General features: G+C 35.4%; 5 protein-coding genes and 3 pseudogenes across 6 annotated transcripts; 3 read left to right on the forward strand and 5 right to left on the reverse strand.

Annotated features, from left to right (window-relative positions):
• The first annotated feature begins 7,694 nt into the window (after positions 1-7,694).
• LOC100250119 (anthocyanidin 3-O-glucosyltransferase 2-like) lies at positions 7,695-9,189 on the forward strand (annotated as a pseudogene).
• A 2,647-nt stretch (positions 9,190-11,836) lies between these two features.
• Positions 11,837-12,363, reverse strand: LOC100853749 (WD repeat-containing protein LWD1-like; annotated as a pseudogene).
• A 4-nt stretch (positions 12,364-12,367) lies between these two features.
• On the reverse strand, positions 12,368-13,012 carry LOC100246649 (heterogeneous nuclear ribonucleoprotein 1-like; annotated as a pseudogene).
• Positions 13,013-18,740: 5,728 nt separating this feature from the next.
• Positions 18,741-29,655, forward strand: LOC100251787 (protein SUPPRESSOR OF FRI 4). Of its 2 annotated transcripts, none has more exons than XM_010649915.3 (7): positions 18,741-19,043; positions 19,288-19,388; positions 26,125-26,251; positions 26,627-27,030; positions 28,262-28,416; positions 28,514-28,567; positions 29,291-29,655. In XM_010649915.3, the coding sequence occupies exons 1-7, from the start codon at positions 18,853-18,855 to the stop codon at positions 29,360-29,362; spliced, it is 1,104 nt and encodes a 367-aa protein (XP_010648217.1). In that variant the 5' UTR covers positions 18,741-18,852; the 3' UTR covers positions 29,363-29,655. The 2 variants fall into 2 exon arrangements, with proteins under 2 accessions (XP_010648217.1, XP_019074683.1); XM_019219138.2 differs by having other exon boundaries at positions 28,265-28,416.
• A 4,365-nt stretch (positions 29,656-34,020) lies between these two features.
• LOC100255284 (zinc transporter 8) lies at positions 34,021-35,821 on the reverse strand. Its single transcript, XM_002264585.5, has 3 exons — positions 35,057-35,821; positions 34,812-34,961; positions 34,021-34,549 (listed from the first exon to the last, which is right to left on the reverse strand). The coding sequence occupies exons 1-3, from the start codon at positions 35,654-35,656 to the stop codon at positions 34,244-34,246; spliced, it is 1,056 nt and encodes a 351-aa protein (XP_002264621.1). The 5' UTR covers positions 35,657-35,821; the 3' UTR covers positions 34,021-34,243.
• A 7,490-nt stretch (positions 35,822-43,311) lies between these two features.
• Positions 43,312-46,590, reverse strand: LOC100256920 (pentatricopeptide repeat-containing protein At3g22150, chloroplastic). The gene has a single exon (XM_002265102.4). The coding sequence runs from the start codon at positions 46,536-46,538 to the stop codon at positions 44,061-44,063; it is 2,478 nt and encodes an 825-aa protein (XP_002265138.1). The 5' UTR covers positions 46,539-46,590; the 3' UTR covers positions 43,312-44,060.
• Positions 46,591-48,271: 1,681 nt separating this feature from the next.
• Positions 48,272-49,597, reverse strand: LOC100262239 (zinc transporter 8). The gene is made up of 3 exons (XM_002265066.4): positions 48,972-49,597; positions 48,736-48,885; positions 48,272-48,611 (listed from the first exon to the last, which is right to left on the reverse strand). The coding sequence occupies exons 1-3, from the start codon at positions 49,551-49,553 to the stop codon at positions 48,306-48,308; spliced, it is 1,038 nt and encodes a 345-aa protein (XP_002265102.1). The 5' UTR covers positions 49,554-49,597; the 3' UTR covers positions 48,272-48,305.
• Positions 49,598-55,387: 5,790 nt separating this feature from the next.
• LOC100260368 (36.4 kDa proline-rich protein) lies at positions 55,388-56,046 on the forward strand. Its single transcript, XM_019218903.2, has one exon. It carries the CDS (start codon positions 55,388-55,390, stop codon positions 56,015-56,017), a length of 630 nt encoding a protein of 209 aa, XP_019074448.1. The 3' UTR covers positions 56,018-56,046.
• The last annotated feature ends 16,043 nt before the right edge of the window (positions 56,047-72,089 follow it).

Below are 72,089 nucleotides of genomic sequence, written 5' to 3' on the forward strand. Positions count from 1 at the left end.
AACTTTAGCCTCGATCAACCTTATTTGTGAGTTTCAATTTCCTACTTATTTTATTTATTTGTATATCTACTATACACACTTATTATCCATATATTTTCAGTGATTTGGACTACAACTTTTAATTGTAAATAGAGATTTCTTCTCCAAATAGGATTTTAGGAGAAGAAATTATGTTTATGGAAAAGTTTTTACTATAAAAAATCAAATTTAATGTAGTAGATCTTGACTTATCATGTTTGAAAGTCTATGACTATTGATAAAAAAAAATTAATGTTATTTTTCTTTTAATTACAAATCTTTTATATATAAAAAAAGTTAATATTTAAGTATAAAACCTTTTAGAAATGTAACTCAACTCTATTTATGGAATAATTTTAAATTTTCCTTTTAGCGAAAGTTGAAATAAACGTAAAATAACTACTTTTATTATAAGTTGATTTTATGTTTGGAATAGAATGCTTTTATTATAAATAAAGAATAATTAAGATATTTTAAAATTTTAGTTAAATAAAACTTGTTGAATACACAAATATTTTCTCTCTTTACACCCATCTTATTTTAATTTTATTTTTTTTTTGAGTAAAAATGTGAATGTCTTTTTCTTCATCATCCTTTTGACGCTCATGTCTCAAATCTTAATTAGCTTTCTTATTCACTTTTCTTCCCCTTTCCTTTATTTTATTTCAATTTTCTTTTAACTAAAATAGAAAAACAACTAAATAATAATAATAGTTGGCATGCAACCATGACTATTGTCGGTATAGATAGAAAAGAATTGGTGGATTAAATAACCACTAAATTAATCATCAAAACTTTAACTTTTTAACTCAATAAAATTTAGACTTGACAAACAATGGGTCATACACATTGAACAAATGTTATGTAATTCAAAAAGTGATATATGGCAAAATTTGAAAGGCTACAAAACCAAATCTTGTAAAATAAAAATAAAATAAAATGATTAAAGTAAAAAAGAGAATTAGAAAAAGATATTCTCTTGTTAGTAAATTTCTGAAATGAAAGAAACAAATTGCTTAATTGAAGTCGAAAGAGAATTGTAAAGAAATATTCTCTCGTTGATAAATTTTTTAAATGAGGGGACACAAATTGTTAAATCAATCAATCAAATTCCTTAAATTGAGTAATCAACTATTGGGGATTCCAAATTTAATATCTTAACTTCACCTATAAATAAATATCAACTCCTTCAATATAGGGGATTAAAAAAATAAATAAATAAATAAATTTAAGAAGAAGACAGAGAAAAAAGGATTCTCAAGGAGAAAAATGTTTCACAATATGCCCCCTACAAGTCCAAAAAAAGCACATGAAAACTACATACATACTTTTCACCATTCTCAAAGTTCAATAAAGTCATTTAGAAACAAACTATGGAAGACTCTCAATTGAACTTTAATTTCAAAGAAATACTTGCATCGTCATTCACTAGATTATGATTAAAACAATCAAATCAAAGGAAAATTTTCTTTACAAAGAATATTATAATGGAGAATTATACCTCATAATTTTTCTAATTAGGAAAATTTAGGTAGGTGTATTTAACAACTCATTCAAAAATAAATTTTATCCCTAAAAATTAATATACATTTATAGGAGCACTAAGTGACAAAATTCGAAACTAATGGAGATTTAATGCAATTTTATGAAGATTAGACTGAACGAGGACCGGATTGGTCTAGTTCACCACATCAAGCCAAAAATAAGTTGAATCGACATTAAATCGGTCCAACCACTAGGTGAGTTAGCTCAACCAATTCAAGAGCTACACTTTATTCCCTTTTTTGTTTTCCAAAACTCACCTAACGGTCCAACACATATAAGCCCATAGTTAATTTGCATGAATGACAAGTTTATATAGTCTATTTTTGCTTCATGCTTTTTCAATGTAGAATCAAGTGAATTTTTGTTTTTCGAGACTAAATGTCATGACCATGGGAGTAGAAAGTGATTACTACTCAAAAAGTGTTATTTGATAGCCTGTAATTAACTCTTTTAAACACTTCTGAGTAGTAGTTATCACCTTTGAACCCAATTAACATATTAAGGACCCTTGCAATCAATTCTAATCAAATTGTGTTAAGTTTTGGTGTTTTGATAGCTTTTTGATCACCAAAGCAATCTGTGATTAAGGAGAGTTCTTTGGAATCCATGGCAAAGCAATGGAAAGCTCAAAAACATGAAGAACCGAAGCTTTGAAGTCCTTTGTCATAAGCAGATCCGGAAGCAAGGAGTAAAAGATGTCCGGATAGGGCATCCGGACAGGATGGCGATGAAAGTCAATGATCCGGACAACATATCCGGATAGGATATGTTATCGTCCGGGTATGATGTTCACGAGTGTCGTGTGCTTCTCCCTAAGGGAGTCCGGATAGGGGGAGCATGCCACATGTCCTCTTGGGGAATTCGGATGGAGTTGATCCGGATAGCCTTGCGCGCTCCGTGTCATCCGGGAGAGGGGTCCGCTTACGCAGCATAGCTCATTCCACCCGGGGAAGAATTCTATCCGGCCGACTTTCCACCTTCTCTGGACATTTCATATCCGAAATTCCGTGCGCTGATATTTTACATCCGGATGTGAGCCGTGCGCCGACATTTTACATCCGGATATCTCACATCCGGATGGGAAATGAGGACGTTTCAGCTTCTCCGGTCAGACATATCTGGATCCACTGATAACGCTTACCAAGAGAGTTTTTCTCTCAGTATACAGTGCCACGGTGTTCTCATGAAGCTTCCTGATATTTCCGATCGACATCCTAAGATATTTTGCTTTAGATATTTGTTGTCTAAATCCCCAAACTCTCCTTGTAATCCACCTATCATAGGATTCCTTAGTCTTTAAGTAAGAACAAAGGGGTGAATAACCTCATATATATAGTTTGTAATTTTCTTTACAGAGAATAATTATGTAATCGACGGAAGAAAGAAATATATTTCACAGAGCACTTGCTCTGTTTTTCCTTCATATAATTGTTTTCTCGTTAGTTTTCTTATTAGCCAAACAAGCTCTGATGAAGTTTCCTCAGAGAATGAGTGGCTAGACTTTTAGTTCCTTGGAGTTAAGGTTGCCGGGAAAGGTTCCAAGTGCAAGAATTAGTAGCTTTGTGGTTTCAATCATTAATGAAGAGAAAGTGTGATCCTTTAATGATTTCTATGTTTTTAGTTAACTTAAAACACCTTCAAGTCACTTAAGCCAACACTTGGTAAGGCACGTGATCTCCGTCCATGGAGATGCACTAGTTTACCTCTTGCGAGCTTTTGGGAAGTGACTTGAAGGTAGGATTTTCTAGAATTGCCAACACTTGGTAAGCTTTTGGACTCTAAGGAGACATCCATTAGTTATCTCTTACGAGCTTGAGAAGGGAAGTCCAAAGTTAAAGATCACCTTGAATGGCAAATGCTAGGTGAGAGGCACGAGCCATTACAAGTTGCATCAGTGATAAGGAATTAGAGCTGAAATCCATTTAAAGGATATATCTGTACAGCACCGGTTAGAGAATTAACTATATATTAATTCTCTAATGCGAGGAAATGAACCAAATGACCGGAACTCTGTTTTTGCATAAGGAACCTCCCCTGTGAACCTAAACCTCCAAGGAATGTTTTTCTTCATAAGTAATTTCCATTACTTTCTTTTTAGTTAGCTTTAAACAAAACCTCATTTAAACAAAGTTTGTTTTTTATTTTTTAAGCTAACCTTGAAATGAAAAAGCACCAATTTACTTTGAATTGGTATTAGTTGTGAGTTGAAAACCCTTCCCAGTGAACGATCCTAGAGCCACTATGCTATATTAGCTAAGTTATCGTAATGCATGGTGATATAGGTTATAAATTTTGTTAATTACTCTCTCAATCAAAGAGCACCAGCTGGACATGAATCAGTTGAGACACCAATTGGGAACGAATCAAATGGCGCCATTGCCGGGAAAAGTGCCAACTTCATAGTGATATTATTTCAGGGTACTTGTGGTTTTCATCACAAGTTTGGTGAGTTTTCTCTCATTTTACTAACTCTTTTAGTTTTTTTTCTTTTACTCGTTTATATTCTAGCATAGTTTTTAATTTAGTTTTAGTTAATCGAACTCTTTTTGGTAGTTTTGTTTTTGTTTTCCTCTGTTTTTGTTTTTTTTTCTTTGTTACAGTTAATACTAGTTGTGTATGCCAAAGTGGATACGAGATTGTGGAGGAAGGCTTGTTAAACTTGAAACACCTCATAACAAGGAGTTGGAAGTAATCTTGAACATCATGGAATCAGAAAGCTATATATACATTATTGAAAATTTTAAAATGAATATAAATATTTATGATTTATCTATAATAAATATGGGAATAATATAAATAAAAAAACTAATAATTTGAAGATAATAAAATGTATAGCAATTGAAATACAAACAAATTAAAGTAATAAAATCTTTTTATCTTAATAAATAAAAGTTACTCATTTAATAAAACAAAAATTACTAATAATTTAATAAATCATTAAGTTATCCTTATCATATTTTGAGCTATCAATATTAACAATAATAAAATGATGAAATGTGTTTAAAATTTAATTACTTATTTATTTTCTTATTTTGTATAATTGTTTTTAGTTTTATTAATAATGCAATTTATATATTTATGACATCATTGGTTTAATCATTTCAACCATCAATTTGATCAGAGAATTGTGAACCAATAATTTTTTCAATTTAATGATTAATCCAACTTTGAAAACATTATTTTAATGTATGTACACTAAACCTTAGCGGATGTGATTGAAATTCTCATACAAACAATTTTGTTCGTATATATTTCTAGTTCTTTTACTTATGTTTATATGACTTTTGAAATTTGCACATATAATTGCTATTGATAGCATTTGGATATGCATTCTAACCTATTGGTCATGACTAAGCAAAACCACTATAAACAACCATGACATGAGTACCAACAAAGCCAAGTCACTCACCCTCTTCATATAGTTTTTATTTTTATTTTTGTTTTATTTTTATTTTTATTTTTGTTAATGTTTGGATATGAGAATAAGGAAAAAAAGACAAGACATGCAAGCAAGGGAAAGGAAAAGTAATGGGAGGGATAAAAGATTCATAATAATGATAAGGGCTTAAGTATGGTACAGATAAGACCTTTTTAGTACCAATTAGTGGGTGTCACATATGCACTGGTTCATTGCTTTGTTCTTAGCATCTCATTATTTTGTATTGTGACCTCCCAAGTTGGATCAAACTATGCATCACTTTCCTCCTCAAGATCAAAAATCCAAAAAATAAAAAAGAATAGGTCGATTAGACAAACCTTTCTTCAATAATCAAGTTAACCATGAGGTTAAGTGAAAAAGACATAAAAGATTAAATTGTTTTTGTACCTTATTTTGGTGTATTAATTATGAGAAGTTAATCAATGGAGGCATCAATTCTATATTATACCTTAAATGATTTCCATTATCAATATCTTAAAGGCTCTAATCATTATGCAATAATTATGGAATGACATTTAAGGTTTTGGTCATTATGTGATTAATATGTGAGTCATTGTCATTACATAATTAATGTATAGGTTATCATTTATACAAGGTCATATTTTGAAATACTAATCATATTTATGAGTGGTAGTCATTCCTAAATGTGATCAATGCTTTTTGTGATATGATGATGATAATGATCTATTATTGTAGTGAGGTGGGTCTCATGGGACCTCATGACAAGCATTATATGGAGGTAGCACATTGTTTTTTTTACTTTGCTACATGACAAAGGATTTTCATATCCCTACACTTCCTATTTTACATGTGAACTAATTATTTTATATTTTAGTTCCATTATTTAATTTGTAGTTTAGTCTTATTACAGGCATTACATTTTAATCTCAATGATCTATATAATGGTTACATGTGTTTATAACATGGGTCTTTATACTTTCATTTAGTGACTCAGATTTTATTATATACTTAAATGATTAAGATTAAAATTTCAATATCATATCAAATATAAACCCAATATTTTTTTATAATAATAAATTTATTGAAGAAAGGTATGACTGAATATTAGAGATTGTGGCTCTCAAGTTAACACTAAAAAAACTATGCACATAGAAGATTTTAGTGTTAAAAAACTTGAGGAGAATTATTTCCAACTGGTGACATGTGTTAGGTATAAAGTTGCCTTTAATAAGATTGATAACTACATTACTTAAATATAATACCTTATTGGTAATAATAGTAAAGGTTTGATTATGACACCAAATACTACTTTTTTGGTATCATATAAAAAAGTTATCATCAACTAAGGGTATCAAATGTATGCATGTTGATCCTATTACTTTGTACTTGATATCTAATTAGTTATACTTTATATACATAATGATCGTATTGGTTTGTATCTTGGTTCATTACTTTTCAACATATGATACCTATATTTCATTATTTTATACTAAGCGTTTCATTATTTTATACCACATATGTGATCTCATTGATCCATACCTTTATTCCATTATCTTGTACCATGTGATAGCTCAGTTCCCTTGCTTTTGCTATGTATTACATGGGACTTTGGTTCCATTATTTTGTATTCAAGTGTTTTATTATTTTATAATTTATATATAATTTTATTGTTTTCTACCTTAATTTCGCTATTATTAACTGTGAATAACAATTTCAATAAAAAAGTTTTCTATGATATGGGATGTATATTATATATTAAATTTATCATAGAAGGAAGATAATTGCTCCCCATCTAATGCTCAAAAAATCTTATGCATATGAAAGATTTTGGTGTCAGAAAATTAGAGATTTTTTTTTCTAGAATTGGGTCAAAAAGGTACATGTGTGACATTTAAATTTATGATTGAGATAAGATCATTTGGAATTAGAGAATTACTGGATGTTCAATTAATAATGCAGCAATGATGAAATTCAGTGGAATTAATTTAGATACTACTGAATGGATGTCTCACAAAGTGGACTAAATTTTATCAATTTGATTGATTCGAAAAATTCATATGTTTAATGGAATTAATATTTGTGACTAATTATATCAATTCGAAAAATTACTTACTTCTTACAATCATTCAACATTTTGAGAATAATTCCTTTTTCTATTAAAAATTGTCTGCTCCACACGAAAAGACAAACTTGGTTTGGTCTACTTCCAAAGTAGAAATGATTCCATAAATATTGAATTATATTGTTTATTAGGGAGGATTGAAGAGATCAAAGAATGCCAAGGAAAAAAAAAACAATGACACGCCCACAGGCTAAGACTTCAACATTAGCTAGTGATTTATTCTATATTCTATATTCTATATTTTATGTCAGCCATGACATCACCTCCATTCTTCTTCTCCAAGCCAAAACCACATAGTGAAGATCTATATATATGTATTTATTCTATATTCTATATTCTATGTCAGCCACCATGACATCACCTCCATTCTTCTTCTCCAAGCTATATATATATAGATCTTCACCATGTGGTTTTGGCTTGGAGAAGAAGAATGGAGGTGATGTCATGGTGGCTGACATAGAATATAGAATATAGAATAAATCACTAGCTAATGTTGAAGTCTTAGCCTATATTCTATATTCTATGTCAGCCATAACATCACCTCCATTCTTCTTCTCAAGCCAAAACCACATGATTCAGATATATATATATATCTGAATCATCCGGTGTTTAATTCCACTGAAAGTAAGAAAATTTCTTAGAATTCTCTCTGTTAGCCGTAGTATTAGCTAGTGATGATGAAGAAAATAGAGCTTATTTTTGTCTCTGTCTCAGCTATAGGACATATTGTATCAACTGTGGAGTTTGCCAAGCTTCTTGTTGGTAGAGATGACCGCTTCTCAGTCACTCTGCTCATCATGAAGCTACCTTTTGAGGACTCTGCGGTAACCAACTATATCCATTCAGTTTCTGCTTCCGTTTCCGGGTCCATTCGATTTGTCCACCTTCCTGAACTCGACTCAGATTCATCATCGTCATCCACTAATATCTTATTCTCTAATATCATTGAAAGGCAGAAGCCTCTGGTGAGGGATGCAATCCACCAGCTCACTCGGTCTGAGTCGGGTCGACTCGCTGGGATTGTGGTCGATTTGCTTTGCACTTCCATGATAGATGTAGCTAATGAATTGGGTGCTCCTTCCTATGTGTACTTCGCCTCCAGTGCGGCCTGCCTTGCTCTCATGTTTCATCTTCAAACCCTCAAGGACCACCAGGGCTTGGATGTTACTGAGTTTGCTAACTCGGATGCTGAGTTGGTGGTCCCGGGTTTTGTCAACTCGGTTCCAGCTCGAGTCTTGCCTGCTGTGGCGGTGGACAAGGAGGGTGGCGGATCCATGGATTTCCTCGACCGGGCAAGGGGCTTTAGAGACGCCAAGGGTATTTTGGTAAATACGTTTTTGGAGCTAGAATCTCATGTGATTAACTCCTTTGTCGATGGTACAACTCCTCCCATTTACACGGTAGGGCCGTTATTGAACTTGCAACATGCCAACAAACAAAAACAAGATAGTGACTTGGATGTCATCCGATGGCTTGATGATCAGCCCACATCATCTGTGGTGTTTTTATGTTTTGGCAGCGCTGGAGCATTCCACATGGATCAAATCAAGGAGATTGCAATTGGCTTGAGAATAGTGGGCATCGTTTCTTGTGGACACTCCGAAGACCTCCACTAAAAGATGAGATGACACTATCTAGTGATTATGTGAATTTCAATGAAGTATTACCTGAAGGGTTCTTAGATCGTACATCTAAAATTGGAAAGATAATTGGATGGGCACCACAAGCGGCTGTTTTAGCTCACTCTGCAGTAGGAGGGTTTATATCTCATTGTGGGTGGAATTCTACATTAGAAAGCATATGGTATGGTGTCCCAGTAGCTACATGGCCTATGTATGCAGAACAACAATTGATTGCGTTTCAAATAGTAAAAGAGTTAGAAATAGGGGTAGAGATTAGATTTGATTATAACATGAATACTAGTAATCTTGTAAGTGCTCAAGAAATTGAGGGTAAAATAAGAAGTTTAATGGATGGTAGCAGCGACATTAGAATGAAAAGGACAAGAATGAAAGAAAAGTGCATGAAGGCCTTGACAGAAGGTGGATCTTCAGACTCTAGCATACAACGTCTAATTGGAGACATGATAACTAATATCCCATGAAGTGAATGCTAAAGCGAAGTATTATAAAAAAAAAAAAAAGGTTCTAAGTCCTTAAAAATGTTTGTTTCAATTGCTTTTAATAATGTATTGGTTGAGTGTCATAGAAAAGTTGATTAAAATATTAAGTTGAAAAAAATGTATTGCCTACTTATTTTAAATAAAAATAAAAGTAGCATATGTTACATCTTGTGTGACATCTTTATTTTAATATTAGACGATGTATCAAATCCAAATTTTATGGGAATATAAATAGATTTTAGGCTTTCTTATCTTATATGTCTTGTTCTTGTAAGCCCCCATACGAAATGATCATGTCCCATTGCCATTTTCATTCAATTTGGTGTTTAATTTTGTTATTATTAATCGTAAGAGGTTAGTTTTACCAATCTTCCTCACATTTGATTATAAATATTTGAATTTTCAATACCTAACCTTGTCCCATGTCATTTGGGAGTGGTTATTAAAGGATTAAAGTAACTTTGTCAAAGTAGTGGTTGTGAAATGACAAAATTTTGGTTTTAGTAATATAATTTTGTAGATTTAGAGGGTATTTGGTAAATTAACTTAATAGCTTAAAGTAACTTGATAACTTAATTTAAGTTATTAAGTAAATTAAGTATGTTTGGTAAAATAATTTAATGATATGACTTAAAGTAAAAAATAACCTTAAGTAATAAGTAAAATAATTAACTTATTTTTAAGTTTATATCCCCATTTACCCTAATTATCTCCACAATCTCTTTTGTTACTTCACGATCTCCATTATTCCTTGACCCATTTTTCCTAATTATAATTTATTAGAATTATTGTGTTAATTTAATGATTTGAAATAAATTTTATGTTAATTTTATTAAACAATCTTAATACTTAAAGTAAGAATTAAGTAATAAATTTTTAAAGTCAACTTAAACTATTAAACAATAAATATTAATAAGTTTTACCAATTATAAATAGAATTGTGGACCCCGCATTTCTACTCATGCGCTTCCACTTGATGGCGAACTCACTTTTTATTTGAAAATGATTTATTGATTAAGAAAAATAATTGGAGTTGCCACTTATTTTTGTTTTATTTTTAAATAGCAAACAAAATAAGAAAGAAAACCCTAAGTGTGACTCCTTATTTTGGAAAAGGTGGTCTGCAAAAAAAAACCAGATCAGGACTCGAAGGTAAAGTTACTTATCGGGAAGGTACGGTAAAGACCGTAGCACCCCTTTAAGTCCTTAAAGACGAGTCTCTACTAATAGAATGAAACAATCATGTCAATTGGTAAGGAAATCAATGGATACCCAGAACGATCATACACATGTGAGAATCAAAATACTCAATAAAAAATCGCCAAAATGAAAGTGGGTGCATACCTTGACAACGAGCTATAATGCGCTATTAAGAAATGGAGTTAGTGCACAATTAATGAATATAAAATATGGTTCACATATCACTAAATTAAATACGAAATCACCAATGACATATCTAACACTTCACTCAAGTTCATTTTTATTTTAAATAAAACTTCTTTGATGTTGGGCCCCCACCAAAGCCCATTTTATTTTGTATGAATCAATTCCAATAACTCCATTATTTGGAATTACGGGATCAAATTAACGCTTATTTTAAAATATTTTAAAAAATCATGGAAGATGTGAAAATGAGGTTTGCCGAGAAGAAAATGATAGCAAATTTTATTGGGAAATAGGTTTTTGGAACCTAAAAAATAAAAAATAAAATAAATAAATAATTAATTAATAAAAATAAAATATTCTAAGGATGAAAAAGTTGAAGAGTAGAAAAACTAAAATCTGGAAGAATGTTTGAAGAAAAGGATTTAGAAAATTATTTTAAAAAAAAACCAGGATGATGGTTTGAAAGATTATTTTAAAATCAAAGCTGATGAAAATGGAAATGACACGTGGCCCCAAAGATGCCATGCAAACCATGCAGAAGAGGGCCTGGGCCTTTTAGGGCAATTTCAAGAGGATGCACCGCAGTTAGTCTCATAGGCGTTTGATCCATAAACTCTTTGGGATGAATAGCAGATTGACTCATCAAGGCGGCAAATGGAGGTTGTCTCACCATCAACAAGAACCTCACCACGTAGAACAGAAACTTCTCTTTAAGCCCCGTAATCCCATGGGACACAACGAGGACGTTGTGTCTGCATGGGGGGGTGTTTGTGATGTCCCACATCGGATAGGGGAGAAAGTTCCTGGCGCTATATATGTAGAGACTCCTCTTAACCAAGTAGACGCGTTTTAAAGCCGTGAGGGCCCCCTTGGGCCCAAAGCGGACAATATCTACATGGTTGGGTGCGGGTCGTTACAAATGGTATCAGAGCCGATCCCCGACCCCGGTGTGGGGGTTTGTTAGTCTCCGTAAGGGGTGTTTGTCTGTTTGGCCCCGTAATCCCATGGGACACAACGAGGACGTTGTGTCTGCATGGGGGGGTATTTGTGATGTCCCACATCGGATAGGGGAGTAAGTTCCTGGCGCTATATATGTAGAGACTCCTCTTAACCAAGTAGACGCGTTTTAAAACCGTGAGGGCCCCCTTGGGTCCAAAGCAGACAATATCTACATGGTTGGGTGCGGGTCGTTACACCATTTCTGTGCCTGTTGCCACCCACCACCAATTGCATTTCCAGGAGCTTAAACCTTCTTAGTCGAGAAGGCAATTGCAACCTAATCGGGCTGAGAGGAGGACCACTACAGTTGCTCTATTTCTGCCCCCCGCAGTGTATGCCAAAATCGGATCCAACTCCCCTTCCACAGGTTGGCACATGGATGACAAATCCCATATTAGAGCCTGTGAATCACCGCCGACAGTGCAAATATGGCAAGAACTATGGGGCGCCTGTGCAATAGCATTGACACTGGCTTGGTACCTTTGTAATTCCACCGTTGGGAAAGTAGAGAAGCGGATGTCGAGCACCATGACCTTGGCGCTATCCATGATGATAGTAGCCATGTACCTAGAATCTTGTTTGTTCCAACCGAGCCGAATAAGAGGAGTGTCGGGCTCGGAGCTCTCATAGATAATCATCGAACGCTTCTTATTAGTGCAAATCAAAGACCATAACCTAGTCATCAGCAGAAATAGAAGTGAAAACTCCAACACCGCCCCAAGTAATATCAAAAACCTCTTTATCATGAGCGACAAGCTGGGTATCCACCATTTCTACCAAGCCTACTGCCCAGACCTCCAGCTACCCTATATGGAGCAGCTCCAAACCCACTATCGTAACTCCCGTACGGGCTGCCAAATCCACCAAAGCCATTACTAAAAGAATGAGCCCTAAAGTTGTTACCAAATGCAGAAACATGTGGTGGTTTTGAGGCTTTCATTGGTTCAGCTTTCTTGATCTCCACTTAAGTGCCGTCCATATCAATCATATTCCCCTCCGACAATATTTCATCTACTACCTCTTCACTTTCAAATATTATGAATCCAAAGCCTCGCGAACGATTAGTTTCATGGTCGCGTATAATCTGGTGTTCTTCCACTTTTCCATGCTTGGAGAAGAAATCCTTGAACTCATTTTCAGTGACTGTAGATTGTAATCCGCCAACAAATATCTTCTTTGTTTTGAAATCCTTCAATTGACCAAAGCCTTTTGGAATGGTTCTTTTAATCTCAACCTGTTTTCCGTTAATAACATGTGCACCTTCAATGACACTGTCAACAACTGAAGGATCAGCATAGGTGACAAACCCAAATCACCTCGGTTGGCCAGTATACCGATCTTTCATAATCATTGAGTTTGTTATTTCTCCATATTTCTCAAAATGCTTATTGAACGTACAAGCTTGCATGGGAAATTAGAATCAATCAATAGCAAGTACCAAAGCTTTAATTGAAACTTTTATATGAGGAAAGAGACTCTTGGATAGTTTGCAACTTCATCCAGACAGAAGATGATTTCTGCTTCACATAGATGTAACAAAGATTGATGAGGTGAGGAGAGTGGACCACTTCATCTTCATCAACGTCCCACTCAACATTAAGATCGAGGAATTTCTTCACTTGTAAATGAGGAATCTCTTCAGAGAATTTAATGGCTCTGTCAAAGCCATCCTTCAATTGTACGCTGCTCTAACTCCTTCAGATTGATCATGGCCTCTAATACTAGACTCCCCAGCCTTACGATCTGCCCTCTTTGAACGAGTAACACAACCAATTTGATTAGATGGCATGAATATCCGAATAGTAACTTGCTATGCTTCTTCAGGCTCTTCATACTTACGCTTGTTGGCAACATCTATACCAGACGAGTACTATGCTATTTCAGCCATGGATGATGTAAAGACAGACAGAGAGACTATGCGAGTAGGGCTTTGAAAACCATGGAAGACGGAGAAAGAGATTCGGGTATGAGAATTAGAAATGGGATGAAGCGAAGGTGGCCACCTGCATGGGCTTCATGCACGTGGGAAATAGTGGAAACGAACTGAAAGTGGGTTAGATGGATGGGTATAAAGGGTGGGGAAGGATGAGAGGATGGGTATGGTGGAATAAAGGATGGAGGGTAATGAGAATATGGGTATGGTGAGTTGGAAGGATGAAGGATGGGTTTAATGGGTATTGGAATATAGGTATGAAGGGCACGTGGAGTTAAAAAGAAAGGTGATATGCATGAGGGGCATGAAGGATGGGTATATGTGGAGACGGGTATGGGGAGGTTAGTGAGAAATGGGTTTAGGGGGTAGTGAAAAATGAAGACAATCATGGTGCAGGGATGGGGAAGGGGTGGAATGAGTGGTGGAGTATGAAAGATGAAGGTGTCATTAATGAAATAGAAAGTGGGAGAAATGGATTGGTGGGTGCTGGAAGGTGGTGGTGAGATGGAATGGATTTGATAGTGAAGATAAAGGCATGGTGAACCTCTGCACTGAGCCATTACTACCATATAATCCCGTAAATGATTCTCAAATGAAAACTGGAAGGCAATAATGGAGCCTAATGGTGTATTATAGCATGATGATGAATTCCTTGCAGCTTGATTTGTTGTTGGGTCCACATCAAGGCAAAATGTGAAACCCAAAGTCCAATGACTAGTCAATGCATCATGTATACCACCTGATAGCCAAAGGGTAACAGTGAAGCGCCGTCTGAAAACATTTCATCAATTGGAGCAAAAACAAGTCTAAAACAGGCTCCCACTGCATTCTTGTCAAAGGCATCGACTATAGATAGAACCTCATTACCCTTCCTCTGTTTAGTGAGCATAACCCAATGAAGAGAGACCCATTCTTTAGAATTAAAACACCCTTCACCAGCCGAGAGAACTTCACTCACCCTCAAATACCCAGGAGTTATGATTTTCTGTCAACAATATCCACATCCCGAAGAACCTAGAAACTGATCTAAGTGGGAATAAACCCAACCATCCGATGTCAAACTCAACAACACCTCAAAACATCACAAAATCCTCTCTAGAAAAAAAAATGTCCATCTCCCATTGCAAGCCAAAAACAGAGGAAAATAAAGGGGCGGGGGGGGGGGGGGGGGGGGGGGGGGGGGGGGAAGAGACAGTACTAGAATAAATATAACTAAAAGAATTAGTCCAAGCCCTATCTTATGGGAGATCAATGAACTTGGAAAAAAACTAAGTGGGATAGACACGAGATATTTCAAACATAAATGGGTATCACGACTGCAAATATCAAGAAAGAACAAAGCCAAACCAACCCCAACAAAACCAAGTAAAAAAAATGAACACATTAGAGCACCATCAAAGCAACTTATAGATTAATCAGAACAAGCATGTGACCCCCTATACCCACTCCCAATCAACAGGTTAATGTTGAAAATTCAATAGCAAACTAAGCAAAATAGTAAAAAATGAGAAACAAGAAGATTGCAGTGACCATACTTGAGCTCCTCAAGTGAAGATGGTTAAGCTTCTACTCCTCTAGCTCTCAAAACTTTCTCCCCAAGCCCGCTTGCTCTCCCATAAACCAAATATCTCCAACAACCCTCAACAGAATACCCCCCTCCCCCTAGATAACAACTCTCTCTTCTCACAAACGTCTCTACCACTCTCCCTATTTTTTATTTTTTTCAGCTTGCTCCCAAGCTAAAGAAAATCTCTCAAATATCTCACCTCCAGCCTCTCAAACTTGCTCTCCAAGAGACTCCTAAAAAACATATCTCACCCTGCCAACCCAATACGCCCCCTGCATCTTTTGCTCCTTAGGCTACAAAAGACGCTCCTCCATAACAGCTAGAAGATTTCCATGCCATGTGTCAGCCGTTGATTGCCTCTAAAAAAGATCCCTACACATCCACCTTCTCATGCACGTATTGCCAAAAACAAAAAATGTGGTAAAGGATGCTCCCTAAAATGTCATTTACCTATAGACCAAAACGAGGGTCTACAAGAAACAGAGACAGTACTAGAATAAATATAATTAAAAGAATTAGTCCAAGCCCCATCTTATGGGAGATCAATGAACTTGGAAAAAAACTGAGTGGAATAGACACGAGATATTTCAAACATAAATGGGTATCATGACTGCAAATATCAAGAAAGAACAGAGCCAAACCAACCCCCAACAAAACCAAGTAAAAAAAACGAACACATTAGAGCACCATCAAAGCAACTTAGAGATTAGTCAGAACAAGCATGTGACCCCCTATACCCACTCCCAATCAACAAGTTAATGCTGAAAATTCAACAGCAAACTGAGCAAAATAGTAAAAAATGAGAAACAAGAAGATTGCAGTGACCATACTTGAGCTCCTCAAGTGAAGATGGTTAAGCTTCTACTGCTCTAGCTCTCAAAACTTTCTCCCCAAGCCCGCTTGCTCTCCCATAAACCAAATATCTTCAGCAACCCTCAACAAAATACCCCCCTCCCCCCAGACAACAACTCTCTCTTCTCACAAACGTCTCTACCACTCTCCCTATTTTTATTTTTTTTTCAGCTTGCTCCCAAGCTAAAGAAAATCTCTCAAATATCTCACCTCCAGCCTCTCAAACTTGCTCTCCAAGAGACTCCTAAAAAAAATATCTCACCCTACCAACCCAATACGCCCCCCCTGCATTTTTTGCTCCTTAGGCTACAAAAGACGCTCCTCCATAATAGTTAGAAGATTTCCATGCCACGTGTCAGCTGCTGATTGCCTCCAAAAAAGATCCCTGCACATCCACCTTCTCATGCATGTATTGCCAAAAATAAAAAAGGTGGTAAAGGATGCTCCCTAAAATGTCATTTACCTATAGACCAAAACGAGGGTCTACAAGAAACAGAGACAGTACTAGAATAAATATAACTAAAAGAATTAGTCCAAGCCCCATCTTATGGGAGATCAATGAACTTGGAAAAAAACTAAGTGGGATAGACACGAGATATTTCAAACATAAATGGGTATCATAATTGCAAATATCAAGAAAGAATAGAGCCAAACCAACCCCAACAAAACCAAGTAAAAAAAATGAACACATTAGAGCACCATCAAAGCAACTTAGAGATTAGTCAAAACAAGCATGTGACCCCCTATACCCACTCCCAATCAACAGGTTAATGCTGAAAATTCAACAGCAAACTAAGCAAAATAGTAAAAAATGAGAAACAAGAAGATTACAGTGACCATACTTGAGTTCCTCAAGTGAAGATGGTTAAGCTTCTACTCCTCTAGCTCTCAAAACTTTCTCCCCAAGCCCGCTTGCTCTCCCATAAACCAAATATCTCTAACAACCCTCAACAGAATACCCTCCTCCCCCCAAACAATAACTCTCTCTTCTCACAAACGTCTCTACCACTTTCCCTATTTTTATTTTTTTTTCAGCTTGCTCCCAAGCTAAAGAAAATCTCTCAAATATCTCACTTCCAGCCTCTCAAACTTGCTCTCCAAGAGACTCCTAAAAAAAATATCTCACCCTGCCAACCCAATACGCCACCCTGCATTTTTTGCTCCTTAGGCTACAAAAGACGCTCCTCCATAACAACTAGAAGATTTCCATGCCACGTGCCAGCCGCTGATTGCTCCAAAAAAGATCCCTGCACATCCACCTTCTCATGCATGTATTGCCAAAAATAAAAAAGGTGGTAAAGGATGCTCCCTAAAATGTCATTTACCTATAGACCAAAATGAGGGTCTACAAGAAACAGAGACAGTACTAGAACAAATATAACTAAAAGAATTAGTCCAAGCCCCATCTTATGGGAGATCAATGAACTTGGAAAAAAACTAAGTGGGATAGACACGAGATATTTCAAACATAAATGGGTATCACGACTGCGAATATCAAGAAAGAACAGAGCCAAACCAACCCCAACAAAACCAAGTAAAAAATATGAACACATTAGAGCACCATCAAAGCAACTTAGAGATCAGTCATAACAAGCATGTGACCCCCTATACCCACTCCCAATCAACAGGTTAATGCTGAAAATTCAACAGCAAACTGAGCAAAATAGTAAAAAATGAGAAACAAGAAGATTGCAGTGACCATACTTGAGTTCCTCAAGTGAAGATGGTTAAGCTTCTACTCTTCTAGCTCTCAAAACTTTCTCCCCAAGCCCGCTTGCTCTCCCATAAACCAAATATCTCTAGCAACCCTCAACAAAATACCCTCCTCCCCCTAGACAACAACTCTCTCTTCTCACAAACGTCTCTACCACTCTCCCTATTTTTATTTTTTTTTCAGCTTGCTCCCAAGCTAAAGAAAATCTCTCAAATATCTCACCTCCAGCCTCTCAAACTTGCTCTCCAAGAGACTCCTAAAAAAAATATCTCACCATGCCAACCCAATACGCCCCCTGCATCTTTTGCTCCTTAGGCTACAAAAGACACTCATCCATAATAGCTAGAAGATTTCCATGCCATGTGTCAGCCACTGATTGCCTCCAAAAAAGATCCCTACACATCCACCTTCTCATGCACGTATTGCCAAAAACAAAAAAGGTGGTAAAGGATGCTCCCTAAAATGTCATTTACCTATAGACCAAAACAAGGGTCTATAAGAATTTAAAACTGAATAGCGCTTAATAGTGTTAAGTATTATGTTATTTATTTTTTTAATATTTTATTTCTATTAAATATTTAAAAATAAAGAAAAATCAATATATTACTCTTTCTATTTAAAAAAATTAAATATTTTGATTATTTTTTACTCAACAAAAAATTTATAATAAGTCATAAAAAAATAGAAAAATAACTCTCTTTATCTATATTAATTTCTTCTTTAACTTAGATGATTTTAATTTTTTTTTTTTTGTAGTTTTTTAGTGACTTTTTAAAAAAAGACACAAAAATGGACCTTTTTGTGCTTAAGTTTTTCAAATTAATAGATATTTTTATTATTTTGCATTTCATATTAATATAATTAAAAATAAAAAAATGTTAAAATATCCAACGTGTATAAAAGGAAATGAATCATGGGTAGGAACAAATGGAATTATGCTAAAATATCGTATTTTTTTTATTGATCACCATTTTTTAAAATGAGATCGGGAACTGCATTTTAGTGTCATAGAATGGCCCAAAAAGATTATGACACGTGGCATAATAAATAGACAAATGCATTACGTGTGAGGCGGCTCCCAAAGGTGATGGGGCTGGGGAGAATAGGACTAGCACGTGACACCCAAATACCATATTCTCAAAATCAGAAAATAAATTCACGAATCGAGGGAAACCCTAGGAGAGAGAGGAGAGAATGGGGAAGAAGAAGAAGAGAGCAGCGAAGGTGTTTTGCTACTACTGCGAGAGGGAGTTCGAGGACGAGAAGATTCTTGTTCAGCACCAGAAGGCCAAGCACTTCAAGTGCCATGTCTGCAACAAGAAGCTCTCCACCGCCTCTGGCATGGCCATCCACGTCCTCCAGGTCCACAAGGAGACCGTCTCCAAGTACTTTTGCTCTTCTCCCATTTCTTTCGTTTTCATTCTACTCTATTCATCCTTTCCTTTTCTTCAGCAATTTTGGAGGAATTCTTTATCAATCCCTAGCATCTTCAATTACCCGATTTTTATTGTTGTTTGATTGTTGAAAGTACCGGATTTAAAAAAAGAAAAAATTTGTTTTCCCGATTGACGCTACTGTTGGTTGGTTTTACTTGCACTGATTTTTCTTTCTCTTGTTCAATGTTCACAGAGTTCCTAATGCTAATCCCGGGAGAGAATCCACTGAAATTGAAATATTTGGAATGCAAGGAATCCCAGATGATATTCTAGCTGCCCATTACGGAGAGCAAGGTATTGTTCCTTCCCCGTGCTCTGTGTTGTTGTTTCTTCTTGGAGATTAGAAGTACTGATAGGTGCACACATTTTATTACCTGTTTGCTTAGTTTAAAAAGGAAAAGTCAAGTGGACAAGGCGCCTCTTCAGCAAGGCACATGTCTTGGCATGCAAGGCCCTGTAACTTGGGAGTGGTTGCAAGGCAGTGGTTGTGGCTTGGGTCTAGGCGCGCTTTAAACGTGCCTTTTAAAACTATGCCTGTTTTGAGTGTGTCTTTTAAATTGCTTGTTTTATTTATAAAAATAGTTTTTGTGGTTGGTTAAAGGATTTAGTCAAGTGGAAAGTACTTATTTCTTGGACAGATGAGGGCCGATTGTTTTTTTTGTTCTTATTAGAAATAAAAGATGCATTGATTAAAGATAATAAAACATAAGAAGGATGAGAAATCCTCCCCATGAAATACAAACCTGATCAAAACACCCATGAAAAACGCCGTTTTACAATGAGATTTGTACAAAAAGAATAAAAAGACTACAAAAAAAAAATACAACTCAAAAGCTCAACTTGACTCCTCACCAAGTAAGCTCAATCCTAAGGTGTACATACGGAGTGCCAACTAAACTGAATGAAACTCAAGGGGAAAGGTTTGAAAATATCAGTATAGAAGGCTCAAAAAGACACAAAGAAATGAATCAAGTCCCACATCATCTCAGACGTTTTGCGAGTATCCTGAAAAATCTTAGTATTCCTTTCTCTTTCCACACAATCCACATCAAAGTGAGAGAAACAATTTTCCAAAGAGTTTTGTCTCTAGTAGAGGTCCCAAAACATATAAGGGAAATAACCATCATATCACAAATACTCCTTGGGATGAACCCATACATTCCTAACCTATGAGAATAGCTTGTGCCATAATCCTAAAGTAACCAGACAACGTAGAAAGAGATGATCAATCGTCTCTCCACTCCCCTTACATAGGATGCATCAATTAGGACTAAGGGCTTTGAAAGACCTTCTCAATTGTAGCATGACATTGGTATTTACCTTCTTAAGTGTCATTAACCAAACAAAGGTCATGATATTAGAGGGAACTTTTGATTTCCACAAAAAATTAGTCGGATGAGAAGGAACTAAATAAGATAAATTGGTCTAGGTTCTAGATGAGGGTTGGTGAGATTTTTTGTATCCCCTCTTCTTTTTTATTCTTGCCTTTTAGCGCCTCTTGTATACCCCCTGTATGCATTGGGTTGGCCTTCTGATGCCTTTTTCTCTCTTTACCTATCAAAAAATAAATAAATTGATCAAGGCTAAAAAGAAAGATTTTATTGATAATACTCTTGAAGAAGAGGGTACCCAAGCTTTCACATTTGGGACAGATGGAGACAAGGGTACACGGGAAAGAGAAGTCATTTGTCTTTCAAGATCATTAATCTCCAAATTAGTTAGATTACAATGGAAAAACAAATTCCAAGGATTATAACTACCCAATATAGTTGAAATGGAGATTTCTAGTTGTGACGACTCGTGAACACAAAGGTTGATTCCCTCACCGTAAATGTTCTCAAAAACAAATTTTTGTCCCATCACCCACTACAAAGCGAGTGTGTATAGAAAAAACCCAAAAAATAAGTGTAATGGCTTTCTAGGGACAATGATGTGACCAATGAACTAAATTATTGGAATCCCATCTATTAGGATGTGTCCCGTAGATACTCAAAATAACTTGATGCCAAAGGGCGAAACTGATGAAGGTTAATTGTTGAGAAAATTAACATTTTTCTCTAACCTTCTAATAAGTGATAACTTACCCTTCTTACTCATTTCCTCTTTTACTTCCTTTTGATTGTGATGAGAACAATGAAATCAAGGTTAATGGCATCTAGCTTTTCTATTGAGTGCTCTAAATGTTATAATTTTTGTATACTGGACATGAAGATATCTGTCTATCTTAGTTTATGGAGAGTTAGTCCAAAATCCAATTAATTGGGATCAAATTGTATGTTGAATCATAGGCCATTTTATTTTCTCTCTTCTTCCTTGAACTGCTGTCCACACAATATTCTTATTTTTTTGGATTTTCTTGGAAGTAACCTGGTGTTCCTTGATAGATAGGAATGAGACTCATAAGTGGGCCAATGTTTCATTGGATTGAGTTTGTTCATACTTTGTTGGGTATTTGGCATAGGCTTAATTATAGTTAATCATAGTTACCATGCAAAACCTTCTTCAACCATAGGCTCTAAACAGGGATACATGTTCTATTAAATTCTTGGATGTGAGGTTTTGTTTTCCATGTCCTCTACCCTTATGAACTTGAATTCTAAAAATATTTGGGTTGCTCTTGGAAGTGATGCTTTATGGCTGTAAGCCCTAAATAGTTAATATGGGATGTCAACTTTGGGCTATGTTACATGGATTTGGGTCTGGGTTCTGGTATGAGTATGCGTATAGGTTTTTGATCCCTCGGATTCCCAAATTTTAGGATTCAGCAACTTGACTGGAAAGGATCTTAATAGCTATGCTGGTAAGAGATTAAATTTGTATTACTAGATATCAGGTTAGCTTATTCATGGTTTGGTTGCATCCATAAATCATAATATCAATTTTTATTGATGCAAGTTGAACACTTGTTTGGTCAAAACAAAAGAAATGTGTGTGTGTGTGGGGCACGCACGAACGTGAGTGTTAGCGGCCCCCACATGTATTTTATAAGATTCACAAATTTTGATGCACAATGTATACACATATATTGTATGCTTAGCTCTTTAACTAATTGAATTTTAGGAAGAATGACATCTACTCTTCTTAACTGGAATCGACAAAAGAGAGGGGGGTAAAGGGGTTAGGGGAAAAGAAGAAACCCTTGCCTTCTTCCCATTTTGAGAGGGAAATCCGAAGGTTAGAGCATTCGATTAACTACGATTGCTTTCCATCCATTGTAAGGGGAAAGGGGAGGGGTGTCGGAATTTAGGGAAGGGGTTGGGCTTGGGCTTAGGAAGCTTTAATGCCCAATAGGAATTTCTTTTTTGGGTTCTAGTAGGGGTTTCTTTTTTCTCTTGCATCTCAGTTACTTTTGTGGTTGTTTGTTGTTAGGGTGGTGGGGTTTTCTTCTCTTTTCTCCTACTTGCCGATTGGCCCTAATTGCATACTCCGTGTGTACTTTGTTGTGCCTTTTGGCAAGTGCTTTTAATGTATCTTGCTTATTTACCCATCAAAAAAGAATGACATCTACTCTTCTTGATTTATATACACATATATTGTATGCTTAGCTCTTTAACTTATTGAATTTTAGGAAGAATGACATCTACTCTTCTTGATTTTATGAATGATTACATTAACATAGTAACCCTCTCTGGCTTCTGATACTAACCAGGTATACTTTTTTTGAACTTGTTGGCTAAAGGAGTTAACATAAGTATTGAACATCATTTTGGCTCCTTTAGTCTGAAATTTCAAAAAACAGGAGAGAAAAAATATAGACTAAAAGAAAATGAGGCATCTCTCATCGTGCAACATGGAATTAGTGTAAGATGAAGGGGGAAGGGAAAGGGAGATGTAGCCGTAAGTTTCTCACCTATTTAATTGGGGAAAAATTGTGTGTGTATGTGTGCACATGCATGTATGCATGTGAAAAGACATGAAGATGAAAGAAGGGGTTAGAGTGAGATGAAGAAGAAATTAGGGACTAGGTTAAGACGAAGAAGATGAAGGGGAAGGGGAAGAGAGATGTGGCCGTCAGTTACTTTCCTAAGGTGTTGTTTGGTTGCCTAAAATGTAAACTAAAAAAATGTGGAGGTGAAATTAGTTATTGGAAGAGAATCACAGTTATGGGTCTCTCACCCATGGTCTGTCTCTAGCTGCCCAAAAAAAGGATAAAAGAAATGAGATCAGGGATTAGGTGAGATGAAGATGAAATTGTTATTTTTGTTTTGATCAGTTCTTGTAAGTTTTGGAAGGATTTGTTGCCCTTCTTTGTTAATGCTAATAAATTTTGAATAAAAAAACAAAAGGGTAAAAAGGTACGAGAGAGACCCATGTTGTGGGTTGAGTTTTCATGGTAGTGAGTTTAATGTTGTGTATTAAGCTTTGAATTAGGATTAGTTAAGATTGAATTAAGCATTAATTTGAAATGGATTTGGGTTACTTATAAAAAAAGAAAAGAAATATATATACATATTTGAAGTGGATTTGGGTTGATTTGAAAGTAATTATTATTCATATTAGTTTTAAGTTAATTTAAATTTATTTTGGACTTAGCTAACCCAGTATTCTAAAAAAATGGTTGATGTCACCAAAAGTGTTAACAGAGAGCCATTGCACCCTTGATCAAGGGGTTGTTCATGTTGGTTGACTTGTAGAATGTCAGTGTAATATTACAGACCAGAGTGGGTACCGCTTTAATTGTTAGAAGCCTCAGGAGGTATAGGTGTAGGTGTAGGTGTAGGTGTAAGGTTCCCTTTATTTTATTACTTATATTAGATTTAAATAGTTTAGCTTTATTTTTTGATCCATAATTTAAGCTATTCATGGATTTATTTCTTTAAAATTTATTATTTTATTAGAAAAAGGGCACTAGCATGGATTTCAAATTAAGTACATGTGACCACATAAGAATAGCAAATGGCTAGTGCCCATATTTCCCCATTTCTCAACAAAACTCAATTTTAGTTCCCCTGCTTTTCATTCACTTCCCCATAAAAATCCACTCTTTTCTTTCTCTGATCCCTAGGCAAATCTACTTTCCAAAAGCTCCTTTACTTTGGTGGTTGCAATAAAAAAATTAATTTGAAATCAATCAATTGTTCATAATAAGAGACAAATACTTGACAAGGGTTCTTCTCTCAATCCAAAGTCTAAAAAGTTCTTTTGTTTGCTGTCTTTGGTTGGAAGCAAAGGGGTGTATAGATGATGTTCCTCTTAACTCTTTTTAGTTTTCTAGATTAGTTGGGCCCTTGGTAAGGGTGGGTTGGCTTTGTTCCGTTTTATTTTGTAACTTTGGTTTATTGTGGTGTTGGTTGGTGGTAGCTGTATATGTTTTGTATACCATGGGTTGCTATTTTGGCAGCCTTTTTTAATTTATTTTTCTTTTTATCTATATCTATCAAAAAAATAAAATAAAAATGACAAGGGTCCCATGTATATGCCCATGTCATGTCCCCCTATTTCACTTGATGTACATGATACACATGCAAGTATGAGATCTTTGTTGGACACATCTCTTTTACTTTGGATCTAGTTAGTAGACATAACATTACACATGCAAGTATGAGATCCTTCTTGGACACATTTCTCTTAATTTGGATCCAGTTGGTTGATTTTTAATTGATTTTTTTTTTTCTAGTTGCAACCACCAAAAGGAAGGACTTTGTTATGTGATTTTATGATGATATTTAGTCTCGTTAGAGATAAAAGGGAAAATAGAAAGCAAGTTTTTATAAGGAAGTGGATTGAGAAAAAGTAGTGGAGGAAATAAAAACTGAGTTTGCATGGGTGTTGGTTTGGTATTGGCATTTGACATATTATTTTTTTTATCAAAAAAATTTGTATTATTAAATTACAAAGTCTAATAAATTTTAGATCCATACTGGTTCAATTTTGTAATTTCAAAATAAATAAAATTTAAATGCATAAATCCCTATCCTAATTCCACTAGTTTAAGATTGGGATAATAAATTAAAATTAAACTGAAAAACTAAATAAAATAAATTGATCAAAGAGATAAATACACAACTTTATGCATATTTAACTATATCCAATATACACGCATATAAAAGTTGTGCTTCCTAATAATAAGTTTATGGTTATTCAAAATTTTAATTAGCAATAATTGTTACAGAAATTCATATAAAACAATATTCCATAGTAAAAATTGAAATTTCTAAAAATAAAAACATGACAGAAAAACGACAATTTTTTTAAAGGCCTCTATGCCTTAAAATGATATGGCTTGTATTCGTAGAAATTGATATTATGGCTGCAATGAACAAAAAAGTATATATAGCTCTAAATAAGGTATGGTTCCTATTAAAAAATATTCCTAGCCCAATCATATTCAATTATCCATACCCATTGTTGAAATCATTTTCACCCAAGTTGTATTATAAAACTTCAGAATTTGAAGAATCAGATACCCACACTGAAACCATTGTAGCATAGGTGGTTGCTTTTGTTGCGCATGTGTGTAAATATTCTATGCTATTAATTGTTTGGCATGAATGGATGATATCAATAAGATGAATAAATCTATAGGCTCACGTGGGCAAGTTTGCATCTTTTGAGAAAACACACTTTCTTTTAAATCTTTTTCCTATATCTATTTTCTTTTTCTTTTTCAATTAACAGCCTTTTTGTATGATTTGGATTTGTTTAGTATCTTTTGTTTGATGGTTACATACAAGCTGACTGTGATCATTCATTTTTTTTTTCTTTTCTGGGATGATTTTGATTTGTTTAATCACTTTCATATGATATTTACATACAAGATTAAATGTGATCATTCCCTTGGTAGACATGATGCCTTCTGCATATTTTTTGACTTCATTACTGCTATTGCCATGCACATGTTTTCCCTCCTTTTCTTATATCAATTCAACCTGAAGAATAATGCTGATCTTCTGGATGTAAGCCCTTGTGTTGTTGTGGGGTTTTTTTATTTTTTATTTCCTTTTTTATTCTTCATGTCTTTGGGTGAATATTTTATATAAGAATTATCGTCTCCATCTTTGTATTTATACTATTTCAAATTCTGTTGCAGATGAAGATAACCCTTCAAAGCTAGCCAAAGTCGAGGTCCCACCAACTAACGTTGTTGGTGTGATGCCTCCTGGATCAGTGGGCATGGGGTTTCCGCCGCAATCAACATTTGGTGCAATACCACCAATGTATGCTTTCTTTGCTCAGTTTCTTAAGCTCTTTCCACCTCACTAGCATTATTCTATACAACAAAAGATGTCACATATGCCTATAAAAAAAACTGTTAAACCATACATGGTACAGTCAATGACTCTCAATCTCCAGTTAGACTGAAACTTCTGGTTCTTGAAATGACCTTGTTAGCACTTATGTTGAAAATGAGCTAAGAAAAATGTGGTTTTGCCTTTTGAGGTCTTTTTAATGGGCATTCTCAAAAGTTCAAGAGAGTTGAAATGGTTTTGTACTACCTTATCTTCTCATGCATTTGCATGTGTAATCCTGTCTGTTCAAAATGCAAATGCACATAGGAATATTACTTATTGAATTTTATGTGTCTGTTGCAGTTACAATTCTGCAGTTGCAGTCCCTCCTGGTTGGCCGGTTCCTCGTCCACAGCCTTGGTTCCCACAGCATCCAGCAGTTCCTGTTCCTCCTGCTGCACCCTTAGGACTCGCACAAAGGCCTTTGTTTCCCATACAAAATGTGACACCTCCTCTGCCATCTGCTACACTTCAACCTTCATTTCAAACTACACCACCTGGACCTCTCTCATCTAGTCCTACTCCTGTATCTCAGCCCTTATTTCCTGTTGTTGGTACTGCAAGTATTCCTAGTCAAAATTCACAAGTTACTGCAGCTGCATTGTCGGCCCCCATTACATCAAGCACCCCTTCAGAACTCAATAACCCTTCATACTCCAGTATTAACACATCTATGGTAAATGGCTACCATGCTCCAAGTATTCAAGGTCTGCACTTCTCTCTTCTAACAGGTTTCAAAATTTTGCGAGCCCTTTGTATTCCACGTAGTGTAGTATGGCAATATATTGCTACTTAAAGAGCAGTTTTTTGTGCCTGCAAATGCTTGTTGACATTGAGACGGTAATTGTTTTCCCTGAATGCTATCCCATAAATACATTAATTTTTGGATGCCTATAATAGTGCCTCTCTTGTAGACTTCATAGTCTCCAGTAATTTCCAACATAGCAAATTGACCCTTAAGAAGCACTGAGGATATAGGTACAAGTTGACTGTCCAAACTTGGACACAAGGTCTACAAATCATGGATGGCACAAAAATAATAATAATAATAAAACAAATATGGAAATCTGATTGTTTTAACCTTGTTTATGTGTCCCACAAAAAGACTGAAGTAGGGGTGTCATAATTAGTGTGCTTGTTCAAAAGCAAGCAGCTTGTATTATTTCAGTTGTCAGATGGCATGAAACATTTGTGATCCTTTTGCATGATTGTCAGGCTTAACTGTGTGTGGTCATGTTATCTTCACAGAAATATAGCTATTACACCAACTACAGTTCATTTTTTTCCTTTTTCTCTTTATTTTTTTCTTTTTTTGCGTGTGTAGCTATGAGATTTTTGTTCCCCAAATTTCAAAATTTTCAGTTCAACAATTTACTTATTCTGTCTAGAACCTCAGCATTTAGCATGAATTTGAATTTCTAGTTTACTTATTACAAGTGGTAGCATTTGTTTTCAAAGTTCATTCATTTGTTTCTTTTTTTTTTTTCAATGAGACTTTCATTTATTTCTATTAGTTTTGTGCTTTCAAATTTGAGGAGATGTTTTGTATTTCATGAGTTGGTCTTATGCTGTACTGATTTTGGTGTGCATTATGAATAATGAAGTAAAATGACAGACTTGAATTTTATGAGGAATTGGGTGTGCTACTCTGTACCAGTTTTTGATGTGTGAGAAATAATGAAGTAAAAGCACTCTGTATCAGTTTGTTAAATTGTCATGCTGGTGTAACCTCTCTCTCAACCTCTTCCTTAGCCCAAACCCCTCCCCTTCCTCTTGCTTTCTCTCTCTGGGATTTTGGAAGGAAAGATGAATTTAAAATTTGCTCTCCAAAGCAATAAAATTATTCTGTAAATTTGACCTGTAACTTTCTTTGTTTCCGTTCTTAAAATTATTGATGTGTTTGATCACTCTCAATTTAAACCCACTTTCTTGCGACAGCAGGGACATTAGTCAGTTCACATACATATGCTTCCGGTTCAAACACCAGTGGCCCATCGATTGGACCCCCACCGATGATAGCAAACAAAGCTCCGGTAATCCAGCCAGCAAGTAATGAGGTCTACCTTGTATGGGATGATGAGGCGATGTCCATGGTTAGTTGTTAGTTACCTTTCTGGATGTATCATGCCAATCTTTTGGATGCTGTACTTTGGTTTAACACACTTTAAATTGTGTTTGAAATATCTACAGGAGGAAAGAAGGATGTCATTACTGAAGTATCAGGTGCATGATGAAACTAGCCAGGTAAGTTATGACTGCCTTGTAATCTTATTCATACAACTAGGTATACGTTGTATTAAATTTTGATCTTCTAAAAACATGTGCAGAATTTTTGTTCTTTCATTTTTGGAGGTATTTTCTGAATGAATACCATCTTGAATTTTCTGTTAATCCAAGGGAGGACACACTTTTGTGGACATATATGAACCCTGATTCAAATATGATAAACTAGTGCCAAACTTATTGCTTGATTGTGCTTAGTATGCTATTTCTAACTGTCAATGTCCAGTTTCCAACAAATTCTCCTGGTTTTGTGGGCATCAAAAGATTCAAGTAGGTATTCACATTTTCTTTTCTACTGGTTAGTATTTTTACAAATCTGACAAGCATGTGGCAATGGCAAGGTTTACTTCAATCTACCACTGGCCCGTCACAAAAACCATAGTGTATGTATTTTATTTGTTTCAAATTTGAATTTGTTTGCTGGTATTTCCTTCTCCCTATGCTTGATTAAGTGTGGGGTTTTGGATGGAAGGCGAGCATGGCCAACTGGCTTTTTCCATTTGTAGCATTTGTTGTAATCTTTTATGACCATGCAGTGCATTCAAACTTGACCCAGGTCAGCTTCTGTCTTAAATTCGGTTATCTATTGGATACCCACAATCTCTTCATCTGGTTTGATTCCAAACGTAATGATTTGCAGTTAAGAGTTCCATATTTGATACATTAAAAATTGTTTTGTTTCAGATGAACTCAGTTGATGCAGCCATTGACAGGAGGATATCTGAGGGCAGACTTGCTGGTCGAATGGCTTTCTAGCTTAACCGTAACATAGAGGGTTCAGAGTCGATGCTCCTTCATCATCCTTCTTAGATTAACACACACACAAGGGGATTTTAGTCCCTGACCTTTCCTTCTTTATTGGTTCAGGTCACTGGTATCATCCATCCCTGTTGTATGACCCTTCTTGTTAGAAGGGAGATTAGATAATAGGGAGCCATTCTTCCCCCTCAAAGCAGTATTTTGAACAGAAATAGGAATTTTTGGATGTTCTTTTTTATCTTGGAAATTTATTCTAAAATTCGGTATACAAATTTACTTATTTGTTGTTATTGATGCAAGTCCCCAATTCCATGTATTATTTTGAGATGTGGTCTGTAGCAGAGCCCCTTTTTTGAACTGTAAAGGAAGCCAGGGTGGTTGTACTTGTGCATGGGTGGTCATCTCAAAGATAAGACTGTAAACCTAATAATGAATACGATGATCAGGTGCAGAATAGGAATACAAGGTTCCGTTACTTATCAGAAAGGTATAAACTCCAGAGTATAAGTGAAGGAACTTGGTATTTAATTAATTAACCAATGGATGCAGCTTCAAGGACTAATATACATCATGAATACAACAATATGCCGCAATGGAATGACCAACAGACATGTGACTTGATCAAATAAAGGAATAAAATGACCAAGTGACATGTGACATCTTGCATGGGTGAGATTTTAGATGGCAACTTGAGTAAATCCATTTATTTCTGAGATTAGATTAGACTTGAAAGTTGTTTGAATTTTGTGGAAAGATCTGAAAGAATGGTGGTTCTTTCTTATTAAAATTGTTTTTATTTACCCAATTATCACATTTCATCACAAATCAACCCAAATTTTCAGCAAAATTCATAGTGAAATAGGCTTCGAATTCAATTGCTACATAAACAAGATTTGCAAGAGCACTTCTGAACAATGCCTCAAACTCATTAGCTCCTAGAACCACCTCATACCTTCATTCAAGATCAACCTTTTAATATATAATCAGTTCAGATTGAAGGCCGAAATCAACCCAGTCAAGTTTCATGGCTAAATACAATCCAGATCCTACTCATACACAAATCAGCCCATATTTTGAACAAAATTCAATCCAGATTTCAAAGGGAAAATCAACCCAGATTTTTGAAGATAAGGCAACACACCTTTTGATCAAAATTCAATCTAGATTTCCAAGGAAAATCAACCCAAGTTTTTAAAGACAAGTCAGCCTACATTTGACCAAATTCAGCCCAGATTTTCAGAGACAGACAGGTTAGCCCAAATTCTTACCAAAATATACTCCAGATTTCAAAGGAAAATTAGCTTAGTTTTTTGAACCAAAATCAGTACAAATTTGGTTAGAATATCAAGTAAGAAGTGAGAATAGGTAAATGATGATTTCATTGAAAAATAATCCTAACAATTAGTCAAGTAAATCAAATAAAAAACGGATTCCCACGAATATTCTCAACAAATGTTATTGGCTTAAATTTCATCCATAAAAATCGACATGCACAAACCGCATGTATCTAATTAGTCAAGCTAAACTACACAAATAAAAAGGGATAAGAGGAGACCATACCAAAAAAAATGGCATTCTCAGTGTCTGTCATTTGTCTTCACTTGAATCCCCACCTTTCTTCCAAAACAAATCTTAGACTCGATTGGCTAACTATTTTAAAAAGTAGTTCCAAAAAATAATTTATGAAAACAGTTTTTAAAAATCGTTCTCTAATGTTTTATAGAATAAAATTCTATCTAAAAACCTGAAATGTTTTTAACCTATTTTTAATATTTTTGAATATATTTTAAAATAATTGTTCTATCTAATACTTTATTTTTAATTATTTTACATCTTTATATAATTATTTTTTTTAAACAATTATAAAAAAATAAGTGAAAATAATTAAAAGATATTCTTTAAAAACACCTTATTTTTTATTTTTCTTAAGAAAACAGAAAATAATTTCTAAATTGAAACTGTGTTTTCTTCTTTTTTTTTTTTCTTTTTTTCCTAAAAAAAAAAAAAAAAAAATTGTCCTTGAAAACAGTTGCTAAACGTACCCTTAGCCTCTCCCTAGGATTCTTACCCAAAAATTTCAGTCGTGTCCTTGTTGCTAAAAAAAATTTTGGTTCCCTTTCTGGCTGCTACGGATCCCTCGCCTCTTGTGGTCGTGCTCAAGCAACCATCAAATCCAATGAATGTAACAAAGCCCAAATCATGAACTCAAGCCCAAACCCAATACAAAACAATATGAGTAAACAAGAGCCCATGACCGAGAACATCCAATTTTCACTTTCTGTTTTTTTTCAAAAATTCCTTTATGAAATAATTTTCTTGGAACCATTGTGCATTGATAATATTTTGTTATATTATATTCTTTTTTCTAATAAAATTATTTGAAATTTGTAACTCTCAACCGTGTAGATATTGTTCGCTTTGGACCAAAATGGACCCTCACGGCTTTAAAAGTCATCTACTTAGTCCCTATCCGATGTGGGACATCACAAACACCCCCCCAAACCCCCTCAAACCCCCCCATGCAGAGTCCCATGGGATTACGAGGCCATACAGACGAACACTCCTACGAGGCCAAACAAACCTCACACCGAGGTTGAGGCTCGGCTCTGATACCATTTGTAATGACTCGTTCCCAATCGTGTAAATATTGTCCGCTTTGGTTTTAAAATGCGTCTACTTAGTTAAAAAAAAGTCTCTACATATATAGCGTCAGAAACTTTTTCCCCTATCCGATGTGGGACATCACAAAATTCCTTTAATATATTTATATTTTTATTTAAAAGTTAAAAGCTACTTTTATTAAACATGTTTTTATTATATTTTAAATAAAAATTAAATCGTTTTAAAATTTCATCAAGCATATTTTATATAAAATATTTTATTTTAAATTTATTTTCTAAAAATTTCATTAAAAATTTGTGGTGACAAGGTTTTCGGTGTTAGTCAAAATACTTGTATTGACATTATTTTATTTTAATAACTAAAATTATTAAAAGTTAAATTAATATCTTATAAAATATTACAACTTCATTAACTTTTTTTTCCAAATAAAATAATAAAAATTAAATAAAATGAAAAAAATGAATATTTAAAAAAAATTGAAACGGAATCGATTGATATTTTTATAATTTTTAAAAATAGGATTAATATGATAAATATGGAAAATAATTAAAGGTAAAGGCATAAATTAAATAGAAAGGTAATATAAATATAAAAAAAAATCTATGGATTTTAGAATTGATTTTTGCACCCAATCCACGCGTAATCGGGTGTGGCATCGGTTTGGACACGATGTCGACAAAATTTCAAAATTTATCAAATACGGGAGATATTTTTAAATAAGGAAGAAAAGTAGTTGTGGGGCTTCACAGCTATAATGTGAAATTTGGAATTTCGTGCCCCCCTCCCTCTCCCTCTCCCTCATGGTGTTGCCATCGCGATGACCTTTAGAAAGAAGATTCCATATTGAAAGCAGAGCATATAAATTTTCCACAGAAAGCAACGGGTATAATCTCCAGTGGCAGAGGAAAAGAGAGAGCATTATGCCTGGAAGCTGCCTGTGTTGCCCATATTCATTGAATGAAATAGACATGAGAAAACCCCCACACCCCCCCACAGTGAACTTAATCTCACCCTGCTCAACTTACCCTACATTTCTTAATTTCAGTCAATTCACCTGCTCTGCATGTTTTCTTCCAATCCGGGCCCATAATTTTTTGGGCGCATTTGGGTCAAGGTCGTCGCCCCAAAGGATTGTTTTCGGTTATCTTACTCCACATCACACAATGGAATATATTAGAATTAATTGAGTAAAAGGAATAAAATAATTCGTATATTTGTGAATTTATCCTCTTTCTCGAGAACCATATGATAATTTTAAGTAAAAAAAAAAGTCAGACTCAACACGCTTGGATACCTGAAATACTACCAATAATTGTATTAATGCATATACGTCTCTCTCCCATCAATTGATACTAGTTAAAGTAATGGAAATTTTTATATTTGTTTGATGATAAATTCAAGAAAAATAGAAGATATAAATCTAAATAAGAATAAAGACCCCCTTAGGAATGAAAATCTACTCATTGTCACTCTTTTTACAAAAAGTGGATAGATAAATTAATGTATTTATTGGATCCGTTGGGATAGAGGGGGCTCGAAAGTAGCTTCCACCTTTGAAGAGTAACTCATTTATGATATAAATATCTTTAATTATTTCGAGTATTTACAATATGTTTTAAAAAAAAAGACTATTTTTGTAGCAATAATACTCAATTTAATGTTACATCTCAAATGTTGTGATATAGGTTATAATATTAAAATGGGGTATTTTCTTTTTATATAATCAAATAGGTTATATGCATCTTAAGGTAATATACCTTGGAAAAAAAAATTAAGTGTGATTGGGATGGGTATTTTCATTAAGTTTACTCAGCAATTTTAATTGGCTTAGAGAGCATCTTCTCAAAATATTCCTCTTTCTGATTTATGATTACGTTTTATTCAATCTCTTACATGGGATTATATAGGTGTGACAAATGAAAGATTTGGGTCACTTCAAGTTTTTATATGTTTATATATATATGCTAAATTTTAATAGAGGTGACTTAAAATTCAATGATGCATGTCCATGTCCATGTCCACATAACAAACACTTCGAAAAGGAACTTTATTTTTGTCTAAACAAGTGTGGGCCTAAATTGGGAAATCCCAACCCATAATGTCCACATAAAATTAAAGATAGAGACGCTTGAAGTTGCTAAGAAATTACTCAAAAAAAAACAAAAAAAACTATGTGTAATCATATTTTACATGGTGATATCACAAGAAAATATTGCTCTACTCAAATTTTATATTTTACCATTCTAGAGGTGAGGTTTAAGCCCATTTGGCCAGGAGGGACATGCAACCAGCCCCAACGAGAAGTGAAATATTGGCCCCAACTTGAAGCCTTCCATTACCCTGCATCCTTGGGTTCATGAAATCCGCTGCTAGAAGATCCACCAGCGCCATATATACCAAGATTCCGGCCGATGCAGCATTGAAAATCCCTTCAACTATGAGTGCTGTTGAACTGTTTTCGTCATAAACATTCGATATCCCGATCCCAATCGCTATCCCAACTGGGGTTGTTAGGGAGAAGAACAGCGCCATAATTGCAGCAGCCCGAAGCTTAAACTTGGCCTATACATACAAAATCCACCATTGAACAAGTCAAACCTCAAGAGGTGGCATAAGGGTCTACAAGTCCTAAAGAACAAAAAGACTCTTTTTTTCAAAATCATGACAACACAAAAACATGAAAGCAGAGACAACTTTGTTCAACAAAAAGGGCTTTTGATATGACTATGGCCAAAGCTAGAGAAGATTTTAGCATTCTTTTTGCGAAAAATCCAAAAAAGAAAATACCGAAATTAGGATATATATTGAGTTTGAAGCTATATACCTGAACAATGCAACCTCCAAGGCCCATGCCTTCAAAAAATTGGTGGAAGGTGAGAGCAGCCACCAGAGGCTTTATTGTTTTTGGACTCTCAGATGCTCCTAATGATATTCCAATGATTACAGAATGCACCACAATTCCCAATTCCAAAACCTGAATCATTCCAAAAACACCAAATCAAGCAAATTAATTGGCGTGTTTTTGACCAAATAAATCAAATCCCATTTGGGATTTTCATCATCAAGTACCTGAGAAATCACACGATGTCTGATGAGTTCTGCAGAACCCATTTCCTCAGCAGAAGATGCAGATCCGTGAGCATGGCCATGAGTGCCATGTGTGTGAACATGAACATGACCTTCATGCTCTCCAGCCTTCTCTTCATCTCCCACAGCTTGCTGAGCCTTCTTGAAGTGAGACCTACTATAGTAAGAGGTTGCACAAGCATCCACCATCAGTGTCCCAATGGCCGATACCATCGCCACAAAGCCAGTAAATGGAAAATTCCCCCAAGGGTTCTCACTGAGACAGGGCGAGGTTAAGTTCTCAAAAGCATCAGGAAGTACGTGAATGAACCCCGTCGCCAGAATCACTCCGGCTGCAAACGCCTTTATAATAAAGAATACATTCTTTTCAGGGTGAAGAGCCGGTATCGTCTTCCCTAGAATTGGTATACACACCCCAATTGCACCACCAGCCAGTATGGCAATTATAGCTGCTATCTTATATCTAAGAGCTTTATTTTTGTCTCGATCTCCATCGTCTTTGTCACATGTACAGTCTCCTAAAACCAGTGTTGGAAGAGTTATGAGAAAGAGGATGAACAGTAACCTCAGAAGCTTGTCCATGGCAATGAAAAAACTACTGATTATGAGGAGGAGAAGAGAAAATGGGGTGAAAGATGGAGTGCGGTATCGGCGGAAATATATAGAGTGGGGCTTTGATTGATGAGATTATATCAAGAAGAGTAAGGTCTTCGGTGATGACACTTTTTCAAGAAGATGGTTAAAATTACTAAATGGGTGTTTTCCGATTTTCTTTGTCTACCTAATAATGGAATCCCCATGAGGGCAAATTAGTCATTTTTTAATGCTATCGTGAGCTATAGGGGGTGGATTACTCATTTGATAATATTTTGACTAATGAGATGAGGAAATAATGAACTCATTTGAGATGGGTCGTTTCTTCCTTTTATTTCTTTCTATAAACGTGGAGAGTGGTGATGGTCAGGTTGGGGTAAAATGGTCAATTTCTAATATTGATATTAATGAGGCGAGGGAATGATGAGGTCAATAGACTTAAATTAATTAATGTTTTCCAATTTGGTGTTTAAGGAAAAAATAAAGTGGCATGTCGACACAAAGAAATTTAAATTTCTTTGTTTTTTTATCTTGATTTGCTAAAATCTATCCATATCGTTGACATGTATAATTTTTAAGATTTTTTTTTTTTTGCTTGTTTTGTTATTTGTGTATATACTTGATAAAAATTTAAACAAATCTAACAAATGTAATTAATAATTAGTGCCCATCAAATCATTTTTGTTATTTGATGTGATATAACCTTTGTGTTTGTGGGTGTCTTTGTCTTCATAATTCTCTTGTTTTAAATTGGTTAAGGGGCAAGATATTTAGAGACGAGGGAGGAACAAATTGGTTAATGGTACACAATGGGATAAATTAGGGAGGCCCGAATGAGAAATTCTCCTACACAGATCGAAAGGATTGGCCCTTGACCCGTCCCGAGCCCACCGCCCGTTGTGATTCCTACGGGAGAAACATGGGGCAAAGATGAACGAGATAAGGTTTGAATTGAAGTGGGGTTGCATGTGAAAAGTTTTCTGAAACTTGGACCCATGGGAACAGGGCCAGAGATTCCACAGAGCACGACAATGTTGAATTCTAAAAGGATGGGAAGGGAGGGAGGGAGAGATATGGTCCGTGTGGCTAAGGTGAGTGGGTTTTGACTTGACCCAATTCTTCATATTTTGTCTCATCTATTTACCACCAGAGCTTTCTAATTCGTGCCCACTGCCAACTATTGAAGGCTTTTGCGGTTGTGTGATCACAATTCAGGGTGCGCCCTCCTTTTCATTCCAAATCAAAAGGTATAGCAAGGATCACTCCTCTCTTCCCCTTCATTCCATCCACTTCATCATTTTCTATTCTAAAATTTTATTACTTTATATTTTATATGTAATCTCAATAAAAATATAAGTATAATACAACCCCTTATGTCAACTTCATAAAAACTCAAAAGAGAAAATAAGATTCTATTTGATAATTATTTTTGAAAATAACTTTTTAGAATTATTTTTGAAAATTAGTTTCTAATATTTTATAAAATAAAAATCTATTTAAAAACTTTAAATGTATTTAACATATTTTAAAAATAATTTTTATATCTAATATTTTATTTTTAATCATTCTACCTATTTATATAATTATATTTTAAAAAATAATCCAAAAAATTAACTAAAAATATATTTTTTAAAACACTTTATTTTATGTTTTTAAAAAGATAAAACAGAAAATGATTTTTTTTGCCAAACATTTTTTTTAAATAAAAAATAAAAAATTATTTTTAAAAATAGTTGTCAATCTAAAGTTTGTCAAAAAAATCAAATGATTTTTTTATATTTATTCTTTGTAAAGATATTATTTGCTTATTTACAACACAAAAGTTTTTGAATTAAGCAAATCAAAATAATAATTTTTTAATGCACAAATTAAAGCATGACTAAATATAAAATGATTTTTTTTTAATATAAATCAAAATAAAATTATAAGAAAAAAATTATTATTATATTAACCCTTTTTTTATAAGCTCTTTGCTACCATATTGAAAAGGTACTCTCAATATTTTATATCCAATGTTTTATGATTTTATATTTGTATATGTAATCCTAATTTTAGTTATTTGTATCCTGATTCAGTCACTTAAGTCGAATTTAAAATCCAATATGATATTAAGATCTATTGTTGTAAACTCTTTGTATTAAGTATTAAGTTAGATACGTTGGTTTGGGGATTGGGAAAAGACTGAAGGGCAATTGTGTTTTTATTAATGATAGTTATAAGAATATTTGGTGAGTGGTTGAAGCCTACCATCAGAATAAATTTAATTTATATTCAAATTTCAAACATCGAATGGGTGGTTGGGAGAGTGACTGACCGTCTGACTTATTCGGGTTCAGATTTTGTTCGCCGGTAGGGTATGCTTTGCTTTCTATACCCATGGTTTCATGTTATGCTTAATAGTTTAATCAACATTTTTATTTTTTAAAGATTTGTCCTTCTTTTTGGAATCCAATATTATACTGCTTACCCTTGTTATGCTTTGCTTAGAATGTGAAAAGTATAAACGTAATTAAAGATATTAAAAATATAATTAAAAAGTGTGGAGAATGGTTGAAAGATTTTATTATTAATTCCTTAAAATGATTAGGCATTTATTAAAATTTTTAAAATCATTTTGAAAAAATAGTGTTTGTATTTACATATGCTAAATATCTTAATACATTCACCCAAATTAAAAAAAATTTAAGACAAAATGATCATTAGTAAAATAACTAAAATGTCTTAAAATTAATATATTCGAGGATTATACTTTCCAACATCTTTAAGGTCCTTTGAAACTATATTTTTTGAGCAATCGAAACATTCATTGGCAATACCCATCGTTTTTTTTTTTCAAATTTTTTTTTGCTTTTAAAACATTTTAAAATTATTCTGAATTATTTTTTAATTATTTATAAGCTTTGATAACATTTTGGTTTTTTTATTAACCTTTTGATTATTATCCATTTTTGTCACATAAGATGATAAAATGCTATTGATGTTTTATTTTTAAGAGAAAGTATACAAATTAAATAATGACACTATACTAATAGTGCGTTTGATAGTGATTCTAGAAAGCATTTATAATGTTTTTAACATTTGAAAATTTTTTATTTTTTAAATGTTAGAAAGATTATAAACATTTTTTAGAATTACTGTAAAACCCATGTTTGGAAGAAACTCGAAAATTCCAAGGTGTCCGTCCATATTTGCTGCTGCAAGTTTTGAATTTTCTAAGGTTTAATGAGAACGCACCATAATGAAGTCAACCCTCATTCACATCACATGGGCACTGGGCACACACAGGAAGAAAAATAAACCCTTCTTTCTTCTCTTTTCCTTCTATGCATGATTGTCAATATGCCATGCTCACAACTCACAACCGTAATTCATCCTTAAACCAACAACTTTTCCCTTCTTAAAGTGCTTCTTAAATCATATTAAGAGGTGGTTTGGGAGTGATTGTGAAGGAGTTGGAAATGATTTTTATGAGAAGTGTCCAACAAGTTTTTAAAAATTATTTTAGAAGTTATTTAAAGTGATTTCTAAATAATTTTTCGGTAAGTAATTCTTAATGTCATAAAAAATAGAGAATGCGATGATAAGAATGTGTTTAAGTATGTGGGAATAGAAATAAGAATAAGAATTAAGATCATAATGAAAATTTGATTACTAAAAAATCGGTTCAAATGCCCCAAGGATAAAGAATGGAACAAAAGAAGAAGAAGAAGAGAAAAAAAAAAAAAAATTATCACGATATACATGATTCTTGAAAATTAGTAAGGAAATGAATGTAAAGAAAAATTGTTTTTTGGAATCAAATGTACCCTAACTTGTTTCACATAACCTCAATCATAAAATTGTTGACCAAGAACAAACTTCTTGAGCTAAAAAGGAAAATAACACAGGAAAAGCAATCCCTAGCGTTGCTTGGCACCCCATATAATTAGTCAATCTTCAAAATTGAATAATCAAAAATATCTTTCCTGAGAGAGTGGGAAGACCAATGCACCGTCTGCTAAAACCTATCCAACCATCCTACTGTCTTTTAGAAATTCTTCCAAGCACCAAATTAAAGAGTCAACCCATGTGTATTAATGAAAGTGGTGGGACATAGATTCAGACTTCAGAGACAGAAAAAAAAAAAGAACAGTTGGTTACATTATAAGCAGCAAGGCATGGCAGCAAACCAAATATATAATAATTAGAGTCGCATGCTAAACCTGCACCTTTGTTTCTTTTTAATTCAGAGGAGATATTTTTTTTTTATGCATATAAGCACTGCCAAATCATTCAATAAAATAAGCCCAAATGTCAAATAAATAAGAAAACAAAGTCTAAATGGCTGTTGGATATGCCTAATGGTCCTCTGAGCTTTTGATTATGTATTGAAATAGAAGTCAAGTAATCTCAATGACAAGTACCACCAGTCCCTTAAGGTCCATTGAAATCATAGGGCTCCTGCAACTATTTGGGCCTCTTCAACTTTGATAGTGGTCTCTCCTGCAAAATGTATTTGAGAGTCTATTTCACAGTGCTTTTTAAAAACATTTTTAAAATTTACAAAGTACTTTGATAAGTTGAAAAATCTGCTTTCTAAAGAAATATTTAATATATGATTCTTCTAAAAACTTTTTCAACTAAAAGTACTCTCAGAAGCACTAGTGGTGGTTTTTAGTTGACAGAGGAGGAGTAAATCCTGGCAGAAAAGAGTAAATGAGGGTCCATGAGGCTGATGCTTTAGTTGAGGAAGAGCAAACGCTTGCAAAGAGCACATGCCTTATGGTCTAGGCTTCCCTGATATTTAATCTCTGGCTTGGTCTCATCTCTATTGTGATACGGAGTTTAATTCAACTTTGTTTCAGGAGTGTCTATTCTCCTAACATATATGGGGAATCAAGAGGCTGTTAACAGTGAGTTTAATATTCGTATCCTAAATACTGCAGATACTTTAAGCCTGTTCAAAAGTGATAATGGAAGTGTTAGGACTAAAAGCACTCTGACCATGATCATTCCCAAATGGGCCCTCATCCATGCGGCTGTAGTGATTCAAAAATTTCCAAGGCTTGAGAGTAAAATCTCAAAGACTCGACTGGTCATTTCTGACCTAAAAGCGGGGGACCACAAAACATTGAAATAAATGCACAAAAAAACAATGAACAGGCCATACATTGTATGCAGAACATGCTGACTTTTCCCTTTGTATACTTGTTCCATTCACTTGAGTCTGACCTACCATTACCAACCCTCATAATTGGGGGTAATTCAAGCTACAAAACCACATGCCTTGTTTCCCATGTTTTCAAAACTAAAACAGAAGAGCCATAAAACCCTAACTCTACCATTGAAAAGATATTCCTATCCAACCCTCTTATAGTAATAAATCTCTAGCCTCTGCTCTTCCAAAATTCTCCAGAAATTCTCAGGATATTTTTGCAAACTACTACAAAAAAGCAGAAGGAAAAAAAAAGAGAAACTAGTTATAAAGAACTAAAAGAGCTTAAAGTTGACTATCTTCTTTCCAAGATTTGAAATCAGCTGCCTTGTTCAGCCATAGGAGCTACACTTCATTTTTGCTACTTTTTGTTATTTAAGCCTATGTGAAACCCTCTTTTTTAATCCCCAAAGATGGAGGCAGGACAAGACTTTCAAGAGGTTTGTGAATGTAGAGTATTCCCATCCACTAGGAAGACGATCCACTCATATTACTTGAAAACCTAGACCTGTCCTTTTCACAACCTATTCTCAAAATTACCTCCAAGCCCTTTCTGAAGGTAATATTATAAATGTTTTTTATCTGTACTTTAGGAACTAGTTGACATGCAAGTTTTTAATATTGTATATTAATGGTCAAGAATATAAAGAATATCTTCCATTTTCATGCCATGACAACCCAGAGTGACTTTCTCCAACAAAGATGTGGCCAAACAACAATATGACAAGACCATAAGGATGGATGAATTAGTATGAGACAAGCCCTCCTAACCAACATAGTTCCTTTGGGATGGAAATGGCCACCAAGCACTGAACCAAATTGATCATATGCCAGCCCAAGGAGTTCGAGGGGGACTATCTTTTGTTTCAGGTAGTGAAAGGTACTGAAGTAGCCTTAAACTTCCTAGGTAAGAAGAGTGTGGGACTATCTTAACTAAATTTCTGCTGAGAAAGTCTTCAAAATTGATTACATGGATGTTACAGGAAAGGATCAAAATCAGGACCTGCGAAAAAAAAATTAAAAAAAATGAAGTTTGGTTCATACCAGTTTGCTTTCAGAGTATCAAATGTTGTTCTGATGCGTATTCCCAGAGCAATGCCATCTCCTACCTCCTATTCACAAAGGAAAAGAAGGCCCTAAATCCATTGCCTCAACTTGATGATATCTCAATTGGAGCTAATAGATACAGAATAGTAGAAGCAGTTGTCTAATAGGCAGAAGGAGACTAAAAGCAAACATGCATCCGTTACTAAAAAGGATGAGTGAGGGAAACACCTGGTTCAATTGCTTCACATATTCTTTCAAGATTTGATTGTAAGGGATGATTCAGACTACTGTTATCGAGCACATGTATTCATTTAACGATCAATCTAGTAAAGACACTGATAATGCTCCCAGTGCCAGTAGCCTTGCTTCTTCCATGTGAAGGTCTAGTAGTAGAACCAGGAAGGGGAGAGGACACTAAAAGAAAAAACATGGTTTCTCCTGTGTTCTGTGATTCCCATATAACATTTAGAGTGCATTTGGAAGTGATTGTAGAAAGCGTTTCTAGCATTTTTAACACTTGAATGATAAATTTTCTCAAGTATTAAAAATATTAAAAGCGCTTCCCAAAATCACTACCAAACGAACTCTTATTCCTGTTGAACTAGAGCTGAAATTCTCCTTTAGGAGAATGCATAATCAGTTCTAAAATTTAGGCGGAACTTATTTTTACATCCTTATACCTTAACTCTTATTTCTTCGATTCGAAGAACATGATAAGATCTATTTAACATATCTTAAAATGTCTTTAAGTTAAAAGGTAAACCCGTAGAGAAAAATAAGTAAATAAATAAATAAATAAATAAAGCAATTCAATGAATTTCATATTGTAGATCACATAGAAAATGATCTTGGCTTTTAATTTGTGATATTTAGTAGAAACCTTCTTCCCCCTTGAATCAGTCCAAATTAACTAAACTTCATTTTCAAAGCATTTAGCCCTAATTTTCTGCATTCCATAAAGCTTTCCTGCATGAATATCAAATAGTTCTGAAAAAGGATGTTGCCATCTAAATCCTTTTGAAATGAAAATTTCCAAAGTTACTTTGAATATAAAATACCAGAAATATTAAAATATCGGAATTTGTTTGAAAACAAAGGACTCAAATTTTAGGGGATGACAAGCTGAACTATTTCCACAAATTCATCTTCAATATTGTAGCAACCATACTTGATCCACATTTTTACAGCTAACATGATCAATCTTCATATTTGAACATATGCTGGAGAATTTGTATCACTATGAAATCAACAGAAAACAAACAGAATTTGCATCATAACAGTTTTGAAATTTTTTTTTTTTTATATAGGTCAAAAAATAAAAAATAAAAATTTATAACTGTTATGATTATGAATTTTGCTCACTTTCACTTCAAAAAAAAAAAAAAAAAATTAATAGAAGAAATTCAACCATGCACTTGAATTCTAAGTACAGATTATATTATGTGTAATGTATTAGTACTATCATTTAAGTACTAATGTTCCAACTTCTTTCTAAAGAAAATTCTCCACATTCTTCTAAATGCTTTTTAAAAAGAAAAAAAAAGAAAAAAAAGACATTCAATTAGGGTTCCTCTAATACAGCGGATATAACTAAATGCAAGGAAAACCCCATTGCTTAAACTGGGGTAATCCAAGTGGGATTGTAAGTCCTGTTACAGAACTATGACCTTAAAGCAGATTGGGAGAACAGTGTGAAGGAAAAAGGGATTATGTAGCTAACTGAATGATTAAGGTAAGTGCCCATTTTATTTGAGTGGCCTATCCAATCTATCAAGCTCAGTGCCCATTTCCTGAGTCCACTTGAAGACCAAAATTCGCATTAATGAAGTGCCTTAATTGCATAACAGACGATGGGCATGGTTTGTGCAGCATCCAGTGACAATATGCTTCATATAAGCTGCTGATGTGTTATAGAAATATATTGCAAACCAGCAGAGTTCTGAGGTTTGATATCTTGATGGACAAAGAATCTACACACGAACCAATCATGATGTTTGTATCAATATAGAACACAAAACCAAGTACTTGAAACCCATGAACTAGTCCATATCCCTATGGCCAATAGTCTCCAGTTTGCTGACTTTTGAAGTAATTGGTCTGCCATATGTCATCTGGATGTTGCTGTTAAAATCTATACACACATGTTACTGTTCACTCCTCAGATGCAGAGATCCCCCCTGTTTGTAAATTGAGACAAGGCTTATAACCAGCATCTTTCATCTCCATGGCCAATTTTTCTAACATTTGATATATTTCAGCACACTGAGGGTGCTTATGATCCCTAGACATAAAGCAGTTCACATGCCCTGCAACCTCAACCCAACTGCAGCCAGCCTCCTTCATCAAACCTTTTTGCCGCATCTCTTTTCTCACCCGATCAACATTGTCCCAGTTTCCTTCTGCTGCATATATATTTGACAACAAAACATGATAGCCAGTCAAACTGCTTCCTTTCTCCATTTCAAGCAATTTGTTGGCAACAACTTTACCCAATTCAAATTCTCCATGAATTCGGCAGGCCCCAAGAAGTGATCCCCAAATTCCGAATGTATTACCCTCTTCCCCCAGTCCTTTAACAAATTCGTAGGCTTCCACCACCCGCCCAACCCTCCCTAACATGTCTGCAACACAACAGTAATGCTCAGCAGAAGGCTGAATTTTATATTCTCTTTCCATTGACTGAAATATTCTAAGACCTTCATCTACCAACCCAGCATAACTACAAGCAGACAAGATTGCAACAAAGGTAACAGAATCAGGTTTAATACCAGATCCCAGCATTGCGTGAAAGAGAGAGAGAGCTCTCTCACCCATTCCATGTTGACCATAACTCGATATCATGGTGGTGTAAGTGACTGAATTTTTTTCAAGGGTTTCAGCAAACACATTTTCTGCATAGGTGATTGCACCTGATTTTGAGTACATGTCTAGTAGAGCAGTTCCCACAAAGACATTTCGGTTGAGGAAGCAGCGAATGGCAAAGCCATGGATTTGCTTACCCAAACCAATAGTTCCCATTGGATTGCAGGCTGGGAGAATTGATGCTAAGGTCACAGCATTGGGTCTTACATTTTGCTCTATCATCTTCCTGAATACAGCAAAACCCTCTTCACTCAGCCCATTTTGAGTGTAACCAGCAATCATGGCATTCCATGTGGCTTCGTCTCTATCATAATCACTGTTTTTCTCAAAAAGTTGCTGGGCGGTAGTAATTAAACCTGATTTTGCATACATGTCTATAAGGTAACTGTCCATTCCCTCGAATTGAATTCCATGTCGAATGAGGTAAGCATGGGCTTGCTTGCCTATTTCCTGGCTTCTAAGGTTTGACGCTAATGAAAGCAAAGCAGTTAATGTTACAGAATCAACCATAAATCCTTGCTTCTGCATCGCAAACACAAGCATTAACCCTTCATCATCCAGCCCATTCTGCACAAATGCAGAAACCATGGTATTCCATGTAACGACATCTCTTTCCAACATGTTACTGAAAACCTTGAACGATGTCCCGATAGAACCGCACCTTGAGTACATGACAATGATTGCATTCAGTATAACAACTTGTAATATTGTTGAACTCTTGAGTATATATGCATGTAGCTGTCGGCCCAATTCCAACCACTGCAATTGTGAAATTGCAGTTAAAGCAGAGAGAAAAGTTACATCATCAAGAACAAACTGCTCTGACTCCATAACTTGAACAAAAAGATCAATTGCTTCAATGGGGCAATTATTCTGCACATACCCGCCAATCATAGTGTTCCAAACCTCTGTATTCCTCTCTAAACAACAGTCAAAAATCTCCCTAGCAAAATCAACACAACCAAGCTCGGCATACATGAAAATAGCTGAACTCACAACAAAAAAATCATCCACAAAATCACTACCCAGTTTAACGACCAAACCGTAAAGAACATTAGCATTATCATAATCACTCATCCTCCAAACAGCAGGGAAAACATTAACAAAGCTAACTGGGGTCGGCCTAATTCCCATTCTCATCATTGTCCTAAACATCTTGAACGCCTCTATGAGTCTTTCTGTTTTAACATACCAAGAAATCATAGTGTTCCAAGCAACCACATTCCTCTTACGCATTGTGTCAAACACTCTGCGCACTAAATCACAATTGTTAAAATCATAAGCAGTACCCAGATAAGGCACTTCAGTCAAACAAGTAGAGTACATATTGAGGAGAGAATTATAAACAATTCTACTAGAACCGAAGTGGGAACGGAGAACGTGGCAGTGGAGGGCTTTACCGAGCTTGAGAGAGCGAGCTTGGGCGCAAGCCTTGAGGGTGGAAGAGAAGGTGTAGGAGTCGAATTTGGGAGATGGGGAGGCTCTCATTCGGGCGTAGAACAAGAGAGCATCAATGGGCATGTTGTTGCAGATGAAGCCGATGATGATGGTGTTCCAAAGGACGGTGGTTGGGCGTGGAATCGAGTCGAAGAGGTGGAGAGCTTGGTGGGGGTGGCCTTGGCGGCATAGGTGACTGAGCCTTGAGCGGATTGTGGGGGGTTTAGGAGGGGTTTTGGGGGGCAGACTGGTGGGTTCATGGGCTGGTGTGGCAGTGGTGGCGTGAGGAGAGGGTGGTGAGACCGGATGAGGCAAAGCAGCGGAGGCCATCGCTCTCTTCTGCCACTGGCTTCTATCCACATCCTCTTCTACTTATTTTACATCCATTTCTTTAAATAATTATATACTCCTCCATCTAATACAATATACAAATATTTTAAATTTCGTAATTATTTATATATAAAAGATTAAAATGTTTTATTTTATTTTATTTTTCTTAAAGATAGAAGCAATTGGGCAACAACATAACAATAAATACATATTGAAGTGGGTTTGAGACCAAAACTCATTGTTTTTTCTTTCCTTTTGACATCCCCACATTGCTTTCATTTTGATATCAATTTGGTCAATTTTTCTTCCAAATACTGGTCAAACCGATCTCATTTCCCTAAGGCTACATGTATCTTGCCCCTCAACCTTAATTTTAACTCTTGCTACACCACTCATGTTCTTCAAAGCTAAAAATGATAATTTTTCCTTTGAGTCATAGAAAACGATCACTTTTCGGGTCCTACCTCCTCATGCTCAACAACCTTGGTAGAAAAAGGTCCCTAGTGACAGAGAATGGAGTATGAAACCTAATGCATCATAGAAAATAGTCAATAATAGCAAATGTGAGTAGTTGAGTCTAATTTTTCATTTATTCTCATGTTTAGTAATTTTTTCTTTTAGGTATATTTTTGGTAACTTTCCCTTTTAGGTATATTTTTACTTCTCGTCAACAATTTATATGTCACATTTTAGTTTTTGCTTCTCACATAAATTTCTATATATTTATGATATGATTTTGTAGCTAACCTGTCATTTACTTTTTATTGAATCAAAGGCATGAATTGATTATCGGTTATTAGAACAAAACAAAATTCTACATATATTATTTATATTTTCATTAATTATCTATATAAAAGTGTGTTTGATCAATGATTTTAGGAAGTATTTTTAGTAAATTAAAGAAAAATATGTAGTTTATAATGGATGAGAGATGGGTCTTTGCATTTCTATATATTTTTCTTTATTGAGGAGATTGATTTTGATGCATGGCTCTATCGTCTATAATGATAGGTTTGGAAAGGTTCAATTTATTATTCGGAAATTTATTTTTGCCTAATTAAAAAAATCAAATAGGTAAAGATCCTATCATGGTATGTACCTTTAAAAGAAAATTTATGTTTTGCATTGTCTATTTAGCAAAGTCAAATAGAGTTTAAATTGGCTAACAACATCTTCTCGGAATATTCGATCAACCTTTTTTGCTTAATTAACTTGAAGTAATTATTTCATCCAAGTGGGGTTAGAACAAATTATTTATTCTTTTGGGAAGAGTGTGAGCATTTTTTATTAATCATGGAAGATTAATACAGTATAAATTGCTAGGTATCAGAGGAGTAATAATGTATTATTAATTTCTCATTGTGTAAACAAAAGCCGATCAAAACATATGAGATATATCGAGGAAGAATTTTCCCATAAAAAGATTATAGAAAAAAAAATTGACCCTCTTTTTTAAGATAGTGTTTGTTTTTTTTTTACTTAATTCTAAATAGAACTTTAATGGTTAATAGTATTAAGTATTAGATTGCTTGATTTTGTAATATTTTATTTTTATTAAGCATTAAAAAGGTAAAAAAAAATCAACATGTTATTTTTTCTATTTAGAAAAAATCAAATATTTTGACTTTTTCTATTCAATAAAAAATTTATAATAAATCATAAAAAAGTAGAAAAACAAAGACATAAAATAAGCTAAAAAAAAAAACAGTAAAAAATTATCCCAAATAATGAAATAAATGAATGGAGTCTACTTTTGAATAAGCAAACTTATGCCCATTTGGCAATAAGGGACATGCAACCAGCACCAAGAAGAAGTGAAATATTAGCCATAACTTTAAGCATTTCATTGGTCTGCATCTTGGGGCTCATGAAATCTGCGGCTAGAAGATCAACCAGTGCCATATATATCAAGATTCCGGCCGATGCAGCATTGAAAATCCCTTCAATGATAAGGGCTGTTGAACTGTTTTCATCATAAACTTGTGATATTCCGATCCCAATACCTATCCCTACTGGGGTTGTGAGGGAGAAGAACAGCCCCATAATCGTAGCAGCCCGAGACTTGAACTTGGCCTATACAAAATCCAATCCATAATTGAAGTGTACAGGAGAATATAAACTGATAGACAAGATTTTAGCATTCTGGTTGCAAAAAGAAAATGCTAAAAATTAGGATATTGGATTCAAAATAATATACCTGAACAATGCAACTTCCAAGCCCCATGCCTTCGAAAAATTGGTGGAAAGTGAGAGCAGCCACCAGAGGCTTTATTGTTTGGGGACTCTCTGATGCTCCTAACGATATTCCAATGATCACAGAATGCGCCACGATTCCCAATTCCAAAACCTGCGTCATTAAAAAAACCAAATCAATTGGGGTGCCGTGTTTTTGAAAAAATAATTCAAACACCATTTGGGATTCTCATCAAGTACCTGAGAAATCACACGATGCCTGATGAGGTCTGAACCCACTTCGTCAGCAGAAGTATGGCCATGAGTGGCATGTGTGTGAACATAAACTTGACCTTCATGCTCTCCAACTTTTTCTTCATCTCCAAGAACAGGCAGAGAATTCTTCAAATGAGACCTCGTATAGTAAGAGGTTGATAAACTATCCACCATCAGCGTCCCGATAGCCGATAGCATGGCCACAAAGCCGGTAAATGGAAAATTGGCCCAGGGGTTCTCACTGAGACATGGCGAAGTTAAGCTCTCAAAAGCATCAGGAAGTACGTGAATGAAGCCGGTTGCCAGAATCACTCCCGCTGCAAACGCCTTTATAACGAAGAATACATTCTTTTCGGGTTGAAGAGCCGGTATCTTCTTCCCTATAATCGGTATGCACACCCCAATTGTGCCACCAACCAGTATGGAAGCTATGGCGGCTATCTTATATCTAAGAGCTTTATCTCTGTCTCGATCTTCATCCTCTTCATCACAGGCACACTCCCCTAAAACCAGTGTTGGGAGCCTTATGATAAAGAGAATGAACAGTAACCTTAGACGCTTGTCCATGGCAGTATAAAGAGAGCAGAAACCTACAGATTATGAGGATAAGATGAATGGTGTTAAAGAGGGAGTGTGGCCTTGGAGGAGCGTATAGAGAGTAAAACTTTGAATTGATGAGATAAAAACAAGAGAAGAGGTTGGGTCTTGGTGATAGTGATGACACATTTTCGAGAAGATGGTTCCAAATTACTAAATGGGTGTTCCCAGTTTTCTTTGTTTGCATAAAAATATTGGAGAATATTGATATGCTAATGAGGGTAAATTAGTCATTTTCTAATATTGATATTAATGAGATGAAGAAATAATGAGGTCATAAGGCTTAAATTAATTAATGTTGTCTAATTTGGTATACTCAAGAAAAAACAAATTGGTAACATACATGTCGAAATAATAAACCTTGAAAAGGAAATTTAAATTTTCTTTTATTCTGATTTGGTAAAATCTACCCTATAATGTTGTTATATGCAATTTTGAAGATTTTTTTTCTTGTTTTGTCATTTCTATGTATGGATTTGATAAAAAAAAAAAAAAAAAAAATCTTTTAATCTTTCTCTTTAGACCATAAATTGGGTGTTTTCTTAAAAATTTGTATGAATGATGCAATTCATGAAATCTAACATCTTTGTTATTCCATGTGGTATGAAGTAACCATTTTTTCCATGTAATTTTATATTTTATATTTTTCATTATTTGGGACAGATTCGCGTTAGGGATAGTTAAAGTAGATAATGGACCAAGGTCACACATAGTTGATATAATTGATACTAAGAACATGAAATTTGAAAAAATCGGGAAGAGTAAATGTACTTGTTCATTTATATTTCTATTCTTTGACTTGTATATATTCCTTCCCTCTGTCTTTGCTCTTACCCCTTACTCTCCTATTTTGATCTTCAAGTACCCATTTTTCCGCTCAAAACGATAACTCCTTTCAAATTCTTGGTCAGTTGGAAAATTATGTAAGAGTTTCCATCACAAAGTCAGTTACATCTGAAGAGAGTTTCTTGTACATATTTGTAGCAGTCGACAAAGCCACTCATTGGACCTCCATGAAGAAGAAATCTAGATATGAAAGCACTACCATGACTGCCCCAGCTCACAAGGAGGCAGTTAGGTGTTCTTGAGATATCTTCTTAAGAGCATGGAAAGACTGTTCAACCAAGTCCATATACTCAGTTGTGAGCAACCTAGCATAGAAGCATGAGACTGCACCAAAATGCACTACTGCTACACATGAAGAAAGCAGCACATCACATCAAAGGGTCAATGCCTGGGCGTAAGAAGCATAATATCGGGATTGCTCTCATGATTGAGTAAACCCACATGCACTGGCACGAAGGAATCCAATGAAAATGTATTGGGTGACTCCTAAGTATCAATGGAAAGCATCTCACAAAACTGTGTCAAGGCCTCTACCTGCCTTCTCTCTTCACTGTTTACCTCCAGAGTATATTTAAATTCAGCAACCGATCCAAACCAGGCAAACTATCCAGGCTCAATAATGCTCATGACCTCCTTCCTTGTGGCTCATGTATTTGAATAAAAACCAGAAACAGAGGAAAACCATAGCAAAGAAATGTCTCCAGAAAGAGAACATAACAAAACAAATAGCATAGGACATCAATCGAAGCTCCACCGCATGAATTGTCAGTGAGTTGCTTGATTAAGTGGGGGAGATAAGATCAAACATGAACACAATATGAGTTTCGAGCACTTAGTAGTAAAGACAAAACAGAGTGAAATCATCCTTTAGCAAAATCAAAAGGAATAGCAAATATAAAACAATAACAAGCAGCCTACAATCATCTCAAAGATCAACAAGTAGATCAAAACTATTGCCTTAAGCCCACACTCAGTCCAAACAATGCAAAGAAACCAATTAAGAGCAAGGTAAAGTAATGAAGAAAACAGAGACGTAGAGCTCACACTTACCTTTTGATCCTCCTTTCAAGCAAGTGTTTGTTTGGCTTTGAGCTAGATGTGTCTACTCCCAAAAGCGAGTAAGGAAAACTTAGGAACTCCACCTGCTATGGTTCACGCCCTTTCTCTCACAAACATTTACTCTTCATCCTCTACAAATCTAATTCCTTTTTTTTTTTTTTTTTTTAAAAAAAAAAGGCTCTCTCCTCTGCTCACAACTATCTTCCTCTCTCATGAACACTCAGCCCAGAATCCCATTTTCTCTGTTCCTTTCTCTTCGTTTCTTGCCCCTCAAGAATATCGGTAGACTCACAACTCTCCTTTTTTCTCCCTCAAGTTCCCTGATGGATCCTCTCCAACAGCTCCCCATTGGAAAATGCTCCCCCCAGACTAAAATCTGAATCCTCTCTTCCCTTAAAGTCTCTTATCTGATCTCTCTTCCATCACCTCACTCGCTCGAAATCACTCCCCTATAACCCCCCAGCTCCCCTTTCCTTTGCTATATTTTTTTTCCAGCCTCCGGCTACTCCTCTATTACCTGCAGTCCTTCCTGTTTTCACCCTCTCTCCCAGCTACTCTACTGTTCCCCGTTTAGCAAAAAAGTCTTCATCCCTAACCACCACCATGGCAAGGTGGTAGTATCTTTGCCGCAGGTCCCATGCAGCTTTGCTTCCTCCACTGAGGTCGTCCCCCACTCCAACATGCTGCCATTAGCTAACATCTCCTCTAAAAGACCAAGCTCTCCCAAGGTGGTAAGAAATATCCTTTTGTCCACAAGAGGGTCAACACATCTTCCAATTTTTTTTGTTATATAATATATTATTAAAACATTTCTTTTAGTTTATATCCGAATACTTAGGGCTTTGTTTGCATATAATTTTTATTTTTTAACTTTTAAAAAATATTAGGTTTTTTTTTTTTTTTTTTTTTTTGTTGGCCCTTTGGCTCAATCACGTGCTCAACAGTCGCTAGGATGCATCAGGTTGATTTGGCGTGCTCCTTAAAGGGTCATGACAATTGATCCAATCAACTGTGGAGAAAATAGGCCTGCACTCTTTATAATGGGTGGAATAGTCTACATTGACAAACCTTTTTTTTTCGGCCCTTTGGCTCAATCACGTGCTCAACAGTCGCTAGGATGCATCAGGGTGATTTGGCGTGCTCCTTAAGGGGTCATGACAATTGATCCAATCAACTGTGGAGAAAATAGGCCTGGACTCTTTATAATGGGTGGAATAGTCTACATTGACAAACCTCTTGAAAGTCTTGTCCAGCATCCATCCATAGGGATTTTTATTAGGTGGTCTTGTCCTCCATCCATCCTTAGGGATTTATATTGGGTGGAATAGTCTACATCGACAAACCTCTTGAAAGTCTTGTCCAGCATCCATTTTATAAGGATGTGTTCGACTTGATGGTTTGGACTTTGAAAAATGAACCTTTTAAATACACCTTACCAAGTTCTCCTTAAAAGGGTCTTGACCTTGGGTGTGCTTCCTTGAGTTATTTTAATATCTTCAAAATCTTTCTTTCGCTTCCTTATAAAAAAAATATCAACAAAAAGTCTTTGAAGGCTTTTAATTATAGATAATATATGAATGATTTTAAAAATGTACTTTCATGATTGCACAAATTAATTAATTCATTTTTTATCTCCTTAATTATATACATTATGATGTTCTTACCCTCAAACTTGCAATTAAAATGTTAAAATCTTAAATCCTTATTTATTTAATCATCATAAAAGAATAACATCAAGAAAATCTTGAACCAACAACCATTGCTCAAGCAAACCTAAGATCAAGAAAATGAGTTTGAATACCTAAATTAGTTAACCTTATATTTATAAATTGTCTTTAGATAAAATATTCACAAGATGAAATTAATTCTTTTATTTGTGTTAAAAAACAAGGAAATAGTATCTATAATAATCAACAGATTCAATAATCAATCATAATATAATATCTTTAATAATCAACAGATTCATTAATCAATCATAATTTAATCAAAGAAATCTGCATTCATTGATTATACTAAAGCTAATACTTGCATTCCTCATATATAATAATAGTAATTTCACAAATGTACAGATTCAAATCATATAATAAATCAATTAAGATCTTTGGATTAGTGCCTGAAATGGCACTTTTGAAGAGCCTGAAAAGTGGTGCCTGAAGCGCACCTCAAACGGCACGAAAACAGCGCCTGCAAATAGCGCCTGCAACCAGCGCCTCTAATGGCGCCTGAGAAACGGCGCCTGCAACCAGGAGATGGCGCCTGAAAACGGCGCCTTCAATGGCACCGGCAATGGTGCCTGCAACCAGCATATAGAACCTGAAAATGGCACCTTCAATGGCGCCGGCAATGGCGCCTGAAAACAGCGCCTTCAATGGCGCCGGTAATGGCGCCTGAAAACAGCGCCTTCAATGGCGCCTGCAACCGGCAATGGCGCCTGAAAACAGCGCCTTCAATGACGCCGGCCATGGCGCCTGAAATCAGCACGATGGCGCCGGAAATCGCGCCTGAACTGGCGCGTGAAACCTGGAGAAACGGCGGCGCCGGCAATGGCGCCTGGACTGCTCCTGAATCCGGCGAGATGGCACCTTCAGCGCGAGCTTGTAACTCAAGCGAGGGCATCAGTGCGGCTGGAGATTGGCCTGGCTGGGGTTCCTAAATCTGGAGGGCACCGCGTGATGCTGGTTTCACAGAGCAGCGTTCACCTCCCGCTCTCTTCGGTGGAAGGATAACGGGCCGGGACCCCTCAAGCCCAACAAACGCCTACCCAGCCTCTCTCAACCCAACAACCACATTTTAAAAAAACAATGGCGCTCCAGCAATGGCGCCAGAAAACGGCCAGCAAAGGCGCCTGAAAATGGCCAGCAAAGGCGCCTAAAACCGGCCAACAATGGCGCCTGAAAACGGCGCCTGAAAATGGCCAACGGACTGACGCCAAACCAGCGCCCCTCACCGGCATAGATCCAGTCAGCGTTGAAGCGGGTCCTTTTTTTTTTTTTTATGATTTTATTATTGTTTTATTTTACTTGAGTAATTTTAGTGAGACGAATTAATGAAAGATAAATCTCAAAAATCTAATCTTTTATAAAACAATGATCTGAATATTTAAATTCAAAACCTTGCTCTGATACCAATTGTTGGACTTTAACACGGAAATTAACATACAATAATCCAGATCATTATGATTCAAACTCGTCTCTGATAATAAAATAATAATAAAATAATAAAACCAGTAATTAACAAATAGATCACATACCATTTGAAGAAGACGCAACCATGAGAGATTTCCCTTCAGCTTATAGATCTTAAATCTTTGATCTCTTCTTCTCCTTATCAAACCTTAATACACAGAGTTATTTTCTGTAATTGATGGAAAAAGCACACACCGCACATGAAGGAATTTCTGTATATATATTTTATTGATAGGAGAAAAGGGCCAAGAATACACGTTTAAAAACCGTTCTGAACGTGTCAATCGAAATAACTGTTAATTATCTCAAATAATAATATTAAAATTATTATAATTTACCCACTCCATCAATGGTAAATATCTTTATAACAGTTTAAAAATAGTGGATATTATTTTAATTGATTAAATACTAAGTTAGTGGCCACCCACTTAATTTTAATGTGGAAATAACATAGTCTACATTGACAAACCTCTTGAAAGTCTTGTCCAGCATCCATCCATAGGGATTTTTATTAGGTGCTCTTGTCCTCCATCCATCCTTAGGGATTAAAAAAGAGGGTTTCACACACATACATAGGCTTAAATAACAAAAAGTAGCAAAAAGTGTAGTTCCTATGAAGAAGGTGATTTGTGGGGCACGGTTAGATATACACTATAAAGAAGGCTAGTGAGTAGCATGGATTTTCATCCACAGAGACTTGCTGGGTTTTGCGTTATGGGGAAGCTTGGTCTGGCTACCTGTTTGCTCATCCTTCTCAACTTGGCTACACTCCTCACTTCTCTTGCTCGTCCCTACCCCCCATACCCAACTCCTCCTAAACCAGCCAATAAAACGCACCCCCTTCTGACCCTTCCAGATAAACATCCTCCATACGTCAAGCCAGCGCATACACCTAAGCCACCCAAGCCTCCGGTGGTCAAGCCACCCAAGCCTCCGGTGGTCAAACCACCCTACGTGCCTAAGCCTCCGGTTGTCAAGTCACCAGTGATTCCAAAGCCACCCCCAGTCGAGACACCATGCCCTCCTCCCCCACCGCCACCACCACTGTACCCACCTCCGGCCCAGGTGACGCCCCCGCCACAAAAGACATGCCCCATTGACACTCTGAAGCTGGGTGCATGTGTGGATTTGTTGGGAGGGCTTGTGCATGTTGGGATAGGAAGTAGTGCTAAGGACACATGCTGTCCGGTGCTGCAAGGGCTTGTGGACTCGGACTCTGCCCTGTGTCTTTGCACCACCATCAAGGCCAAGCTTCTTAATGTCAATATCATCATACCCATTGCTCTTCAAGTCCTTGTTGACTGTGGCAAGACTCCACCTCCAGGATTCCAATGCCCTGCCTAAGGTAATCCATCCTTCAATTTTGTCATTAATTTCACATGATTCGCCCATGTCTTCCCATATACAAAGAAGTTGACTAGTGCTTTTCCTCGTTAATGATTGCAGTGGATGACATTAGTTTGGAAATTGGAAGAGAATAACACATGAGGAGCGAGGTTGAAGAAAGCCAGTATAGTAGAAAATGTGTGTTTGTGTTTTGGTAATCTCTCTGTTGTACGTATATCAAATGGATATAGTATTGTGAGGAGCTTTTGTTGTATCATGTATGCATAAATGCATCATCTCGTGCATGTTTTTCCGTTGTGGTGTTATCAGTTAAACATATTTTATACGTTTGAAGTGGATAGTTCTTTGTTTTCCACTTTAATCAATCTCAACAAGTCATCTGAATTTTCAATTGGGCCACAGCTTCAATCATCAGCTCAGCCTAATCCCATTTACCCAACTTATACTCTACTAGTTTTCTAAAATAAAAAATATATAGTGCTAAATTATTAGCACATAAACTCATGATCATGCGTATCATTCTCATGAAATCTACATCATCCATGATTTTATATCCTAAATCTAAACGAGGAATGAATCAATTAAAGATAAATTTAGGTGTTCTTTAAATTATATCCTAATAAAACTATTTAGAAAAATCATATTTTAGAATTGTTTTTAAAAATATTTTTCAAATACAGCATAAATTTTCAAAAAATTACTTTTATCCAAATTTTAGGTAATTAAAAAAATGTTTTTATTCTGTAGAGATAAATATTCATTTAAGGTCAAAAGCTAATGAAGTGATGATAAATGTAACGGAGAACTTTCCTTGTAATATTCTGATAAAGACTACTTATTCTGCATTTGATAAGGGAGTGACTGATGTAACCGTATCCACTAAAGCTCCGTCATCTTTTGTACACTTCCCCATCTACCAAGCAAAGCATACGTTTGTCTGATTTAGTGCTCCTCTGAGTACCTTTAGTTGAAACGATTCCTTTGAAAAAGTAGGATTTTTTTAGAAAGCATTATAAGTGAAGTTTCAACTTATCAAAGTGCTTTATAAATTTTAAAATGTTTTTAAAAAGTACTGTCAAATGGACTCTCAAATGCATTTTGCAGGAGAGATCACTATCAAAGTTGAAGGGGCCCAAATAGTTGCAGGAGCCTTATGATTTCAACAGACCTCAAGGGACTGGTGGTGCTTGTCATTGAGATTATTAAAAGTAAAAGTTATTGGACTTTTATTTCAATACATAATCAAAAGCTCAGAGGACCATTAGGCATATTCAACAGCCATTTAGGCTTTGTTTTCTTTTTTATTTGACATTTTGGCTTATTTTATTGAATGATTTGGCAGTGCTTATATGCATAAAAAAAAAAATATCTCCACTGAATTAAAAAGAAACAAAGGTGCAGGTTTAGCATATGACTCTATATTATCATATATTTGGTTTGCTGCCATGCCTTGCTGCTTATAATGTAACCAACTGTTCTTTTTTTTTTTTTTTCTCTGTCTCTGAAGTCTGAATCTGTGTCCCACCACTTTGATTAATACAAATGGGTTGAATCTTTAATTTTGTGCTTGGAAGAATTTCTAAAAGATTGTAGGATGGTTGGATAGGTTTTAGCAGACAGTGCATTTGTCTTCCCACTTTCTCAGGAAAGATACTTTTGATTATTCAATTTTAAAGATTGACTAAGTATATGGGGTGCAAAGCAACACTTGGGGTTGCTTTTCCTGTGTTATTTTCCTTTTTAGCTCAAGAAGTTTGTTCTTGGTCAACAATTTTATGATTGTGGTTATGTGAAACAAGTTAGGGTACATTTGATTCCAAAAACAATTTGAAGGAAAAAAAAAAATATAAGAAAAAAGATATAAAAAAAAATTATAAAAGTTTTCTTTTGTCTGATAATCTATGAAAAGAGTTGAAAGAAAGAAATATAAATTATTGAAATATACATTTTTTTCAAGCTTTCATTATATTTATTTAAAACCAAATAAGGGAAAAATCTTTTACTATTTTCCTTTATCTTTTTTAAGCGTTTTCATCGTAAGAAAATAATTTTTCTTTACATTCTTTTTCCTTATTAATTTTCAAGAATCATGTATATCATGGTAATTTTATTTTATTTTTCTTCTTTTGTTCCATTCCTTATCCTCAGGTTGTTTGAACGGTTTTTTAGTAATCAAATTTTCATCATCATGTCAATTTTTATTCTTATTTCTATTCCTGTATATTTAAACACATTTTCATCATCGTATTCTCTATTTTTATTACATATTAAGAATTACTTACCAAAAAATTATTCAGAAATCAATTTAAATAACTTCTAAAATAATTTTTAGAAACTTGTTGGACACTTCATAAAAATCATTTCCAACTCCTTCACAATCACTCCCAAACCGCCTCTTAATATGATTTAAGAAGCACTTTAAGAAGGGGAAAGTTGTTGGTTTAAGGATCAATTACATCATGACTAGCGGTTGTAAGTTGTGAGGATGGCATATTGACAATCATACATAGAAGGAAAAGAGAAGAAAGAAGGGTTTATTTTTCTTACTTGAGTGCCCAGTGTCTGTGATGTGAATGAGGATTGACTTCATTATGGTGCGTTCCATTAAACCTTAGAAAATTCAAAATTGGGTCTGAAAATAGAAGTGCTTTTCGGCTAACTAAGCCCACTTGCAGCAGCACATATGGACGTACACCTTGGAATTTCCGACTTCCTTCCTAGTGTAGTGCCATTATCTAATTTGTATACTTTCTCCCAAAAATAAAACATCACATGCAGTATACCATTTTATCATCTTATGTGACAAGAATTGATAATAATCAAAAGGTTAATAAAAATACGAAAATGTTATCAAAGCTTATAGATAATTAAAAAATACTTAAGAATAATTTTAAAATGTTTTAAAAGTGAAAAAATTTTGAAAAAAAAAAACGATGGGTATTGCAAACGAATGTTTCGGTTGCTAAAAAAATATAGTTTCAAGGGACCTTAAGAATGTTCAAAAGTATAATCCTCGAATATATTAATTTTAAGATATTTTAGTTATTTTATTAATGATCATTTTGTCTTAATTTTTTTTAATTTGGGTGAATGTATTAAGATATTTAGCATATGTAAATACAAACAATTTTTTTTTTCAAAATGATTTTAAAAATTTTAATAAATGCCTAATCATTTTAAGGAAATAATAATAAAATCTTTCAACCATTCTCCACACTTTTTAATTACATTTTTAATATCTTTAATTACGTTTATACTTTTCACATTCTAAGCAAAGCACAACAAGGGTAAGCGGTATAATATTGGATTCCAAAAAGAAGCACAAATCTTAAAAAAAAAAATGTTGATTAAACTATTAAGCATAACATAAAACCATGGGTATAATTAGGAAGAGTTAAGGGAAAGTTGTGTTTTGGTGGGCCAATTTGTTAAATATATGATTTTTGGAACCCAGGTTTATGAAATATGAAAAACATCTTTTAATGTGGAAACTTATATGAGTTTCATGCACTCTGAGCCGCTTGTCTTTTTTCTACCAAGATTGCCCCTCCCGATATCTAGGTCAGCAACATCCGCAAGGCACGTCAGCACGGGCTGGAACTCCAAAATCAAATATTCTTCTTCCCCAAAAAACACCCTAGCCGACAGTTCTTTCTTCCCCCTCTCTCATTTGATACCCATTCCTCTCATCTGTCTTCACTCCGTCACCGAGGCAATTTGAGCTTCCCACAAAAACAATGTAGTCGACGGTTCAACACCCTAGCCGACTGTTCCCTTTCTCTCATTTGATACCCATTCCTCTCATCTGTCTTCACTCTGTCACCGAGGTGATTTGAGCTTCCCACAAAAACAGTGTTGTCAACGGTTCAACACCCTAGCCAACGATTCTTTCTTCCCTCTCTCTCATTTGATACCCATTCCTCTCATTTGTCTTCACTTTGTTACCGAGGCAATTTGAGCTTCCCACAAAAATAGTGTAGCCGACGGTTCTTTCTTCCCTCTCTCTCATTTGATACTCATTCCTCTCATCTTTCTTCACTCTGTCACCGAGGCAAAGCAGAGAACCGTGTAGAGTTTTAAAAAAGTTTTGTCATTTCAATTGAAAAGGCCTTAATCCCATTTGTCTCATCTAAGATTTTCTCTCTCAAGGTAACCCATTGCTTCCTTGTTTTGCATTCACAATCATATTAAAAAAATCTGTTGTTTGTGTGGGTTTTTTCTGAACTAGGTGTGACTCAAATGTTGGCATTTAGGAGTTGGTACTGAATTTTTAAATTTGTTTGTAATGAATCATCATCGTATTTTTCAATTCCATGCGTTTTTTTTTTTAGTTTCTACTATTTTTTTTTGGATTGGCAAATTCTCAAAACTCTGTTGTTTTGATATAAAATGAAGGCAAGAATATGGGTTGGGAATTGTTTTGCTGAAAAACCCATTTGTTTTGGTTGTGGTTTAGAACTAGGAAAAACATATTTGAATTGATTTGCCAAAAAGGAATTTTTTTTTTGCCTTTTCGTTTTTGGGTATTGGGAAACAATGCATTTTTAGTGAAACTCATTTATTGGATTGTATTTTTGGATTGGGCTATGTAGTAGATTACCAAAAGGGAACACTTTTTGGGGATGATGTATTTCTTTTGAGAGCGAAATAAGTGCTTCTGAAATGGTGATTTTTAGATTCCAAATTACTCAGGTTTTTGGGTTTTTGTGAATTGATGGTTAATGGGTGCTAAAGTTTTCGTTGTTTTTTTTTTGTTTTATATGTATAATTTAAATTCACGTCCCATTTCTTCAAATATTTTTGGTTAGTATATGTTACTCTTTTTGTTGATTAGTAATTGATATTGATTTAGAGATTCCTTTTAGAAGATGGAAATAGAAAAGGCTATATAGGAACTATTGGTATCATGCACTGGTTTAATTTCCTTCATAACTCTTTTGGAATTAGGGAATGCAAGTAGAATGGATGAAATGCATTTTGATCTATATATTGTTTTTTTTGTTTGTCTGTGACTGCTCCCATTTAGCACAAAATGACGTAGATTTGATAATTTTATCAGTTTGATTTTCATATATTTATATAAAATTACTTTAACTATTAGGCAGTTGCTATAAATGCTTAGAAAAAAGGATATGGGTTTTCAGTAGTTAAAATTATCTAGTCAAATTTATATTTTATATATACAAGTAATAATTGTAACCCTTAAATGAAGTAACTAAATTTTAAATGACATAAATTAAGAAATGAAAATTTTATGACACTCTAATCTTCAGATAAATGGTTCTTTATGAATAAACAGTGTGGGGAGGAGCCAGATCTCCATGGCTGACCATAAAGCTGTTCCGATTCCATTGGTTTTTGTATTTACCGTAACAATACAAACTTCCAATGCTGATGAAGAGCTCGTAAAAAAATAAATTGAGCTAACAAAACCTTGCTTGTCATTATGACTGACCAAATTTGTAGTCGTGGTGTGCTAGTTAGAAAATGTTCACTTCTCATATTAGCCTTAGTAACTTCATTCCTTAACATTAGGTAATTCCTTTATCAATACGTAGGTCGTTTCGCAAGGATATAACCAATCAATCGCATTGCATGGGCTACGTGCATAAAACATACTCAATTGCGCATCGTGTTCTATTTTGGTGATCAGTTGGTTAGCCTTATTCTACTACTAAGTTAACCTTATGTACTAGCTCATTATTCCTGAAAGTACTACCTTAATCGACTGTAGGTACTGCCTTAGTCAACATCAGGTACTACCTGAGCCCACCTTGGGTACTACCTGTGTGACGATTGAAAACTGCATTTTATTCAATTGTAGATAATTCATATGTGAATAAAAGTTGACTTTATTTTTAACCCAATGGGGTCAATTTGTCAAACATAAGACCCAGAGGCTGTTTTCAAGCCATGCATAAATTAAATTTTATTCACTTCCACATACAACTTATCATGACATTATGTGTTTGATTACTCTGCTCATTTGGTTCCCCTTATCCTTACTACAGACTGTATAGGTACTATCTTAATTAACCTTAGGTCTAACCTTAGTAATCTTTAGGTGCTACCATAGTTGGACTTGCACACTACTTGTGCGCATCATCCAATTATCATGTTTGAACCTTAATTGCATAGTTCCTTGTTGGAATCTTCGAAAGTGCGTATGTGACGCTTATATATTTCCTACATCAAAGTATATGTAATCAAGATACATAATTCCTCAATCTTTCGTTGTTGTATTGTTTGTAACAAATCTTTATGTCATTAAGGAAATGGAAGATGAGATGTTTTGTTACATTCATGAAGGTGGTGAGCTTGTTAAGATTGTTGTTGGGTCCATTGAATATAAGAGTGGTCGGACCAATTGCATTGTTGTTAGCAAGAATATCTCACATTTTGAATTCATTTCAAAAGTATGTGGTGAACTTAACTTGGAGCCCAATTCAATAAAATTGGATTTCACAGTGAAGTTTGACCCATCATGTCTACTCCCCTTGCATAATGATGCCGACATAGTCAAGATGTTCAAATTCAACGACATGTTTTCTCATGCCTATGTCTTCCAATGTATTGAAGGTGGTGATGGCTTCATTTGCCATACTAGGTACCTAATGTCTTTCCACAATAATGTTCCCTTTTGTATAATCGCTTTTCACACCTAGGTGGATGGATGAGCAATTTATTTCCCTGTGTTTTTTCCAATGTCCCAACACCTATTGTTGCTTCAAACTCGGTTCATGTTTCATTTATTGGCAAGCCCCAATTGCACATGTCTAATGAGTCGCCCACAATTGAGTCATTTGGGTTTTCCCAAAGATGTGCTGAAACAAATATCGTTCAACTTCAACCAAGCCGGTTCGAAGATTCAATTGTAGGTAGTGGACATACCTTCCCAAATGCCTCGGGGTTTCAAGATGCAATTTATTTGATGTCTTTGGCTGGAAAATTCCGATATTCTTACAAAAGGAATAGTCCAAAACACATGACCGTAGTATGCACAATTGAAGATTGTCCTTGGAAAATCACTGCCCGTGCAATAGGGGATTCGAAGATTGTTCAAGTACACACATTTCGAAATTTGCATAACCATTGCTTGGAAGATGTTGCCTTGTGTCAACCTTTAGTGAGATCCACTCGTGTGTCCTTGGTCATTGATGATGTCATTCGATCTACTCCTAAATACCAACCACAACAAATTTGTAAGGACTTTGTAATGTAACATGACATCCAGTTGACTTACCTATAAGAATGGAAACTGAAGGAGAAGGCTAAGAAACACATTTATGGACAACCCAAGAATTATTACAAATTGTTACCATGTATGTGTGAAAGAATTCTTGCAACAAATTTGGGATTGAGTGTTGAGTTGAGTTATTCTGATGATGGCCATTTTGAGCAGCTTTTTGTTGCTCATTCAATATCTATTGAAGGGTTTATAAGGGGGTGTAAACCAATCATTGCAATTGATTTGGCCCATATGAGTGGGCCTTATGACGGTGCTTTATTTTTAGCCACCGCCTACGATGCTAATGACTCTATGTTCCCTTTAGCCTTGGAGTGATGAGTTCATAAAATTATGAAGATTGGTTATGGTTCTTGGAAAAACTGAAGATAATTGTGGGAAACAAGGAAGTTATTATTATCTCATATAGACATCCTGCCCTACTTCGTAGTGTTCCTGAAGTGTCTGGCCTTGAAAACCATGCCTATTGCTGCCGTCACCTGAAAGAGAATTTTAGTAGTTTCTTGTCCAAGCATAACATACGAGGGAACAAGGGTAAAAAAATGCATTGCAATTCTTAGATAGCCTTGCGTATGGAAGGTTAGAACATGATTATAACGTTTCCATGTTTGAACTAAAAAATTACAACGAGGCTTTAGCCACATGGGTTGAAGAAAATGAGTCACACCATTAGGCCATGTCCAAATTCCCAAAAAAAAAGAGAGGATAAAATGACTATCAACCTTGCCGAGTCATTTAATGCTTGGTTACAGAATGAAAGACATCACTCCATTTGTAACTTTTTATTGGAGCACATGTCCAAGTTAGCTTTTATGCTTGTGAAGCATAAAGAAGAGTCGAAGAATTGGAAATGGTGTATAGGCCCAAAAATTGAAGATAAGGTGCTGCAAAATATTGCAAAGAGAGAGGTGTATCCAGTCATTCTGTTCATGAATGGAGTATTTGGGGTATGTATCGGGAGAGCCTTGTTGAATGTAGACATTATGAACCTTACATGCACTTGTAAGGGTTGGCAAATGTTGGGAATCCCTTGTGAACATGTCGCAGCCGTCATTATTTCCATTGGTCAAAACGTTGCTAATTTCGTTGATGATTGGTACAAATACCCAATGTAAGAGTTGATATATGGGGGCTCTTTCTTCAGCATAGAGACCCATGACATGCCTAGTGTGGATGATGATGGTTTGGTTCGATCTATCACTGGTGAGGTTTTCTTCTCTCTAAAGCCTCCATATACAAAACGCATTCCCGGAAGGCCAAGGAAGAAGCGCATTGAGTCCCAATTTCACGATAAACAGACTGTGTATTGCTCTCGTTGTCATATGTCCAGCCACAACAGAAAAACTTGTAGGAATCCTTTGCCCTAAATGCATATTTGTCAACTTATTGCATTATGCAGATCTTGTATTACTCTATTTCAACTAACTTAAGTGAACTGGTTGTCACCAAATCAGCGTTAGTATTTGAATATTTTGTACCTTTGCCTTCACTTGCTATGTTCATTGAGTTAAATTATATTGCTCTGCTTATTAATTTCTTTTAGAATGTCTGAACTATGGTTGCACCACATATTGTTGTATTGGTATTTACTCCAATCGCATGTATTTGCTCCCATTACCTTGGTTAAACTAGTAAAACCAAACTGCAGTATATGTATCCATGTACAAAGACTACTGTTTCACTGTACTATATAGAATGTCAACCCAACAACCTGAAATGTATACCATTGAATCCATGTATTTTGTTATTATTTGTTTTTCCACCATTTCCCCTTTCTCTCGCCGCCACAACTTATCTTGTCTAACTACATACATGGTGGTTATTATCCCACTTTTTAATGTTCTATAGGAATTCCTGCAGCATAGAGATGCTGCTTAGGCCACCACTGAATGTAAAGTTCTTTTTGTTGTTGAGAAAAACAATTTTGATTTACATTGCATTATTAAATTTATGTTTTGGAAAAATATAATTTTTGTTTTCTTATGTAGATAAGTAACTTTCAGTTGGTAAGAGTGTTCACTCTTAAAATCTCAGCGTTGGTTCCCAAGATTACTAGCACTGGTGTTTAGTAACTAGTCGAAATTCTAAGAAGGGCACTAACGTTATGATATTCCTTCTTCACTTGTTGAATTATTCTTATGCTGAATTAAATTCACAATTAATAGGTCATATGAATGCATAAAGTGTTGATGGAGGTTGTAAAATATGTTCATTTCCACAACTTTGGCAGATTGTGGCGATTGTCTCTCGCATGATGAATGGACAGCAAGCACCACCAGCGCGCACACACTATTTTGATCATTCGTTCTCGGTGAACCCCTTAATATCCTAAATTGACATAGTCTCAAAATAGAATAGTATTTGTTGATGTTTGTATTGATTAACCCCACCCTTGAACAGGTTGTTTTGAGCAACCTGAAATCTAATGCAACCAGCCAGGTCATCATGGACAGATGCCGCATGTATCTGGATGCTGGTGTATGGGGCCATGATTTGGGGACATGTGACATGGTAAATAAGGGTTGTTAAAGTTCATTTCCTTAGTAATATATGCAATGGCATTGGACATGACTATTATCTTATAACATAAAAGCTAATAACTCTTTAATGATAATGCAGATGTTCATACCGGTTTGTGAGACTAAGCATGTGCATGTTGTTAATTTTGCAGTTGGAAGAGTTGAAATTCTTTCCTCTTTGCCCCTCAGGCGGGGGAACAACATTAGTTCTGCAACAAGACGATTATCAGTGGCAATCCACAAAGCACTGCATGCATTTAGAGTTCATATAGACGTGGATGTCTCAACTTTTATGCATGTCCAACCACACCTTGTCCAACAGCTTAATGGGTAAAATATTCATATATTCTAACCAAAATGGACATGTGTAGTGAATTTTTTTCTCAGATTTCTATCATTTACATGACAAGCCTAAATGTGATGTGTTATAGGTTCAACTGTGGTATCCTCACACTAAAGTTCATGGAATTTTGGAATGGGGCGACTTTAACTACTTCAGTGGCAGAGGTTAGAGCTGGTTTACACCATAATTAGAACTGTTATTTTTATTTATTTATTATTTTTTTTACAACATCATGAAATAAGTTTTTCCCATTTCTGTAGGGCAAGCTGAACATGTATAGACTCCAGCTAGTTGTGGAACTAGTGCTCAATGAAGGCAATAGTTTTAGAGATAAAATTATGGCCTCCTATCATTTGTGACTTCATGGTTGATGATAAGTTTTTTCCTATCTGATGCTACTTATCGTATAAAGCAATGATTGATTGTAGTTTGTCCACAAATGACTGAATTCATATCCTGTTATGTGCTGATGTGGTTTTGTTCCCATTCTAAAACCATTATTTATGTTCCATATATGTTGTATCTTATTAAGTATACTACATCCCATTGTAACAGTGGCATTTTGGTGATGCTGAATGTCAGAACTTTATGTACAACAGTGGGCAACGCGTAAGGGACAGAAAGATTGCATGGTGATGCTGTTGCTAAGCCTACGGGAGGGAGTAATATCAGACTGAGTCATATGTGATCCTCTTTCTTTAGATTGTTTGAAGCAAACATGGTTTACCATATGATCAAAATTAGGACACGGATAAATCAATTATTCAATCCTCTTCAAATGAGGAGATTCATCACTATAATAGGGTTGTTCATTAATGTGAAATATTGTATAGGAAATGGAGTAGGAACATGGAGAAAAGTCAATATTTGTTAATTTATGATGATTATTGGCACTAGTCCGTGGTGCATTGGTGACTTTATGGACAACATCTGCGTTTGTAAGATGTGATCCAAAGTGAGGTTTATTCTAGGGCATCTTCTGTCAATGTTATACATAGGCTGGAGGTTTGGTTGAGTTTGTTGACTATATTAGAAACAATTTGCTGATGTACAAATTCCATGGACTATGTTTGTGTTTTGTTTTATTCAGGAAATCCTAATGAAGGTCAGGCATTTGTTACATATCCTGTCCATTTTTTCCTTGTTCCATGCCAGTGTCCTCTCCAACTGTAGTTCAAAAATAAGGATTCTTTATAGAAGCAGAATGCTACAAACCATGGTGACAAATTCAGGTCTTATGGGTGATGGTGAAGACATGGGATGGTATTCGTAAGGATTAATTGAAGACTATTGGCAGTGGTGATTTTTTTAGATTGTCATGTGCTGAGATGGACTTCAGCATGTCGATGAAATTCCTCCTCCATATATCACAAGTTTTTTTTTTCTTTTAGTTAATAAAAATCTGATGAAATCATCTCATGAAAAATAAAGAGAAATCTTAAGGTTTGGCATCAGAGAATGGGTGCAACATGGGTTGTGTGGTGACATATTAATGTGGCAACCTTGCCCGAATATGATGAGAATGCACAACCCACAAAATGTCAACTATCCATTTTGCTCATCATTTTGTGAGGCTTTTATAAAATTGCCCTTGAATATCAATAATGTTATTACAAATAATTATATTAATAATAATTAAAATACTAATATTAATAATAATAATAATATTAATAATAGTAAAAATAATAATAAGCCATGTGATATATTTGAATTGCTTGTTATGATTTGTATTTCTTTTAAGAAGCAGTCATGAGGTAACCTTCCAACAAAGACAATCCGAAGTCCTATTAGTTGTGAACTCGGGACAATAATAATAGAGAATGTTGTAAATCACTGAACATAACTACTAAAATAGTGCCAAATTTGAACCATCCATAAATTTGTTGTCTTCATGCTCACTATTTCTTCTAATGCCAAACACGGTAGACATGAATGTGCAACCAAAATGATTGGATTCAGCCCTTGACAAATCATGGATTAAGCCAAAATGCCACTATGTCCGTTCTCTCCCTATTCATCTCTGGCGCCGTTGAAATCCTCATCATGTTCTTAATATTTGGCTCAACTCCTAGTCATGAAGCAAATTTCTCCCGATCCTCCAGTCCCCAAGTTAACATCATTAGGGAAATGAGAATCTTGATGTTGATCTTGTAGGGCTGTCACTCGCTCTCCCAAAGGAAGAGCATCCTCAGTTGCAAGGGTTATACAGGGTTCGAAAATGCTTCTACATGTTGCTCATGTTTTACTTCCAACAATCTATAGGTTGTGATAGAAAAATAAATATATGTTAGAAAACCAATAAATTTTTGCTTCACATGATCACCTTCCATATCCAACCACAACCAACCATAACCTTTCAATATCTAGATAAACACCAAAATGAGAAAACAACTATTTACTTAAATAAATAGTCACAACAAAATATTGACAGAAGAGCAACATTTCTCCAAGGTGCCTTAAGGTAGTACCTGAGGTACATTAAGGTAGTACCTCAGGTTCATTAAGGTAGTACCTTAGGTGCAATAAGGCAGTACCTTAAATTTATGATGATTATATAAGCTACCGAATGAGTAACCAATAAGAACATAACAATGCCATGCTGCAATATGTAATGCAATGAACTAATTATGACTTAAGTCACAAAAGAGCAACATTTCTCCAATGTGCCTTAAGGTAGTCCCTTAGGTACATTAAGGTAGTACCTCAGGTTCATTAAGGTAGTACCTGAGGTGCATTAAGGCAGTACCTTAAATTTTTGATGATTACATAAGCTACCGAATGAGTAACCCATAAGAACATAACAATGCCATGCTGCAATATGTAATGCAATGAACTAATTATGACTTAAGTCACAAAAGAGCAACATTTCTCCAATGTGCCTTAAAGTAGTCCCTTAGGTACATTAAGGTAGTACCTCATGTTCATTAAGGTAGTATCTGAGGTGCATTAAGGTAGTACCTTAAATTTATGATGATTACATAAGCTACCGATGGAGTAGCCGATAAGAACAGAACAATGCCATGCTGCACTCTATAATGCAATGAACTAATTATGGCTTAAGTCACAAAAGAGCAACATTTCTCGAATGTGCAATAAGGTAGTACCTGAGGTACCTTAAGGTAGTACCTTAGATTCATTAATGTAGTACCTGAGGTGCATTAAGGTAATACCTTAAATTTATGATGATTACATAAGCTATTGATGGAGTAACCGATAAGAACAGAACGATGTCATGCTACACTCTATAATGCAATGAACTAATTATGGCTTAAGTCACAGAAGAGCAACATTTCTCCAAGGTTCCTTAAGGTAGTACTTGAGGTACATTAAGGTAGTACCTCAAGTTCATTAAGGTAGTACCTTAGGTGCATTAAGGTAGTACCTTAAATTTTTGATGATTACATAAGCTACCGAATGAGTAACCAATAAGAACATATAATGCCATGCTGCAATATGTAATGCAATGAACTAATTGTGGCTTAAGTCACAGAAGAGCAACATTTCTCCAAGGTGCCTTAAGGTAGTACCTGAGGTATTGTGGACCCTCACTCGATCCACTCGGATGGCGCGACTCGCTATCTCTTTTTTTAAAAAGTAGTGTGGAATGGAATGGAAAAGTGGTTTTCGAGTTTTGAAAAATCCTTTCCCGATGAGGAACGGTTTTGTTTGGAGTCGCCACTTACTTCTTATTTTTATTTTTTATAAGGGGAAAAATTAAGTAAGAACAAAAACCCCTGATGACTTGAGTATGGAAAAAGCGGACTACGAAACTTGAGTCTGGGTTCGAGGATCAGGTTACCTATCGGGAAGGTACCTCATGTGAGGTAACACCCCTCTAGGCCCGGAACTCGGTCTCTACTATTGAATTGGGCATGTGAGAGTATATGGGTCAAGGATCAAATAGCCTCTTAGGCTAATCATAGACAACACGAATCACACAAACCTACTCGATATCTAGCATGCATAGGCACTCAATAAATCAACAAATGGCGTACCTGAGGACCCTAGCCATGCGCTGTAGAAAAGATCAGTCAATAAGCATCAATGCACAACAAGCATCGCAATCCAAATGCCATGTGGGCATACTAACATAAAAGCTAACTATCAAACACATACCTGTGGTCCCTAGCCAAGCGTTGCATAAATGATTAGCCAATAGGAATAAATACTCAACAAGCATTCATGGCAATCACATGTCAAAACATCAATCACTAGATACCAAGGCCCAAAAATGAGCTCAAACCATGGGTCAAAGTAAGTACGTTGGGTCCCTAGCCAAGCGCTGTAATGAGGGGTTAGTCAACACGTGGCAAGCATTTTTTAAACAAACATCAAAATGTGCCCAAGCCAAATATTCACAATAAACCCCCCCTCCCCCCCTTCCTAGCCAATAATACCCTTAACTCATAGGTGGACCCACATTAATTCAAACCAAATCTGGATTTAGACCCTAAAGGTGGCCTACAAGTGCCTTGGAGCCTAAGTGCCCAAACCATAACAAAAATGGGGGTCAAAACACGCTGAAACTGGAACTACCTAGTAGAATCGGTTGAACTGGTTCCCAACTGGCTCAATTGGTTGAGAAAAAAAATCTGAAACTTTACCAGAATATTCCTCAGAGAATAAGGAATCCAACAAAATAAACGACACTCAATTCCAAGCCCGGATGAGGGAGAACCGACCAAAACAATGCAAAGCATTTATAAAACAGGGCTGCCACCAAGCCACCTGTTGAACCGATTCCCAACTGGTTCATCCGATTGAGAAAAAATTTGAAACTTTACCAAAATATTCCTTAGAGAATAAGGAATCCAACAAAACAAATAGCACTCAATTCTGAGCCCGGATGAGAGAGAACCGGTTGAAACAATGCGATGTTTTCCATAAAAGGCCAAACCCGAGCCACCCAAAATGCATTGTTTTCTTTAAAATTCGCCACTTAAGCCAATGCTTTAGTAGATGCAATTTTTCCATAAGCTTTTAGCATGCATGCCTAAAAGGGCAAGGCCACAAATGAAAGGGCCTACTTCCCAAACAAATTAACCGTATTTCTTACAATCAAAGGAAATGAACCATGTCCCCTCCCTTGCCAAATCTAGGACCAATGAGGCCCCAGTGGCTGAATGATGAGCACAGTGGCTTAACCAATATGCCATAACCTCTAATCCTAATTGAAAAACTGAAATGGTCTACCCCAAATTCCAAACAAAACAGTCTAAAGAGACTTTTTATCAAATCAAAACTAAAGGGAATGGTTCCCTAAACTAAAGGTACAAGCCCCTTTTTGGTATTTTGGAACCTAGCATGAAAGCCCAATGGCAACCCCAAAAAAAAAAAAAATTTGATTGCACTTCCAAACCTGAAACCAATAACGCAGCAAGGACCTTCCTTGAATGCCACAAGCATAATGCAAATTTCCACCCTCACTATGCAACCAAACAATGGAGTTCTTACCCCAAACATACATGCAACCAAGATCCTAAAGAATACCATTTAATGAGCACAAAAGCCTTGCCTTCATAAGCAATCAGATATGACCAAAGCTTTAAACAGTTGCCTTATAAGCCATTAGGACTATTAATTCACTTTCCACATTCAAGCTTAAAACAAACGAATGCATCAAATAGTTAACCAATGCCCTCTTTTTATTTGCAAACTACTAAGGTCAAGGCCTTAGGGGCCAATAAAAAAAACTAAACTTGGACAACCTTTGAAACCTAATCAAAGATCAGTTAGCCAAGAAAACCACACACAAGTAACATTAGAAGAAAATAATAGCAGAAAAAAAGAAATAAAAAAAAAATAAAAGAAAAAACAGAGGATCTCTAGTAGCAACCAAATCACACAAGAGACCAGTTTAATTCTAAAACCCAGAACCTTACCCACAAATGGGCACCAAAACCCCAAAGGTCCTCTAGATGCAATGACAAGGGGAACCACAAAGGCCTTATGAAGGAAGCA

Source organism: Vitis vinifera, chromosome 3 (assembly GCF_030704535.1).
Source record: "Vitis vinifera cultivar Pinot Noir 40024 chromosome 3, ASM3070453v1".
Classification (NCBI taxonomy): domain Eukaryota; kingdom Viridiplantae; phylum Streptophyta; class Magnoliopsida; order Vitales; family Vitaceae; genus Vitis; species Vitis vinifera.

What these genes read in the sequence shown, in the direction of transcription:
- LOC100251787 (XM_010649915.3), top strand. Translation starts at nt 18,853, where the DNA reads ATGGGGAAGAAGAAGAAGAGAGCAGCGAAGGTGTTTTGCTACTACTGC. An exon ending in CACAAGGAGACCGTCTCCAA is followed by an intron (nt 19,044 to 19,287) that starts GTACTTTTGCTC and finishes CAATGTTCACAG; the next exon opens with AGTTCCTAATGCTAATCCCG. An exon ending in CCATGCTCCAAGTATTCAAG is followed by an intron (nt 27,031 to 28,261) that starts GTCTGCACTTCT and finishes TTCTTGCGACAG; the next exon opens with CAGGGACATTAGTCAGTTCA.
- LOC100255284 (XM_002264585.5), bottom strand. Translation starts at nt 35,656, where the DNA reads ATGGACAAGCTTCTGAGGTTACTGTTCATCCTCTTTCTCATAACTCTT. An exon ending in GACATCGTGTGATTTCTCAG is followed by an intron (nt 34,962 to 35,056) that starts GTACTTGATGAT and finishes GGAATGATTCAG; the next exon opens with GTTTTGGAATTGGGAATTGT. An exon ending in TTGGAGGTTGCATTGTTCAG is followed by an intron (nt 34,550 to 34,811) that starts GTATATAGCTTC and finishes TTGTATGTATAG; the next exon opens with GCCAAGTTTAAGCTTCGGGC.
- LOC100256920 (XM_002265102.4), bottom strand. Translation starts at nt 46,538, where the DNA reads ATGGCCTCCGCTGCTTTGCCTCATCCGGTCTCACCACCCTCTCCTCAC.
- LOC100262239 (XM_002265066.4), bottom strand. Translation starts at nt 49,553, where the DNA reads ATGGACAAGCGTCTAAGGTTACTGTTCATTCTCTTTATCATAAGGCTC. An exon ending in GGCATCGTGTGATTTCTCAG is followed by an intron (nt 48,886 to 48,971) that starts GTACTTGATGAG and finishes TTAATGACGCAG; the next exon opens with GTTTTGGAATTGGGAATCGT. An exon ending in TTGGAAGTTGCATTGTTCAG is followed by an intron (nt 48,612 to 48,735) that starts GTATATTATTTT and finishes GATTTTGTATAG; the next exon opens with GCCAAGTTCAAGTCTCGGGC.
- LOC100260368 (XM_019218903.2), top strand. Translation starts at nt 55,388, where the DNA reads ATGGGGAAGCTTGGTCTGGCTACCTGTTTGCTCATCCTTCTCAACTTG.